This window comes from Styela clava, chromosome 9 (assembly GCF_964204865.1).
Source record: "Styela clava chromosome 9, kaStyClav1.hap1.2, whole genome shotgun sequence".
NCBI lineage: Eukaryota > Metazoa > Chordata > Ascidiacea > Stolidobranchia > Styelidae > Styela > Styela clava.
The window spans coordinates 20,500,052-20,572,140 of record NC_135258.1 but is presented as its reverse complement, the minus strand read 5'-3'; the positions used below and the strand labels follow the sequence as shown (position 1 = coordinate 20,572,140).

At 35.3% G+C, this 72,089-nt stretch overlaps 5 protein-coding genes and 1 long non-coding RNA gene across 7 annotated transcripts in view; 4 read left to right on the top strand and 2 right to left on the bottom strand.

Moving 5' to 3' along the window:
- The first annotated feature begins 8,251 nt into the window (after positions 1-8,251).
- On the top strand, positions 8,252-15,437 carry LOC120339281 (uncharacterized). 2 transcript variants are annotated; one of them, XM_039407371.2, is made up of 10 exons: positions 8,252-8,453; positions 8,652-8,756; positions 9,797-9,940; positions 10,399-10,584; positions 11,008-11,169; positions 11,345-11,397; positions 11,469-11,750; positions 11,982-12,286; positions 12,913-13,070; positions 14,637-15,437. In XM_039407371.2, the coding sequence occupies exons 1-9, from the start codon at positions 8,352-8,354 to the stop codon at positions 13,050-13,052; spliced, it is 1,479 nt and encodes a 492-aa protein (XP_039263305.1). In that variant the 5' UTR covers positions 8,252-8,351; the 3' UTR covers positions 13,053-13,070; positions 14,637-15,437. The 2 variants fall into 2 exon arrangements, with proteins under 2 accessions (XP_039263305.1, XP_039263306.1); XM_039407372.2 differs by having other exon boundaries at positions 8,253-8,453; positions 10,402-10,584.
- A 3,280-nt stretch (positions 15,438-18,717) lies between these two features.
- On the bottom strand, positions 18,718-20,607 carry LOC144427123 (uncharacterized). Its single transcript, XM_078115814.1, has 4 exons — positions 20,452-20,607; positions 20,020-20,136; positions 19,507-19,596; positions 18,718-19,227 (listed from the first exon to the last, which is right to left on the bottom strand). The coding sequence occupies exons 1-4, from the start codon at positions 20,498-20,500 to the stop codon at positions 19,139-19,141; spliced, it is 345 nt and encodes a 114-aa protein (XP_077971940.1). The 5' UTR covers positions 20,501-20,607; the 3' UTR covers positions 18,718-19,138.
- Positions 20,608-33,061: 12,454 nt separating this feature from the next.
- LOC144427412 (uncharacterized) lies at positions 33,062-33,775 on the top strand. The gene has a single exon (XM_078116599.1). The coding sequence runs from the start codon at positions 33,062-33,064 to the stop codon at positions 33,773-33,775; it is 714 nt and encodes a 237-aa protein (XP_077972725.1).
- Positions 33,776-34,975: 1,200 nt separating this feature from the next.
- Positions 34,976-54,823, top strand: LOC120339149 (synaptotagmin-C-like). The gene is made up of 10 exons (XM_039407229.2): positions 34,976-35,513; positions 35,689-35,823; positions 36,001-36,066; positions 36,675-36,838; positions 37,360-37,483; positions 41,980-42,110; positions 44,927-45,052; positions 45,141-45,264; positions 45,756-45,887; positions 53,759-54,823. Exons 1-10 carry the CDS (start codon positions 35,376-35,378, stop codon positions 53,831-53,833), a joined length of 1,215 nt encoding a protein of 404 aa, XP_039263163.2. The 5' UTR covers positions 34,976-35,375; the 3' UTR covers positions 53,834-54,823.
- Positions 54,824-56,042: 1,219 nt separating this feature from the next.
- LOC120339151 (uncharacterized) lies at positions 56,043-57,231 on the bottom strand. The gene is made up of 2 exons (XR_005569183.2): positions 57,083-57,231; positions 56,043-56,286 (listed from the first exon to the last, which is right to left on the bottom strand). It is a non-coding gene; the product is annotated as an uncharacterized LOC120339151 (long non-coding RNA).
- Positions 57,232-68,913: 11,682 nt separating this feature from the next.
- Positions 68,914-72,089, top strand: part of LOC120339148 (uncharacterized) — a 15,658-nt gene continuing 12,482 nt past the window's right edge. Inside the window, exon 1 of the mRNA XM_039407228.2 lies at positions 68,914-69,478. Coding sequence (XP_039263162.2) covers positions 69,136-69,478 — 343 coding nt within the window. The 5' untranslated portion in view covers positions 68,914-69,135. The remainder of the gene's footprint in view (positions 69,479-72,089) is intronic.

The following is a 72,089-nucleotide window of genomic DNA, read 5'->3' as shown; positions in this document are numbered from 1 at the left end:
TAGATTTAAATATATATAGTAGATATTTAAAGATAGAATAATGTAAAAGTAGATCTCATGTTGGTAAAGGATAGGCACCGCTGTTATAAGCTGTGTAAATATAGTACCCCAAAATGAACCATCAAAAATATGAGTTTCTAAGGGAGAATCAATGTTAAAGCGGGTAAAATATCTGATAGTTTTTTAGCGTCATTGCTTAGTTGTGAAAAGTGCAAAACGCTATACAGTGGGTGTTAGGTTGATTGATGGAAAATGGGTTAATCAAATTGGTTATAGAGCTGCAATAATAGCATAGTATAGAATATGGTTCTGGTGCTTCTCGAAACATCGAAAGATATTTTGACGCCAACCATCAGGAAGTACAAATCAACCACCAGCATTGGAAAATGCGTGGCAGAGAAAAAACAGTTGTTGAACTACTTGCATCACATCCAACAGTATCCATTTGTTTGCATGGTAGCCCACATTCTATGCGATGCTGTTAACTTTGCCGCAAGATCTACTCATGCTACAAACAAGATATATAATTACACTAAATCACGACAAACAGTGACTCGTTTTATTTTAAAGTAAGGAAAAGTGGCATAACTTCAGTTTCAGAAATTGTTCTAAAATATGGCATAAGATCTAGTCTAGAGTGTGCGATTTCATGAATAGTTGACTTTTGGTCTACAAGACAAACATATATTTATTGCATGTGGACACATCATAAGTGGGAATGGATTACTTTTCCTTCATCTATTATGTTTTAAAATGATATTAATGATTTTTTTATAGCAAAATTTATACACAATTTTTTGTACGTGAATTTTTTTGTTGTTGTCGAATCCACCACATTCCCCAGTCCATTGTTTATGTGTACTGATAATGCAGCAACTACGAAGGTCGAAGGCAGCGTTCGATTCTTTACTGGAGTTGACATTTCAGCCAAAATAGAACACATGGTCAAGACAGTTACTCAGAAAAAAAGTAATTTGTAATCTTTGTATGAGCCAATGACTGGGTTGATTTTTCTGAGTCTGTTGTTCCTGCTGTTATTTCGTTCACAAAAGATATAATTGCCAACATCCACTTTAGTCACTGTTTGACCCACTATAATCATCATCAGTTTCTCCCTTACGCTTTTCGTAATATCTAGCAGTATTCATATATAAGTAACTGTCACTACAAAACTAGTAAGTTTCGCAAATAACCCGCACAAAAAAAGATGTTTATATAAAAAGTTACCAAAAAGCACGTGAAAAACGTGCACCCTATATGTGATGCACAGAACATGTAACCAAATCTTTTTTCACAAAAATGTAGCATACATCACATGTGATGTACGCCTTTTTTAGGTGCAATACACATCTCATGGTCTCAATTATAAACTGTCAAATTTTCAGCATCCTACTTCAACTGTAAGTTTAAAAAGTACTCTGGACACATGAGTAATTAGTAGGAAAACCCCCTGGACAGGGAAAAGGTTAAATAAATTATTAATTTTTATTCCAATATGGTAGGATGGCACAGGCATAAATTGCTATAGTATAACCATGTACAAAGAAGGTGAACATCTTTGTAATATCAACTTCACGAACGACGGGCCGATTGAAAAGCAAATCACAATATATGATTAGGATTTGTTATATCTTTATAACAAGTAATGAACACAGACTCATTACAAAACTGCACGCGATTTACTTGGACTTTCGTCCGTCAACCTAGTTCAGAACAAAAGACCTCTATGGTGGCCCATCGTTGCCACGCGTAAAATTGAAAATAAAATAAAAAACCGAAAATAAGAAAATAGTTGTAAAAAAACATAAAAATAATTAAAAAAAAAATTAAAAAAAAATAAATAAATAAAAACGAAAAAAAAAACAAAAAATATTGAATAAAAAGAAAATAAAAAGGTTGACAACGATGGTCCGCCTCGTGGCCCATCGTTGTCACGCGTTTTTATTTTTGAAAAAGTTGCTTCTGCTTGGGACCAACGTTGTCAGGCATAATCCTACGCGCACAAATGTGTTCCCTGGGTTTCCAACTCACTACTGATTTTCTTGAGCAATATTCAATATGAAAATGTTCTATAAATTCTCCATGCTACAAGTTCAACAAGAAGTAATATATTTATAATAATGATAAGAGAATATAGAATTGAATACGAAAATTCGGAAAATTTGTTTTTACGTGTATAAGGTAATTTAATTGGAGAATGCTGCTTAACTACTCAGTTGCCTGGACACTCGCGATGCCGGTACCGTACCGTCTTACCAAATACCGGTAGTCGGTTATAGTCGCTTTGCGTCTGACCGTACCGGTAGCCATACAATCACTCATGAAAGAATGAGAGATACGGATAGTCTCGTAGAATATAGACTACTGAAACACTCTCTGCGCCTGCCCCATACCGTACAGCCGTAACGTACCGATCCAGACAAATCGCCCGTGCTCAACCATTTATTTCAATCCATACCTCGATCCTAGTAGAATATAGTGAGTCAAGGTATGGATTGAAATAAATGGTTGAGCACGGGCGATTTATCATTTGTCTGGATCAGTACGTTACGGCTGTACGGTATGGGGCAGGCGCAGAGAGTGTTTCAGTAGACTATATTCTACGAGACTATCCGTATCTCCCATTCTTTCATGAGTGATTGCATGGGTACCGGTACGGTCAGACGGTACCGTACCGGCATCGCACGAGTGTCCAGACAACTAAGCAGTTAAGCAGCATTTTCCAATTAAATTACCTTCTACACGTAAAAACAAATTTTCGTATCCAATTCTATATTCTTTTATCATTATTATAAATATATTGCTTGTGGTTGAACTTGTAGCATGGAGAATTTATAGAACATTTTTATGTTGAATTTATTGGATATTGCTCATGAAAATCAGTAGTGAGTTAGAAACCCAGGAAACACATTTGTGCGTGTAGGATTAAGCCTGACAACGTTAGTCCCAAGCAGCATCAAATTTTTCAAAAATAAAAACGCGTGACAACGATGGGCCACGAGGCGGACCATCGTTGTCAACCTTTTTATTTTCTTTTCATCCAATTTTTTTTTTCAATTTTAATTTTTTTTTCAATTTTTTTTGTTTTATTTTTCAATTTTTTTTTTTTAAATTCAATTTTTTTTTTATTTCTTTTTTTTCAATTATTTTTATGTTTTTTCACAACTATTTTTTTATTTTCGCTTTTTCATTTTATTTTTAAATTTTACACGTGACAACGATGGGCCACCATAGACCTCTCAACTGAGGAAAAACAACTTACCATTTCAGACAGTATTGTGACGTAACAATACATCCCACAAGCAGACAGAGTAAACAAGTTCAAGAAGTAAGCTCACACATAATATATAACACTTCTTCCCCCCTTTTTGGAAACATTGTACAAATTCAAGCACAAAATAATAAAAAAAAATGTACAACACAATAATCCCAATACCAACATTCCCAAACAAAAGGTTCAAAATATTGAAACAAATACAAGCAAGAGACAGAATTTCACAGAGCAACTAAGAAATTCAAAAAAACTTTTACAGTACAATTCTGTACGGTACAAAATTTTCAAACCTCTTGAAGAGATAGTTTTTCTGACGGTTTTGATATTCTTCCAGATCTTGTTCTAATCTATAGGGTGCATTTGAAGTACTGGGCGATTCTGGAAAATTTGGAACTGGGTCTATATTGTCTCCGTCTTTTTGAGATTCATCAGACTCTTCAGTAGCAGTAGAGGTAGAAGTTCAATTACTATCTCCTACGTCAACATTTGGTATTTCTGTTGGAATTGCATCTGGTATCCTCTCACTCATTCTAAAATCTTGATTTCCTTCATTTACCATTACATCATCAGCAGAAAATCCATGTCGAATATGGTCAAGATCGCCGTCTAAAGATTCTTCCATAGTTCAAACGAACACGACACATTTGACCTATAACTTCAGTTACTGTGTCAGGTAACCATTTGAAACAATATCCAATGACTTCTGTAATAAAAACAGGGTCATCAACGTGGAACATTCTTACTCTTCCACTTGGAAAGTTCGCTGCTGACCTCTTTAAACGTGACGAAGGTGCGATTAGAAATAGATGCGTTCTAATCTTACAACAAAAAAGTAATTCCGACGGAGTCTGACCAGTCGTTGTATGTGGTGTAGTCCAGTATTCAAATAACGACCGGACAAGTCTGACTGACAAAGATGCTGGTGCTTGTTTCTTCAATCCAAGTTTGACCTGTTTTACCATTGATTCTGCTTGGCCATTAGAAGCCGGATGTCTCGGTGGTGAAAACAAGTGCTTCACTCCATTTTCCTTTAGAAATGTTGCAAATTCATCTCCTGCAAAACAACCAGCGTTGTCAGTGACTTCATGTAGTGGTAATCCATGTGTAGCAAATGAAAGGCTGACTTTTTCAATAGTTTCATGAGCGGAAACTGAAGATGTAATCCACACATCAGGGCATTTGCTAAACGCATCAACAACAAGAGAGCAATGCTCAAATATATGGACACGCAGAACAATTCCCCAAAAATCATATGCGGTGACCAACGACTAACATACCGGCGGTGACTTACCAGTACCTGTATCGGGGTACCGTGACGGTACAGGGACTGTCATAGATATTTTAGGTCCTGTGACAATTGAAACATCAGTTGAAATATCTCGTGATATGAGTCAATTATGTACCGTATTATCGGATCAGGTACCGAACCACAGTCAAACATTTCAGATAAAAACGTTACTAAATAACATGCGTCAACTTAACACCAGCCGAATCGGGGTACAATTTTTGGTACAGTGACTGTCATAGCCGTTTAGGGCTGATGGACAATTCGACTACACGGACAACTCACCAGGCCTAGGGTGGTGTAGCCAGTCTGCGGACAATTTCATTCAAACCGCTATAAAACAAAAACCAATATATCTAACCCATTAATTTTTTCACCGTGGGTGCATTGGCGGCATTTATTCTACACGCTAAACCTCGTATTAACTTTCTACGACAAAGGGTTGAAGCTATACAAATCCCCAAAGTACGGCACTCGAAAGACGTATTTGCGACCGAACGACCAGTGTGCGACCACGGATTTCAAGCCTTGATCATCGTTTATGCTGCGTCGAGACTATCGCATACGCAGCCATACAGCAATCAAACAGACAAAACACGGTGGTCGCAAATTGGTTGACAATTGTTGGTCTTGTGACAGCGTGAAAACATTGGGCTTCTAATTGCATTTCTGACCGTCATATATTTCAAGAACACGGTTATTTCGAACAAAACTCGTTAAATTATAAACAAAGCACCACATCACAGCAATCAAACAGACAAAAACACGGTGGCCGCAAATTGGTTGACAAAGATATTATCGACGTATCGGAAATCCACACCCCCTATTCCCCCTCCTTCAAATGTAGAAACGCGAAACTTTCAAAATATGGTTAAAAGAAACACAACTCTACCCACCTGCCAAGTTTTATCTTTTTATTTCTCATATTTGTATGGATTTTCAAGCTTTTGACAGCTACGAGTTAGTTCAGTGTCACCGCGCTGTGTTACGGTACCAGAACTCCTGTCTTGTGACAGCGTGAATTGAAATTGCAAGATGGTCCGTTGGACACAAAATGGCGTCCGATATCCTCAGAACGTTTAGTGACGTCATAGCAAACAAAAACAAATCTTACAGAGCTAACAGAAATATTTGAAATAAATAAAAGTAATAGCCTTCTGGAGAAAAATTTCATCTTCAACCACTGAAAATTTCAAAGCAATTAGTCCAGTAATCAAAGAGAAAGCGACTTTTTAAAAACGTGTCAAAGAACAAGAACAACAACAACATAATATTGAAACGATCGTTATGTCCACTACGTGTCCAATAATAACTAAACAGGGCTATGGAAAGGCTGCCCAACTCAACGCAAGGCCGAGCAGTAATAATTAATATTCATCCGCTCGCTAACAGCTGATTCGATTCAATTGTTACGTCATGCAGAAGTCATTGTTCATTGCCGAAAATGTAGAGAATATAGGACATATCTTAGCACATATTTCTTGTAGTAAAAGCGTCTTTTCCGTAAATCGTGCAACTTTTGGAAGTGGGAACAAGGCAATATTTGTTACTAAATTTTTAAGGAACATTTTAAAATCATTTTCAGGTAGTTACCTGATGTGCGCTACGAAACTCACTTTCTAGGCGTTTTTCAAGGCCTTGGCTCGCGGTCTAATTGGATCTTGTGGATAAATCCAGGGGCGGCACGTTGTCGGAGGGCGGCAGAACGTTTTAAACGAAGCGGTAAAACGTTTTAAATGACCAAAGACAGTGACATTAATTTATTTTCCGATAGACCCAGGCTTAAACAACCTTAGTTAACACGAATCTAAGTGAAGTCAAAAATTACACAAGTTTTCCCTCTAAACCAGTGGTTCTCAAACCTTTTAAAAATTGTCGGGACCCACGCCCTACCTCAAAAAAATGCGTAGCTACTAATAAACTACAAATAACAGGAAGTAAAGGGAAAGTATGTTTTATTCAAAAAAAAACAAAAAAACATTGAAAATACGTGAATGGGACGTAAATATCCAATGATACTCATGTTGTTGAAGTAATAATAGAATAGTATGTTAGTCGTTGGTTGTAACCTATGAGCTATTGCATTGTTCAGTCAATTTAGCTTTTAGTTAGTGATAGTATCGAAATAGATATGGGCAACTTTGAGAAATATATGCCGATGACGTAGATGTTACGTCAAGACTAAAATCTTTAGATTTAATCGACTAGTACAGTACAATCCATTGGGTTTACATTTAAAAATGACGCTACGGCGCTGGGCGCGCTGCAGTGGTTAAGCAAACATCGTTTATGTGAATTAACACCTTATTTATTGATATTAAGCTTGACTCATTGCTGCCGTTCTGTCGCAAGCTGCGAAAGAAGTTTTTCAAAACTACAAGTCCATGCTTCCGAAAACAAACAAATGGCTAACTAATCCCACACCTATGGACTGGTAACTGGACGGCAGCATTACTATTCACTGAAAGTGATTTAGTCAAGACATTATCTCCCGACGATATAATTTCTGAATTTGCTTCAATGAAAGCTAGACGTATTGAACTTGGAAATTTCAATAAAGTTAAACAAACACTGCTCCAATTCTTCTGTTGTGTGAAATTTGGTTCCATTACATTTGAACCCACGTACATTTGAACCCATGACAATAGAGACCTTATTCATTAAAAACCCATCCTACGCGCAAAAAATAAAAGTGATGTAAAATTTTTTTTTAACATTAGCTCTTATGGGAACTGTGATCACCAGAGTAGAAATTTGCATTTTTTGTAATTTTCTAAATATCTTTCATTGTATACGTGAGCAGTTTTGAGGATAGAATATTTTTTACATCTTTTTTGATATTTTTATCATGATAAACATGGTCAAGATTTTTGATAATCGTTCATTAAAATTTTAATGAGCGCGGTGTTTCCGATGACGTCATTCTCATTAGACCATGAGATTCTCCCAACGCGCCGTGCTCTGTGGGATATGTGCTCCGACTGCTTGTGATAACAGAATACTGGAATACCGGTACCGGAACCACAACTGGCGTTCAACGAAAGACCTATTTTGGTTTTAATTGGATGTTATATATTTCATGAATTCCATGTACATCGCTGTTGCGTCCGTCATGACATTCCGTGGTGTATTTTCAATTTGTTGATGTTTTTTATCTGTCTTGTGTTTTATTTAAAAGTAATCTTTTTTTATTCCAAAGTCATTGTGGCATTCCGTGGTTTATTTCGCATGTTTTGCCGTTCTTTTTCTTGTATGATTATAGCCTATTTCATGTTTGTTAATCATTCCACAGGGATTGTGGCATCCCGTAGTTACTCAGGTTTTTTTCTTGTTGTTTTTCATTTTTCGAATGATTGTGTCCAATTAAGCCAATGTGTAATATTGAGTTCTATTTATTTTTTTGTCTTTTTGTATGATCGTGTTAATTTATTAAGTTAATGTGTAATATTGAGTGTCCCGTTTCTAGATGACTCTATGAGTCTTTTCGCGACTCCGCGTCAACTGCAACAAGCCGATATCCATTTGACATTTTGTTACATTATATTATTTATTCATTTTTCATATCGCGCATTGTTTTTTTGCATGACGAAAATAAATATCTGAATCTGAATCTGAATCTGAAATGTACAATAACCCGAAGACTACAAATAAAGGCTAGTTGGACATTCCCGCGTGGGATGGGTTTTAATTGTTCAAGGCCCATTGTTGTCTGTAGTCTTACTACTCCTCCCGCACGTCGATTTTGGCGTACCCGTACTTTTTGTTTCGTCTTACATCAACGAAATCTTCAAAATGACGTCTGAGCTATCTCAAATGCTGGATGAATTAATGGGGAAGAATCGGAATGCGGCACCTGACGATAAATCGAACGATATGCATTGGAGCGACAAGGATGTGAGTTGTTTTGTTTGATCTCTTATTTCGGTAAAATGTTACCGGTATGAAATAAAATTTTGGGAAAATCTTTTTTGGGATAATAAGCTTACACATCTTGCATTCCTGCTGTCAGAGAATCTGCTGAACACAAATATCGGAATTTTGCTATCCAAAATGTTTCAATAAACCATTGAACTGATGCATATTCAATTTCAGGTTTGCAAGCATTTCCTGTGTGGTTTTTGTCCTGCTGAACTTTTTACAAACACAAGATCTGATCTTGGCCCATGTGAAAAAGTTCATGATGAAGCACTTAGAAAGGTTTGTAATTTGTTATTCTGCCTTTTGAATCAAATATCCTGAATATCAGTACGACAGACAACACGGTTCTCCGATTCCAAAAACTGAAGATTAGCCCCCACATTGAAAGACATTAGTTAAAGCAGTGTGCGCAAACCTCTCCATTACGAGATAGTCTGGGCCTTCATGTCGGCGCAAACCTGCACTGCACAAATAATTTGAAACTAAACACAATCTAAAAACGCCACCATTTCATTTTACGAAAATAATATTTCGATTTACAAACAGAAAAAATTTTACCGCAGCATTTGAGAGTGCCTAGTGAAGAATGCAATTTTGGTCATATAATATCCGACGTATTGATTTAAATTAGTATCGAGGCAAGCATGACGCGAGCTGCAGATTTAGTACATCTACAGACCATGCCATCTTGCCAGGCTTACTGTTGGGAATTGTTGTTAGGATAGGATAGGATAGGATTTACATATTTATCCTGGGGGAGAGGAAAGCCGATAAGACGGCTTATCCATATGGCGAACCACGGCCTCTCGTCCGGTTACCATTCCAAGCCGGGTATGGGATTAGTTATATTGTTTGTTTTCGGAGGCATGGACTTGGTGGTGGAGGAAGCCGTAACCGACCAGCGGTTACATGAACCACCCAACGGCGATGAGGAGTCCAGCAATCCTCTCGCACTTAACCATCCCTGCATGGGTTCGAACCTGCGAACCCACGCAGAGTAATTAGAGGTGCGGTGGCGAGCGTATTCCTAACGCTTAGCCCGTTGAGCCACACTGCCGCGTTGGAATCTCATCACTTGTTTTGTGGAATTGCCCTAATTTGTTAGATAGCATATGTCAAAAAGCAATATTCATTGTGCAATGTGATATATTTTTTTTATGTCAAGGTATTTCTATTTTTAATATTACCGTAATATCTATCTTATCAAGTAGGCTACTACTAATTCATCAAATTAGTTCTATACTGGCGGATGAAGGCTACAGCTTTCTGGAAAAAAAAATGTTTATATTAATTAAGTAGATTATCCTTGGCTTGTTTAGGCATATCAACAAAGTACCAGATACATGAAAATGTCATACGAAGCAGATTTCCTGCATTATCTTCAACAATGTATGACTGATGTCGAGAGACGTATTCGACGTAATCATCAGCGTTTACAACTTTCAGAGGAGAAAAATCAAAAGGTTGTGTTATATTATATTTGGAAATATGGAAGTATTGGATTGAATTTCAAATCATTGCACAGTCTAAATATATCATTGGAATTAGACCATCATTGTATTTATAACTTTATACACAAACAAAATGCAGCATGGGAATATTGTGTGTTGAACTTTTCAAAAAAAATGATTAGACCAAAAAGGGGACTATAACAGAAATGATTAACAATTTTGTTATGTAAAAATGACATCGAAAAGCAGATGAAATGATTTAGTCATATAATGACTTTTGCCTTCATGTGATTACCAGTTTGTTCAAAATTGTCCTAATGTTTTGTTATCAGAAATTTTGTATTTTGCGAGTTGCGACTCTTTGTTTCATTTATAGAATGATACTTGCTGTGTGTGGTTATTTTATTTTCAATCTTACAAGTTCTTGTGTATTTATTTGGTTTTGAATCCTTATCAATTTTGTTAAAAAGCAGGGGCCACCAAGTAAAGATGTTGAGGACCAGATCAATATTTTAACTCAGCGAATTGAAGAAATGTTGCAAAAGATTGAACAGCTTGGCAATGAAGGGAATGTGGAAGAAGCCCAAGGAGTCATGAAGTTATGTGATCAGTTAAAGGAAGATAGAGAACAATTATACGGACAACAGAAAGGAACCGTTAGTATTTTATCTTGACTTCATATCATTACTAATGATGTTCTGGTTATAGATCAATATTATGAATAACTAGATTTTTTTAGAAATTTGTTACTAAAATAAAACAATAACTCCTTTGGAATTCTTTGGATTATTTTTTTGTCGGAATGCACCTTTTCAAAATCTAAAGTTTAATATATATTTCATTAGAATGATTTGGTAATGTACTAATGAGAAAATTCCAGTAGTGGAAATGACATTGTAAATTCAGCATATTACTTAGTCTTTTGGCAAGGTTAATTGATAGTTTTTAGCTGATTTCTGGAACAAGAGAGTAACATCGATTTTGGGACATTTTTTCTGGAAGATTTATTTCTAAAAGTATTGTGTTGGTATAGATTTTTTATTGGTTAAACACTTAGTCAGTCTATTACAAAAATTTAGGTGCTAGATGCCTTTTCTGTGCAAGAAAAGCAGATGGAGGTCTGTGAAGTATGCGGTGCGTTCTTGATTGTCGGTGATGCGCAATCTCGCGTGGATGATCATCTTATGGGGAAACAACACATGGGATATGCAAAAATAAAATCTCATATTGAGGAATTGAAGGTATTTTTATTTCTTGACACTCAGCATAGTATGTAAACTATTCCCAGAGTACATCAACCACATGTATTCATTGACTTGTGTTACACTCTTAAATTTTGAGATTTTTTTTATAAAACGCTCATGTTGAATGCCCTTTTCTTTGCATTATAAATGAATAGTCTCATGTTTTACGCAGGAAAAACTGAGAGCAAAAGCTGAAGCACCATCAGAAGATGCTTTGAAAACAAGGTGGTTTTACTTTTATATGTTTATATTTGTAATTATTGTTTTTTTGTCATTAATTACAATTTTCTATACAGTAAAGAAGATGGCAAAGTATCTGAAAAGCGAAGTGGATCGCACAAGGATGACCGAAGGCGAAGTCGTTCCAGGGAAAGTAAGAGAGAGAAAGATAAAGATCGTCGTAAATCTCCGGATCGAGATTCAGGAAGACGTCGGGACGACTACAAACGTCGGTCAAGGGAGAAAGATCATCGTCGCCATGACGACAGAAGGGATTCAAGATATCGAGATAGAGATCGGGGCAGAGACAGTGGAAGGTCAAGAGATTATCACTCTAGGTCACGAGATGAAAGGGACAGGTTAATTATATACTTTATTAAACTTTTGACAATTTCCCTATGCCAAGGTTTTATTTATCCTAATGCCTTAAGACTAAATTTTATCTTCAGTTCTATTGTATTATCTCATGGTTCGGGCTGGTTGAAAATGTAATTCGAACATTAACGGCGGTTGAATTGTTTCTCTCAGTTTGAATAAACTTATTTTTATTGTTATTTAAATTTGAATAAACTCATTTTTGGTTACCCCAGAAAATCATCTCACAGAAGTCGGTCAAGAGACAGGGACAGAAGTGATAGAGATGGCGACAGGGATCGAAGACACTCAAGAAAACACTCACGGCCTCGCTCTCGCAGTAAAGATAGAAAAGATCGCAAACGCTCTAGAAGAAGTGACTCCAAAGACAGAAAACATGGCAAGGATCATGAGGAAGATAAAAATAAAAGTGAGGGTAAGGTTGAAAAAAGTGATAACAAAGAAGTATCAAATGAAAGGGTTGATGCAGAAGAAAATGGTACAAAAGATAAAGATGGTCAGGTTTCTGAAATCAGTGATGGTGAGTACATATCAATTAAAAAGATCCTCATCTTCCTAAAGCCCTTCTTATAATGAATTTTAGATAGTCCAACATAGTTTTTTTTCAAATTTAAATAACTCGTGAAAAAATAGTCTCAATATTGGAACTTAATTAATCAATTTGAATTGATTTTAGGAGGGGTTCAACCAGTGGTGGGATTCAAATTTTTTGTCAGCCGGTTCCTTCACAAAAGTCATATTTTTCAGCCGGTTCTGTTACAAACAGAACATTGACAGTAACCAGAAATGCTAACCGGTTCACTGATCTCGAAATTTCTTGAGACGATTCTATAGAACCGGTGCGAACCGGCTGAATCCCACCACTGGGTTCAACCCAAAAGGGAGAAATTTGAAAAAAACGGTGCTTGAAAAAATGAGTACACTTTTTTGTTAAAATACTCTGGTGCTTATCGCTTCTGTAGTGCCTAATTTTGTTCAGAAAATCTGGTTTAAAAGCATCTATTTCTTGGTGATTTTTATTTTAATTTCTGCAAAATTGAATACTATCTCTATGTATGGAAATTAAAATACATACAGATTTTAAGTATTTAGGTTATATGTAATGATGTTGTGTTTCACTTGTTATTCATACCATTTGTATCACAGCATCTGCACCAAGTGAATCAACTCAACAGCAGGTATCCAATCTTGAGAAAACAAACGAGTCTGTGAATGATAGTGAGGCACACCAAGCTGACCATAATGACTCCAATAATCAACCACACAATACTGAAGGTGATCCGTAGTCAGTTGGCTAATGCAAGGTAAGTGAAAAAGCATAATTTCGCTATATCTGGGCCACTGGGAATTTTCTCTACATTGTTCTTTCTTTTCTTTCTTTTTCTGCAACAGAAGGAGACATAATTACGCAATGTTAAATAAGTGTTTAAAAAGAGGCAATTTCAATCAACCCACAATTTCATATTAATCTCATTGAGAAAATCGTAAAACTCAGTGTTTTTTCCTGAACTCAAAACTTTAAGCTGCATAATGAGGGAAAACTACATGGTGATACTGAGTTCCTAGTAGTTTTGTACATTAACTTAACTTCTATTTGTCACTTCAGCCTTCAAAAAATTGTCATCTGCAAATTTCATAGCTAAGACTGTTATTAGCATTTTAGTGACAGAAATAAATTAAAATTGCATTCGCTGTTTGTAACATTTGTATTTGAAAAATAAAATACTGATTTTGCTATTACGTCTCTCTTCATAAACCATTTAAAAATAGGTTATTGGAAGCCTTGATATAAATCTGGGTGCTAAGGAGGAATGAATCTGCTTGTCACATTTTGAACAAACAAGTTTGTTAGCAAAATTGATATTCTAAAATCTTAACTTGGGTCTCAACAAGATCATCTAAGTCAAATTAAGGTTTTCTCTTCTCAGTGGCCTAGTTTAATTTATACCCTAGTTTTGCAATTAATACCTTAGTAGCATCATATTAGTTAACTAAAGTTACAAATGCACGACACACATTGAAATATCAACTGCCTGTGAAGTTTGAAGATCAGTCAGCAATGGCAGGACAGGTATCCCATTTATTTGGATAAATATTATACAGAAATGGTGGTTGTTTGTTAGTCAACCACAGTTCTACTAAACAACACACCTTGTAACGTGGTCAAGCATTTCATCTATTATTTTATTTTTATGATAGTAGAAATGACGCATGATGAAAATATTATATAAATTTCGGAAAGCTTATTAGATGTAAGGCCATCGTGTTTTTAGCTTTACGTGTATTTGTCTACTCAATGTATTGGAATTTTTGGAAAGTCATAGTTGCTCTTACCTCCCCAAAATCGAATACAATTAATTTAAATTATAATTATTAGCTAAATTCATGAGTTTGGGACTATTGAGCAGTAAAAAAACTATTAATCAATAATATAAATCAAATTTTGTTCAACGAATTTTTGAGTGAAGCATAAAGTGGAATTGTGAACAACCTTCTGAGCTGAGATATATTACGCCCTAGACCTAGAGGTTCTGTACATCGATTACAGGTATTATATAAAAAGGTACGCGACATCATTTATATATGGGATATCAGTTTGATGATGGTGTATCAAGCGAACGACACTTATTGAAATTATTTTCAGACTTATGCTGAATTTTCGCAAAACAACACTTTGCTGTTGCAGCGATCTTCTAAATACTGGTATTTTAGATATTGAGAAGACTGAAATATGAATTTGTTCTTATGCATGCAATTGAATACGTAAATAAATTATACAATTCAGGCATGTTTAAGGGCGATTTCAGGTTTCAATTTATTTGGTGGTATATTATAGGTATAATCGTTTCTAAGACCTCTTATATTTTCAGGTTGCAGTTTGGTATTGTGGAGCAACCTTTCCCTTCATACAATGTGAGGTTATAAAGTTTGAGGTGGGCCAACAAAACATTGTGTATAAAAATACGTCTTTGTAAATAATTTATGCTATTTGAAGTTTATCGGATACATGATGGCTTTTATGACGTCAATCTGAACCGCAGCAACTCCATATAATTTTGATTGACAACTACATTAACATTAGACGAGAATGTGACTTCACGCAATTGAGGAAGGTAACGGTGAATTGGTGACTATTTTCCGATGAAAGTTTGGTATCTTGGATAAACATTGAAAGAAAGTGTTTCAGTCATGGAATATTGGAAAATGTTTCATACAGGTATATTCCAGTACATAACAAAAGTCTGCAATCCCTCTTGATTCTGTTGTTATCTTTGGCCCTTGTTTTGATATTCATTGAATTGAACAGCAATGTTTAACTGAGATTGAAAATATTTACGAGTCTGTAAGAAATAATTATGTAATAATGATGTTTGTCACAAGAAATTGACAGTCTGGCGAAAATGTTATCAATGTATTGCCCTGAATAATTCATCTATTCAAAGCCATGTTTTGCTCTCAAATAACAGCCTTATCTGAAAGTCTTCTTCAGTTGGGCTGAAATCAATCCAAGAATGTGTATTCTAATTATGCCTGCAGTATTGGTAATGTCTGATTTTATTATACAGAGATCTTCAATTTGTGCCCGAGTAGAGTTTTCCCTTTGGTAAATGATTTAGACATTATTGTTTCCTGTTTAGGTTTTGTAATAAATTTATCTCATAATTTGAAAATCATATAGCTGTGAGAAGGTGTGCTGGGTAGAGATTAGAGATTTTATGCGCGTTGTTGGAACAAGGTAAACCAAACTTGTAATATTAGGGCACTCAAAATTAAAACTTAACCCGTTCTTGCAAATCTTAGGTAGGAAAAATCGGTATGTTAAATTGCATGCGCTTAAAAATGTTAAAGATACACTGATAGTGGTGCGCCCCACAAGGGGGCATAGACCATTTTTATGGGGATGTGAAGCTAATAGAAATATTTATTAGACTTTATTTTGCCCGCCTTAATTTGGGTATTTACATTTATTTATTTTTGATATTTACATTCCGGGAAAATGTTATCGTGATAAAACAGGGCGTATACATGCTTTTTTTATATCTAAACTTTATGCTTTTTGAGTTTTTGTGAAAAATAACCAAGCTATTTATTGTCTCAAATTATCCAGATTTCCTAATTTATGTGGGTTTATTCTGCCTTTCTGATCCTGTAACTAGCCTTTATATTGTCGGTATATTATATAGACCAGTGGTTCCCAAACTTTTTTGACCATCGCCCCCCTACAGTCATTTATACGATCGATATATAAAAAAATGTAAAGTCAGAAACGAATATATTACAGACCAAATGAGAAGACAAATCATAGTTTATAGTGTTTTTAATGAGATAGATGAGCTTGGTGTTCTTCAGTGAGTTTTTTATTATATCTAAAATTACTCCGTTTACTGATGGAAAGGCGATTTCGTTGTTTTGATAGCAATAGTAGCAAGGCTGAAACCCCATTTTCACCATATAATAAGTCAGAAATGAAAGAATCCAGGGTTCTACCTCGTCAAAAACCGCCGTGAACTCTTGCCCTATAGCGTTTCACTCCCTAAATTCACCCCATTTCACTTTAAAATAATGAGAACAAAGTTAATTTTCCCAAACTTATAATAATGATTTTCGTATATCTCATTCATCCGTACAGCCTGATGACCTGCACTAAAATGCATCATATATAATGGTATTCGGTAAAATTCATCTCCGATTCCTCATCTTACCACGGCCTCCAGTCCATAGAATTAATCAGCCATTTGTTTTGGATTCGTGGACTCGGATGTGGGAAAAGGCGTGACTGACTGTTGGCTGCGGCCCAGAAGTCGGCAAATTTTATGTCGCTCGCGGGACAAAATTCAGGGTTGCTAATCTTTTGCGGGTCGCATATATTTTTTTAAAAAGTTAAAAACGGAACAGCGCGCGAAAACTGCGACAATTCGTGAACTCAACTCAGTCGTCTTATAAAAAAATTATTACAATGACATTTAATGTGACACTGTCTTGTTGCTGCATTACGCTTGATAGCTTCACGACGCCAAGATTGAAACATTTTTCAAATGGGCATCACTAATCCTAGTTATACACTTGTTCTTTGTAATGTTCATTTTCGAAAATGATTGTTTGCACAAATATGTACTTTCAAACATCAAAGTGAATATTTTCGCATGGTTTGTGATATATATTATGTTAAAGATTATTTTCAAGAAGATACATTCTTACAAAAAGTAAGCAGTGATGAATCTCTCAAAAAGAAATGAATTTTATTTCCTTATTGCATTGCAATATATTCGAATATTTACTGAGCTATTGAACCCCTGCACTCAGCATCAACTTTTCTGCGTGTTCCCATTTGTCTAATTATAATTATTAAATTGTAGGCTCGTTAAACGAGTAGATGTTCAATAGAATTTTTAGAATATAATAAAATTTAGTCTAAACGTGTCTCACGATAAATTCTGTTACGTTGAAAAATGTAATTTACTCCTCGAGCGTAGATTATAAATAAAATTAATTCACCGTCAAAACCGCCGTTTGTATGTTTCTCTGGGCATAGACTTCCTTGTTTACTTCGTGACATTGGCCAATCAGCAAGATGCAAAAATAAACGTAACAATGCACCCCTTCGCATCAGCTCAGACAGATTTTCGCGCGTGGTCGTGAACATTACCTTATTTTGGCATTTTTAAATTATATTCGTTAGTTTTTAGTTGTTTTTCGGAAATTAAAATATAAATAAATAAGTCAATGATCACTTTGTCTTCTTAGGAGTTTCAGTTTTATTAAAGTAATCGAAAATTAGTGCAGAAATGGCTGTGATAGACTAGGCTAAAATTCTATACCGGTATTTTAAAAGAACAGATTGTTGAATGGTATGAATTAGAATGATAGTTTGAAACAAATACCCCATTTTACAGGCAACAACTCGCTAAACCACTCTTAAAATAAGCACCGGAAATTTTAAAAAGGGTAAAGTATAGAATAAATTTTCGGGGGCAAAGGACCATTCAGTGAAGCGTCCCGGCCAGGTTATTTTACTCCGGCCGTATTTCGCCGACCACTGGGATACGCAAACTACCGTACCTAACTGCGAATACCAGTAATCCATTCGCGTGTGATAATCACCCACGTGATTCACGTGGTAGACTATCACTCTTTTGGTAAAGTGAATGTACCAATTTGTATTTGGTTCATACAAAAGTATGATTAGGTAGCATCATACTTTGAATAAATATTTCATCAAATAGCCGATAAACGAAATAAAGCGGTAAATACTCTAGGATCAGTTCTTCAAAGCCTTCTGACAGACGATCGCCGTGGCTTGATCCATCCTCTTACAGTCAAAACTTCTTATGCATCAGCATTTATGTTTAACAATACATTATTGTTTCAATCTTTTTTAAATTACGTGATGAGAAACTAGGATTAAACGCCAAAAAAGTTTATGTTCGAGTTTTTTTTTTAGGTAAATTTTTTTTGGCATATATAATACGATTTCCCACGTTCATCAAGATGTATTGACAAAATCAAAATTTAACTTGCTTTTGACAAAAATTAGGCCGTGTCGATGCCGAGGTAAATGTTGTCAATAGATGATCATATCCGGTTTTGCATCACACCCATATTTATTCATTCCACTGTTGTTTATGAAATCTACTATGTCTCGAGCATTGGAGTCTGAAAATCTGGTGATTTGACTTGACTGGAGTTTTAAAATTCTCTGTGATTCAGAATTGCTTCATGATTCGGGCTCGACAAAGCAATTATTTGACTTGACTCCGAACTTGGAATTGTAATATTTGCTCGAACCCGGAATTGACTCCATACTGTTACTACGTTCCCTGGATTTGCTTATCACTCATTCCTACAAGGCAATCCTCCAAAAAGAGTGCAACGTAGAGATATCATATGAAAACAATTTATTTAAAAATGTAATAAAATACGTCAGTCATGAAATATGATGTCATAAATAGCACATTTTTATTCGATATATTGTCTACATAAAGTGAAAAAAAATAATTTATTTGAAATGCTGAATCCGGATATCCGAAAATATTCAGACGCAAAGTTAAATTTCTTGTTTAAAATTTGTTTCACAAAAACAAAATTGAAAAAATATCGAATATGCGAAAATATCCGGCTCCTATGAACCATTTTTCCTTGTGAAATAAAAAGGCGAAACATTAAATTAAACGTTGCTCGTTTGGAAATTTTAAGTGCCAGATGACGTTTGTCACATAGTGCTTCTCATGGTTCAGTTTGACATCAATCTCGGCATTTTAAACATTTTATTCATAACATGTTACATTCAATAAATCAAATTCAAAAATGTTCAATCATTTGCAAATAAAAGAGCGGATATATGCAAAAAATACGATTCAGTTATTTTAAGTCTCTAAACAATAATGAATTTAGCAATGAGGAGGATGATAATGGATCCAACTATGATGTTTGATTTGACGGTTTCAGCTCCGTTGCATGCATCTAAAGTACAATAAAAACATATGCGATGTAATTGTTTTACACCGTATCTTATATTCATTAGTTTATGAGGTCACGTTCCATTATGCTTTTGATATAACTTTCACAATTTATTTTGATCATATGATTCAAAGCTATGGAATCGTTATATTTATATCTAATTCAAACTATGTAACATTTGGGGGTGAATTTCACAAACTTTTAATTTTTCCGGGACCGCGGCCCGGCTGTTGCTGACAGGTGCACAAGATTATCACATTATGAATATGAATACGAACTCACCTTCCTTGCATACGCAGAGTCCTTGATTCATAATGGCGGTATATTCGCATCCAGTTAGATTGTATTGGGAGCAAAACCGCACTACACGTCCTAAAACAAGGTTGACGTAAACTGAATTCTGACTGAACACGAAATATACATATAGAGCGCTTTTCTAACTTTATGTTATTGTTCGGAAAACATCTGCATGTATGCGCAAATGCATTTCAAATTTTCTTAGTAATTACCAAGTACTAGAGATGGTCAAAATCGCTAGAACACTGTTACTATTCTATCAATAATTTTGCCGTTTTATTTTATTTAGAGAAGAACACTTTTTATTCTGTCATTCTGAACTTTTAGGCAAACTTGCTTCTCAGCTACGGTCTTACTGTAGCGGTATCGATGAGCATATACTTAGCATTGCTTACTACTTCTTACTTTCATTGCCCAAGACAGTTGAGATATTTGTAAAATTATATGAAATATTCAGAACCAACGAGATATCCTGCGTGATAAAGATAAAATACCCACTCTCCGTAGTTGTTTTGCCACATGTAGTCAAGGAAGGATGGCAACCCATCAGTTGAGAATCTTTCAATTTTTTCTCATCGTTGCAACCTTCACATTGATAGCACTTGATTGAGTAACCTGGGTAAAAAGAATTAAATTTTCATGTTGTGATTGCATCAGTTTTCTCGCCCAAAGTGTGTGCATTGATAGAACAAAATAAATAAACTTTTCTTTGGTATAGTTGTGTGTGGATTTGAAAAACACTCAATCTAAATTCATAGGCAGAAAGAATACGGTCATTCTAATCTCACTATTTTCCCCCGGAGTTTAATTATTATTTAATAAATTTGCCAGACCATATCGAGTTAGAAAGTTTTGATATTCTTAAACTAAATAAACAAACTATGTTCGATGCCACAAGAAACAATAAAGTAACAGTTTTTATGCACATACCTGTTTTCGCAACTATCAGGCATAAACAAGCAACCAATAACGAATTCATTCCGAGTGATTTTGTGAATTGAAACCACGAAAGTCAATGTTGCAAATACGGTATTAATACCAAAAACAACTGCGTTGTCTTCTCGCGAGCTAGGTACCACCTAAAATGATTCTAAAAAATATATAACGACCTTTTTTTTTCGCTTTATTCTACTACAAAAATCCAAAAGTTTTTGGACTTTTTGTACAGACACAGTCATATCATTTTACCATTGAATCACGTCATTAACAAGGGAAAGGATTAAATTAAATGAATTTATTCAACTCTGAACCAGGCACTGCCTAAAATGATTCTAAAAAAATATATAACGGTCTTTTATGTTTTTCTCGCCCCATTCTATTACAAAAATCAAATAATTTTGGACTTTTTTACAGACACAGTCATATCATTTTACCATTGAATCACGTCATTAACGAGGGAAAAGGTTGAAATAAAATGAAGTTTGAATCAGCTCCGGTGAGTTCCCCATAGATCCAGTAAAATAAAGAACGGAAAATATTCCGTGTTTCTTAATATTATATATACAATAGGGTTTAAAAACTCATTTATTTCAACATAATGGTTCCACGGGGAAATGAGAATTGACTTAACTAGCGTTCAATGGAGACATAGAAATCATTATTATTATGGTAAAAATAAAATTTCAACGAGAAAATTCATAATGCTCTAATACATCGCGTATTAGTTCAGATTAGGCACCAGGAAATGCGTTACTGGAGAAATTTGAAACATTATTAAATAAGGACAACAAAAGGTAAAAGGAAATTTTCATGATAAACACTGATGTAAAATGGAGACCATTCTCAATGGCCGAATAAAGCAATAAATATAGAGCTACTTAGAGTTGCGAGGCCCTTCTCAGTAGTGTTCTTCGGATTTAGTTGATTGGATAATTGGGAAATTTTTTACGTGAAAACATGATGTCTAGGATGACAATCGAATTGTTTAGGAAATATATTTATTATGCGATGCATTTTGTTGATCAATTTGTTTGGGGTTTGAAATTCCAAAATATCTTTACTGGACTTCCTTCTGGTCGGAGTGGATCGTTCTTCACATTGTAGCCTATTACCGTATTATCCGGACCATAAGACGCACATTGAATTATTTGTTCTTCAAACTAGATCGAGCGCCATATAAGCCTAACGTATGGGCCTAACGTATAGATCTGGTAGTGGTCTACGCTTTGTTGCTTACAATTGGAACCCGTACCGGCACTATTGTTTCATAAAAAACGCTGTTTTACGTTTTCTTTGAATAAAATACAATAGCCATGGAAGAAAACATTAACTTTCTTTGTTTAATGTGCATTATGTGAAAAAGTTGCCCTCTTATCTGCGTATTCTTTCTCCAGTAGACATTCTATTTAACTTACTTTAGCGAAGTGAACCCCAACTGACTTCTTGAGAAGTCACATAATTAGATAATGCAGTGGTTCTTAACCTGGGTTCGATCGAACCCCTGGGGTTCGGTGGAGCTGTTCCAGGGGTTCGACGGAAGTCTTCTGAAACAGTTTTATATTGTCGGACTTTTATAGTACTTCGTTTATTAATTATAAAAAAATAACTATAGTTCATTGGAGATATTCCAACTTGAACGTTCAACAACCGATAAATTAGCTTAGCTGTGTGTATAACTTCGCGCATGGACTGTCGATATTCTCAGATTCTGGTACGTTTCATTGAAAACTCATATCTCACAGATGTCGCACTCTTGGTGTTTACACTTAAATACGATAGTGCTTTTAGCGGCTTTCTGCTTATCGCTTTGAAGTATTTTGGGTTGTTATGACAAACCAAGGATTTTTAAGCTAAATATTTGCGTGACCCTCAATCTATCGTACTAATAAAATTTATAAACTCAATTTTACGGATAAATCGAAGATGTAAATGAATGCAATACCAGAACGTATTTTAATTCCACTAGATGATAAACTTGCAACAAAGAATACTTAATTGCATTAGGAATACCTAATACTTAGTTTTGCCTAGTTAAAAGTATCATCATCCGTTCCGGACAACCGCGATATGGCACCGAGTCATATCGTGTATCTATTTTTGTAAAATAAGCATTTGGCAGAAGCTTTTTTTCCGCATTCCAATGCAAGTTTGAGAAACGAATTACTTGAACTACCAACGTTTTTGAGGCATAGCATCATCTTTTGGATTTTCAAAGTTGCTATTTTTTATCCGTTTTTGCCGTTTCACCGACAAAACTTATACAACAAAACAAATCTGCTGTCCCTGCCGCGGACACTATTGTGATAAGACAATAGCTCTTCCCACATGGGGTATTGGTATCTAAAGTTACACCATAATGTTCATTTTTTTATAACCTTGCACAAAATTAGCTTCCCCTTTGTTTGGAATTGGAATCCTAATTTCAACCGTTCAGTACGATGGGGTTCGGCGGGAGCATGCCGAATAGCGTCCAGAGGTTGGACAGGCTCGGAAAGGTTTAGAAACACTGACATAATGGAATGAAATGACAAATGTTCGTATATTGCAGAGTCGTATGATCGAATTGAAATGATCCAAATGCAGATATAATGTAATATATAGACTTGAATCTTATTACAATTAGATATGATGAAACAAAATTTCTAATCAAGCAAGAATGATGAAAAAAAGCCAAACAACTTTTGAGCGAGTGTGGGAAAGTGCGTCATCAACTTTTTTGCATGAAAGGTATATGGTATACTAATCATGTGGGAAATGAAATCTGGCAATGACTTTGTTTCATAGAAATAACATGCATTATTGTCCCAGATATGTTTCAACCAAATCCTGACGTGCCAAAGATATAATTTTGCTGCTGTGGTTATAAATAAGCCAGAAGATTCAAGCGTTCAGCATTGGTTGATTATTGTACGGCAACTCCCACAATTCAAAACTTAACACAGCAAAAGCAGAGGTCACAACAAGACGCAACCGACATCCAGCTCAACGGCCGGAGAAAGAGGGCAAGAGATATATTTTTCTCTCGCACGTGTGATGGGATGTCGTAGTCCAGAAATAGCCTGGTAAATAGCCTGTAAGTAAATACAAAAATATATTAACACAATACTAAGACACAACTCCACAAGTTTTATTCTCGAAAAAAAACCTCCCTGACATAAATGTGAAGCGAACATGGGAGCTTCACTGTTTGGAATTAAAAAATATATATATATATTTAAAATTTTTTTTATAGAATTGTGTATACCCCCTCCCCTTCAAACTAAAGGTATATATACCCGAGAAATTATAATATTGTAGCATAAGTAAAAAATAAAGTCGTCATGGATGAAATAGCAAATGTAAGATGATATTTATGACGTCATTATTAATGCTATACTTGTCACCTTTGCCCTTGCTTCTGTACCCGCTCTCTTACTTGTACTGCATGCTGCTAAGTGCTGTGATCTATGATGTCTATGGTATATTTATAATTTACTCAAGCATCCTGAACAGTTTTGTGTTTACCCACAAACAAACTGCAAACATATTATGATACCAACAATTAAATCAAAGTCGCCTTCAAAATTCAAATACAGCCAGAAAAAAAGATACAACCGTAGTCCGTAAATATATACTACAACTCAAGATGGTTTTTCTGGATCCACGCGTTCGTCATATCAGCGATTGGGTGAAAACGTTTCCTCCTGGATTCACTCCTCCCCGCAGGGCTCCCGCTCCGGAGTCTTCTGACACCCGGAACCCGGGTGCACAATTGTCTTTAACAAAACAGTCCATGCCCAAAACTATTTATGTCAGGCATTACCATCGGTTGCTCATCTCCACAGTCAATATAGCAATCAGCGCAGAATATAAAAACAAAGTAACCAACCCGGAAGACTTCTAACTTTGACGAAATTTTCGACATCATAATCGTCCATAGAAATTTACCGCTATATTTGGGGAGGGGGGAATTGACCATATCTGCGCGTTCTTATCCCCGAGATATTAAACACACACGCTAGCGGAGTAAAACCCCAACTGACTCCTTCATAGGTCAATAAGCACACAATGTATTGTAATGGCAAATGTTCGTATATTGTAAAGTTGCCTAATCGAATTGAATCCATCGAATTTTGGACCAGTGTAGCCGCATGGTTAGCGAATAAAGAAAGCAAAATTGCTTTATTTGGCGATTGGCCCTTGATCAGGTGTTTGACAAGTATGATATTGATTGCCAGGCGGTGTCTTGGCCGAGTAATTACGCCTTAGGTTTCGATCAGTTGCGAAAGCGCCTTATACGTGTTTTGTCCACATCGCCTCAACATAGTAGTAAACATTTTCGTATTGCAATATTACGTATTTAGACGTTTCATACATAATTTCGAAGCGTCCCGAGCAGTCAAACACAAATCCACAACAAGTTCTAGGCACTTAAAAGATGTGATTCCGTACACGTTTTTTCGTATTTTACTCCATGTTTTACTTTCGAATTAATAACGAAGCAATCTGAAATATGTTGATATTGAACTTAAAATAATAAAGACACTGTTGGAATATATATACTAAATAGGATTTAGAATGTGTCTATATTAAGAAGCAATTGTACTGTTTTCGTCTATTTTTCGCCAAATAACCGTTATCAATTCTGATCTAAGAGATTTTTACACCGCGGGTTTCATACTATGTGGTGTGTTATCAAATCTTCTGGGTTTCCTCGTTTCTTCGGCGCATTGCCGTACGCGTTCATATATTTTTGGGCCAATGTTCACCGTCAACGTCCACATGCAGTCGATATACAGGTACATTGTGATTAAACTTCTATACTAATTTTTGAAGTTGCTGAACGTTTCTACCGTGTTTCCCCGAAAATGAGACCTACCCTGAAAATAAGAACTAGGCTGAATTTTGAAAATAATTTTAATATAAGCCCTCCCCTTAAAATAAGACCTAGTCAATAACGTAATTTCATTTTTGACCTATAGACGTATAGTCAAGAAATCTCTCCTACACGTTTTACATTTTTGATAATCTATGTTTTGCAGTTATTTTGAATAAAAGCGTGTTATTTATAAGTAATGTATATCGGTTTTCATATTTTGTATATTTGAAAATACCGTAATTCTCTACTTTGTAATTTTGTTTTTGACAAATAAAAATATAAGACATCCCGCGAAAATAAGCCCTAGTGTTATTTTTCGGAAGAAAATTGAAATAACCCAGTCTTATTTTCGGGGAAACACGGTAGGTGGGGGGCCGTGAGTATCTGTAGGCTTTGATTTTATGAAAACTGGGGTCGCAAAAAAAAAGTTTGGGAACCACTGCGTTACACGACCCTTGCACGCTGAAACTCGCCTCACTTACCTAGTCCCGAAAGTTGCCGCCATCGATTTCAACAAAATCCTGGCGTGCTCGCTATTGTCACATAGGATTCTACTGTAGTTGTTAGTTCAGAAGATGTAAGATTCCGGATTGGTTATTTATTGATACGGTAACTTTAAACTTAGAACATAAAAATCAGCAGACATAACCAAAAAGCAGCCGACTTCAATGAGTGGTCGGAGTCCAGGCCAGGACAAAACTGCCTAGATCAAAGTTCACAATACCATCACGTCATTATGACCATTGGCATTATTAACAACGAGTGGTGAAAAGTATTGAAGTACAGTGTACACAGTAACTATCCTTAGTAACTCGCTACAATACGGTAACCCGATAATCATTGAAACCGTTGCGTCCTATAGCCCCTTCATATAGACAAAAATTTATTGTCAGTAGGCCTCATAACACGATGCGCTCTATGTTCCGTAAAATAGGTAAATGAGTTTACCTAACCAATGAGAATAGATCAGTGGTCGGCAAACTTTATGTACTTGCGGGCCAAATATCAACTTGCGCGGGCCGCAATATTTCCGCCTTTGAACAATCGCCACATTAAACTTCAAACTATGGCGCATTCGCACCTACTATTGTGCGTTAAAAGCCTGCCACAATGAGTTGTGTATGTGGCGTTTTTAATATATTATTCAACAATACATTGTTTTTCATTTACTTATTATCAATGTGAAGAATGGTGTTTTATGGCAACTTGCCCTCAGTACGTCGTCCTAATGATGATTCAGTCCAAATAAAACTAGTACGAAATTTATTCCAAGTGTAATGCATTTTAGATAAAGTTGCTCACATCGATATAAGCTTCCGAACGTGTATATTACACGTTTTGAACTGTCGCACAGATGAGCTGTGGCGCAGTCCCGGGTCTCTGGGTCGAATTTGCGATGACACGTTTCGTAACGAGTTCAACATTAAATCCCTCAATATATGCGGTGCTGACTTCGCAAGAAAAAAATATTTTCTCGTTAAAGCACTTTGGAATGTTCGACCCTCGTCGCGATTTTCCCTCCGTTTTCCAGACATTTATAAATTTTTAAAAATCAAAATTGCCTCAAACGGCGTACAACCGACGCTTCCTATTACAAAACAAGCGTCGTACAGCAACACTTGTTACCGGTGACCGTACATTTGAACCCATGTACATTTGAACCACGGGTTCAATCTATATGCGGGTGCTAAAACCCATGGGTTAGGGTTAGTATGGGTTTAACTATCCGTGAAACAAAAAAAAAGCCATAGGTGCAATAGCATACAGGTGCAATTGCCATGGGTTCAAATGTACGTGGGTTCAAATGTAATGGAACCCTTGTTACCATATAACTCCGTGTAGAGACAATAATTAACTTTGGGGTCCATTTTTGTTCTATGTATCAAATGTCGGATCGTTCGAGGGCCACAACAAATTGGCACGCGGACCGCATTTAGCCCGCGGGCCGCAATTTGCCGACTCCTGGAATAGACCTACCAATTGAGAACGAAAATAGATCAAAACATACCTACACAGATGGATATAAATAAAATGATGATGATGATGATAATTTCTTTCTAAAATAGTAGGGTTTGTATTTTTCTAATATGTAGCCTAATTATTGAATATATATTCTACTCGCAGATTTATTTTTTGTTCTCCATGTTGTTTCGTGATGATCAAATCAATTTAACAGCTAGTTCGATAAAATTTGCAATGACTGATTATTCATCTATGATAAATTTGAACTCACCCTAATAATCGCCCACTTTTCCATGCATCCAACTAGGCAATTCTGATTGGGCATCAGGAGACACCAACTGTAATCAGCTTGAAGATATCTTTTTAGAAGTGTTTTTCTGTACATTTCACTCCTGTTAACAAATTCGGTATTTAATTTGGCAATCTTTACAAAACTATTGTTATGGTGAGGCGAAATATTTTTAGTTTTCCATTTTGTTTGTATATTTTTCTTTTAAATAATATATATAGCTTTTTTTTTCTCTTTTGATTTTATTATGTCCCCGTGATTTTATGTATGTGTGTGCGTGTTTTATCCAGTGGTTCTGCCGGTCCGCCAAATATTTTTCCAATATTAATTTATATATTATAAGCAAATGGCAAAATACAAAGTATTGACGTCATGTCCGTTAGTTTCATGATTATTTTTTTTTTAACTCTCATTGATTCGTAGACCGGTATTCGTCTAACAATCAAACTTGGTGAGAGGTCCTCTGCCCATTCCAAACCCTGATCGGTTGGATGTTCGTTAAGTCTAGTCTATGGCCTCATAACGGCGGCTATCGTCCTAACGGAGAAGTTTGATAGCACACAGCTAGGGTCTTGTTTTTTAGCAATTCTAAAATAACACCCTGCTTTAAAACAAGGGTTTGTTTTTATTGAAATACCTCTTGCATCGCCGTGAAACTACGCCAGAACGTTGCGTTCTGGTAGCCGCATAAGCTGCCGAAATTATATTTTCAAAAATGTAAGTGAAAATTTTTGCTTTGACTTTCACTTCTATTGCGTACATCTACCGCCAAGTTTGTATCTATGCCAAAGTCATATGATTTTAACAGGAATATTTATCCGAGATACCAGAGAGGCGTTTTGGGTAAGATAAATCATGAAACCTATTTAATCAATGGCAGCCTTCGGTAAAACAAGTGCGGTGCGATAAGGAAGAATATATATACTTACATCGGCGGCAACCTCATTTAAACGATAAGACAGGCTATGCTTATTGTAAGACACCTCTGGTGCAATGATGTCAAAACTAATCTGTTATGACCCCTTAATAGTGATTCTGAGTTTCTGTATTGACATTTTTCTCATGAAATAAAGGCATTATTACGGTTAAAACTGTTCGGTTGATTCATGCTTAGCATACTTTGTTCATAAGGTTGAAGTGATAGAGTTTTTCAAAGTTATGAAAACTCATTTATTCGGTCGTATTTCAATTTTCGCAAGGTGGTTCTCGTCGCAGGGTCGTACACGTAATATCCTATAAACGCTTGCATCTTGCACGTTTGCGGACGCATTGAACTAAAGCTTGAGAAGGCGTGTATGGGCCTTCATATATATTGGTTTGGTGGCGTTTCGAAGGATTTATTGCGAATAAGAAGCGCTTGGCATGTTTTTACATTCATTGTTCTTTAACACATTTAATACAAAAAAATCGGATCTCCTGGAGTATGTGAACAAAGATAGCGGACACCAGAACGTAGTATGTGTACCAGGTCAGGTATAAATACTACGGGAGTCACTTGGCTAGAAAAACTGGAATACAATTATTCCTTAACTCTAACCCGGTAGCCGGTACACATACTACGTTCCGGTGTCCGTCACCTTGGTCCACCTACTACGGGAGCGCCTGCAAATAGTGCAGCCATTTTGAACAAAACAGACAAAAAAATGGATTTAACACAATTGTTTAAAAAAATTCTTTTTGAACAAATCCCTACATACAGTACGGTATTTGATTTGATTGGAAACTGTCGAGAACGCAGTTCGCACGTTCTGTAATTTGACAGTAGGCCTATATTTAGGTTTGATGGTAAAATGGAGACAAACAAAGTATTATCCAGTTCTTCCAAAAGAAACCCAGCGGTGAAAACCAAGTTAGTGGTGTTGACAGGACAGATGAAGAGACTGCTTCTTCAACTTTACAACAAGCCCCAAAACGACCTTTTAGCAAAGTTGATATGGATCTGGTATGATAAGGAGTATTTGGAGCAAGGTTTCACCACTGTACCGCTTCCCATGTGCAAAGTCTGCGCCAAAATTCTTTCAAACGATGCAATGAAACCCGCAAAGCCAACGAAAAAAATAATATCAAAGAGACAGCAGCAAATTTCTCATTAGATTAGATTGTATTCTTTTGCACCGCCTACTTTTGTCGTAATTGCATAATTTGATTATGTTTTGTGTTCATGACATTTTTGGTTAATTTTGAAGGTCCGCCGGTCCGCGAAATTTGTTTTGAAATTTTTGAACCTTAGTCAAGATTTTGTTCGCCCTCCTGATTTTGTAATCAGTTTTAATTATTTTGTTATTATTAATTATTTTATCGTCTATTCTGCCGATTATGGACTCGAAATAAAATTATACTGGAAGGTGGGGGATTATCCAGGCGCATTACTTGAATCCAAAGTACGCGTAATTTAACCACAAACAATGCAGTGAACTGAATAGTCGCTTTATACATACCGTGTTTTCCCGAAAAAAAAAAGATTAGGTCTTATTTCATTTTTTCTCCGAAAAATACCACTAGGGCTTATTTTCGGGGGATGTCTTATATTTTCATTTATCAAATATCCACAATATCCATTTACTCATAATTAACACGTTTGTGTTCAGAACAAGAGAGCTATGCTCAAATATATGGACACGTAGCGCCACCCAATGGCAATAATTTTGATGACGTCATAGCGAAAAAAAAAAGTAATAGCCTTCTGGAGAAAAATTTTATCTTCAACCACTGAAAATTTCAAAGCAATTGGTCCAGTATTCGAAGAGAAAAGCGACTTTTTAAAAACGTGTCAAAGAACAAGAACAACAACAACAACAACAACAACAACATAATATTGAAACGATCGTTATGTCCACTACGTGTCCAATAACTGCCAGACATAGATTATCAATTATCGTTTGGAGGAGGGATTTCTTGCTATGGACTAGGATTAGGCAAAAAATTATATTATTGGTATTGACTAGGTCTTATTTTAGGGGGAGGGCTTATATTAAAATTATTTTCAAAATTCAGGCTAGGTCTTATTTTCAGGGTAGGTCTTATTTTCGGGAAAACACGGCAGATGTTACATTGTTATCCATTGTCTCTGCTTTATAGGCCAAAAATATCCTATGCTCTGATTCTGCTCGAAATTCCTAATTCTCGTGGTCTGCACAATGCGCCCACCTCCGAGGAAACGAATTTTCATATGTTCAAGAAGCCGAAGAAATTTAATAAATCTGGCCAATTGTTGTAAATATATTTGCGATTAGTATATGCAATGAGCATATATACATGTATCATTGGTATATGCTATTATGGAATTTTATGTTATATGGCAGGGATGGCGAACCACTGACCCGCGGGTCACAAAGTGACCCACCGCGTTTTATTTGTGACCCGCCAAGCGAAGGCACGAATAAAATAAAATAAATGCTAACATATCAGTGATAAAAATTGATAAAACCGGCCTTAAATTAATCTAACAATAACTAAACTATTATAATGTACCGTCAGTTGGACAGTCAGGAAGGGCTGCAATGGCTCATGTTCAAAATGTTGATTTTTGGGCCGGTATGGTAATTTTCAAAATCCCTAATCTTGTACGCATGTATGCACCGCTGTGTACCGTTATTCAGTTATTGGGCCTGACATCGTTTATGACATAACAATGCAATTGATCTGTTCATTTCTCGCAACGCCTGTCTTTTTTGGAAGTGCATTTGCAGACTGTTTTAGGGGTTATACGAGAACCAGATGCTACTTTGCATTTTATTAGTTTCTCGTCTACAATGCCGTTGTGAAAACAAAAACTTTCAGACTTGAAATAAAAATCTAGAAATCTGATACAACAATGGGGCAGTGCAAAAGTGGCTTAATGTGGTTGGAAGCTGATCGAAAGTTATAACACTATCAAAGCGGAATTACCTCCAAACACTAGAACCGTAAAATAATTTAACGCATCTTCCTTCAACGCATCAACGTTTTTGGTAATTCATGTGCGTGTTTTCGTACTCTAATATCATAAAACCGAGTGCCATGAAAAGTCCCTGATAGAAGTGCTGCATAAGTAGAGCCCAAAACTACACCAACACCAGCTTATACGATTTGTTTCGGAAGTTTCTTATAGATACAAACGTGAATTAAATATCTGTGACTCACTCTCTTCTGTTCCGCGATAAAATTATAATTTTTGACCCATTCATTGAAAAAGGTTCGCCATCCCTGTTATATGGTTTGTGTACGGTCGGGTCAAAGGTCGACGTTAAGTTGTATTCTGTGATGTCTGTTGTCAAGAACCATAAGCCTATAAACTCGAGGTTGAGCAAGGTATGCTAGTACGACGCAATCGATTTAGTTTATAAATACTTGATAAATTAATCTAGAAATGAGTTAGCGTAATTAGATTCTCTAATGCTAACAGTCTAACACAAAACAATTTTTTAGGTTTCTCACATAGTAAACATTATCCTACAGTTGTACAGTCCTAAGCAAACCAACACAAAATGAATATGGAAAACAGGGAAGCCGGGAACAATTTCGATTAAGGTTGAAAGTTTGGAGCAAGTATAAAATTACACCCAGACAAATGCACCATGCTATCATAGATAAAAATGCATAGGCTAATTACACCAGCATTGTAATCGTAAATACAGAAATAAGGTGTCACAAAAAGGCTGAAAAAGCGACTACTGGATGATCAATTATTCACCATTCGGGTCTAGTGTACTTTCGTACCTAAAGTACTTCTAGTGGTCGTAGCATAACAATTTTGGCATATGTTAATTCTAACACCCACCTGACTGCGTCATCCAAAAATTACGTCACACGACGTATTACAGTAATACTCGTATATCTTCAAATATAATAGCCGAGGCAGGCATTCCCAAACTTTGCATGTGAGATAACGGAGGTTGCGTGATTATTTCCAGTGCATAACACTATATTAAATCATTTTTAAAAAATTCTTGTTCACCTATGTTCATGGCATGAGAAAATCAAATCTGTTAAAATTAACAATGAGAAGTAAGAACGGGCTATATCGAACATCCAGATGTGTTTTGGTCGTTGATGTCCACAAAAACAATATCACTTGTGCATGTAGTTCTACTATAAACTATTTAATAGAGCTCTTCAAACTATACGAACTGTCATCCAAGACGCGCAAAAGATCGAGCTAGCTATTTCTCTCATTTTCTCGCTGCAACGATTTCGATATGAGAAAGATCGCTGTCGTTAGTGAGTTCTATATCATAGTTACACTTTGACACGCTTTATGACATGATTGTGAGGTCGCAGTGACGTAATTTTTGGATGGCGTAGTCAGGTGGGGGTTAGGATTGACAGGTGAAAAAATTGTTATGCTACGCCCACTAAAAGTCCGTTAGGTACCAAACTACACAAGATTAGTGATAAAGTCTTCACTTTCCGACTTTATCTGATTTAACTCTTGAAAATCAATTCAATACCGAAGTAATATTTTTTCTATCATTAAGTTATAGAAGTTACAGTTACTGGTACATTGCATCACAATGGGAACAGGTGCAAGCACTGCTGGTGCTGGATCTGAGGTGTTTAGTCCGAGACTTGAAATGACTAAAAAAGGTCCAAAAAACAATATATTAGACTCTGTACCACTGTCTGATGTAGGAGCTGGGACCATACATTATCGATACAATAGACCTGGACCCTCTGTTCACGACCCTCCAGATCTCAATGAAAAAGATATTCGTACAGGATATTTTTTCCACCCAAAGTTGAGTGATTATAGTGAACTGGGTGACCCAACCCACGAAGAAGCTTATAAATTCATTCGTGTTGCAAGTGGACCCAAACGCAGTCAAAATCAAAATGTTTATTATGTTACTGGAATAGGATTTCAAGGTACAAATGATGATCTCCCTCCTACACTCATTAAAGAAACTAACAAAAGGGTTTATGGGCACAAGTATTTTAAAATGGCGAAGGAACCGATTGATGGAGATATTGTGACCTTCAATGATGAAGTTTTTGAGGCAAGTGACAAAGTAGTGCTCCTACACATGTTGTCTTTGTGTACAGTGAAAGATGTAAAAAGAAAACTTGGACATCATTTTCTCTGTCCTCTCGGAATTGTTCATGTCACAATCGCCGATCAGGATGTACAAGATACTGAGATTTTGAGAGACATTTTTTCAGACGAGTCTGATGCTGAAATATCTGATGACAAGGAACTGACTTTACGTCTTATCATGCAACCAAATTAAATAAATATAAGAAAGTAGTTTGTAATGTATCAAATATCATATACTTGCAACACTTATTACCACTGTATCGAATACTCATACATCTTCAAATATAATAGCCGAGGCAGGCATTCCCAAACTTTGCATGTGAGATAACAGAGGTTGCATGATAATTCCCAGTGCATAACACTATATTAAATCATTTTTTAAAAAGTCTTGTTTACCCATGTTTGGCATGAAATAATCAAATCTGTTAAAAATTAACAATGAGAAGTAAGAACGGGCTATATCAAACATCTAGATGTGTTTTGGTCGTTGATGTCCACAAAAACAATATCACTTGTGCATGTAGTTCTACTATAAAACTTTTACTGGCTGTAATTTAAAGTTAAATTTTCTTTCAAAAGTTTGGTAACATCTGGGCTAAACTTCTATGTTGTACAATGATCGCAATTTGGTTTTCATCATTTTAGAATATCTTCCATATCTTCAACAACTTATTAAAAGAATAATGTTATGCTTGTTGTTCTGACAAGGAACACGTTCAAATAGTTTTGTATCCATAATCTATAATTTGCTATTAAAATTGTCGGATACAACTGTAAACAATGACAGGGTGTTGCTGTATTTAATATTAACTTGATATGTTTTTTTATGAACATCAATTCTCAAGCAAAAAGCTCATCTGTTTTTTATTAATGTGATACCATGTTTTAGTATGAATCAAACACAGCTGGGGAGTCTGAGCCATGGTGCTCATTGCATTTTGGTGGGGGTAGAGCCAAGCTTACCATGTTAGTTGGAGCTGCCAGAAATTTTAGTGGCTCTAGTTCCTGATCATCTTATCATTTTTCAACATTCATAATTTCTTAATACTTATATATAGGCTGAGCTACTTAATACTTTTTGAAAAATATATAATAACTTCTATCCTTTTCAGTTCATATATTTAAAAAAAAATTTGAAAGTCTCAAGTTGAAATTATATATTAAAAATTTTAATTTTGAATATCTACGGTAGTTTTGAGTCATATGGTATCATGCAGTAGTTTTGAGTCCCGTTTCCTCGAGCGTGCATCTGGGCTGATTTTTCATGGCAGTGGGCACCCTTAAAAACCTCAATAAGTATGGGGCTGGGCCCAGCTCCGACATAAAAAAAATGAAAAGTCAAGGCTGGAGCCACAGTTTGAATTTACTGTGACTATGCAGCTGGAGCCGAGACCCCTGTTATTTCGAACCAGCTTCCCAGGCCTGATTCAAACCCCATTTTGTATTTGTGTAGTAAACCTAATTGACTGGATATTGATGTTCATTAGTACACTGTTCAGAAATCAAAACTTATTAAAATTAATTTTTGCCTGGACTTCAGTGATCACCTGTAATTTTGCTCAAGAGAACAAATTTATATCTCTCAGTGATTACATGTGTCCCTTCATTGAGCATATTTCCTTATAAAAAAAAATTGAAAATAATTTCGAATATATATTTTGTGGCTGCATGATATGCTCTAAATTTGTGCTGATAGTATTCCACTGTAATAAATTAAGTTTCAATTTTCATGCACTTATTTTGTATACCGCCTTTTTGTGTATATTTTAGTCAAATAGACTAGAATATAGAAAATGGGGAGTTCATCTAGTCAGCCTGTAGCAAATCTTTATGAAAAACCTGAATCAACTGTATTGAATATTTATACCACGCCAGAAAACAAAGCTGTTGACACCTTGCCAATAAAGGATAATGTGCATCAAAATAAAAAGGTGAGTAGAATTTTTTTTAAAGATTTTATATTGTACCGTGGTACATGGTATTTTGTAAAAAGAAATATTTTATGTGCAATTTAGATTTAATATTCATTTATTTGTTTGAATAGTTTGCTATTGTCTATATCTTTTTTTGGTTACCTTTCTGACGCTTCATTGTCTGTTTTTGCAGGATGAAATCTATTTATTGAAGAGAATGTTTTACAAACTTGATCCTGCTGTAATTAAGGACAGTTTTGACACAGCTTATGGCCAAATCAAACTTGCAATAAAATATGTTTCTTCTCAAGAAATGTTGCTTGTGAAGGTACTCATGGAATAACACTTTAATATATGTATCTAGGTATAATGGCATGAATTGCCCATATATCTGAACTAAATTTTTCTTCAGCTGTTTTTGAAGCATTCTTATATTGTGGTAATAATACTAATTAGGGCTAATGTATACAAAAGTTACCTGAATACTCCTATTTGCTTTTGACAGGTGTTTGAAGTCAGATATCTCTCTGCTAAGAATGTGAGAGGACATGTATTCAGTCCATATGTTAAGGTATGGAGCATATTCAATTATTCCCAGGATTTTATGACATCACAATGACCTGCAGTGAAAGCATTGACCTTAATAACTGATTACACATTACATCGATTACACATCTCTTGTACAAATCCCATGACCCCCACCCCACCCAGGGTGTAATAAATTAGGTAGGCAATGCCAAGCTGTAAAGTTCCTGCCCTTTCAAATAAATAGAACCTCCTCATCCTCACATATCATTAGATACTTGTTCAAGGTCTTGTTCAGAATGAAAGGCGGGAGCATGCGTTTTATAAAAAAATAAAATAATTTCATCATTCAGCAATAATTTGGGTACTCCCGTAGTATGTGAACCAAGATGGCGGGACGAAGTATGTGTACCAGGTTAGGGTTAGGCTATAATTTTATTCCAATTTTCCTTATTTTAGTTCTATTACGAGTTCGGAGACTAGCCGAGTGACTCCCGTAGTATTTGTACACGAAATTATGGCCTAACCTCAACCTGGTACACATACTATGTTCCAGTGTCCGCGATCTTGGTTCACATACTACGGGAGTACCAATTTTACTGATGCTAAGTTGTATGCTAGAGATACATTAACACAATATATTTTTGTATTCAGATTGAACTTGTAAGTACCAATCAGACTCAAACTGATGGCATTTTAATGTTGGCTGAGAATGGAGAGAAATATACGAGTGAGATATCCAATTCCACCAAACTTTCATACAATGAAATATTTTCTTTCAAAGGTTCTTTGAACAATTTTGAAGATTTAGTGTTGAGGTGAACATTGAAATAATTAATTTTATATTTCACTGTAAAGTTGTTTAAGTCCTACTCAATAGACATGGAGAGAAGCAATGGCCAAATCATTGAATAGTAACCATATGATTCATTTTGATCTTCAATATTACCAATATTTAGAAATACCTATGCATTGGAACTATGATTTCAGAATTTGATGAGTTTATGGAATTTTTTTTAAAAAAGTTCTTATTTATTTCTTAATTGGATGTTTGATTTGTGTAGTAATTTATATTAATTATATTAGGACTAGAGATAGTGATCTTTGGTTAGTATTTCTATGAAAGTTTTTGTAAGTATCAACAATAGCATTTTTACTGATCGCTCACAAAAGCATTCAGGTCGAATCAGATCTACAGATATTTGGACCCGATATTATTAAAAATATTTCATCATAATTTATGTTTGTATTCAAGTGATAAGTTATTGAATATATAACTTTCATATGATATGACGATATATGTCTATAAATCTGAACTTTTCTACTTAAAATTTATCAGATGCTCTGTGTGGTCAACCGATGGATTGGGTCATGATGATTTTTTTGGTGAAACTTATCTGGATATTTTTGAACTTGACTGTGTTGACACCGTGCAAATAGCTTGGCATAACTTGAAAGCACTGGTAAATATGTAACCTAAAATAAGTAATGTATAGGAAAAATACTGAAAACATCTACTTTAGTCGAATGTTGAAACATTTCCATTTTTGTAAGAAATACTTGGCTTATGACTACCATAGTTGGCAACAGAACAACAATTCAGTGATAAAGTGAGTTTTATGTTCTTGGTAAATATGCTTAGCATTGAAGAAATGACGTAAAACGTTAAGCGTTTGTTGACTTTTGTCAACCTGAGGTTGAGGAAAATAAATTTTATTTGAAATATCATACTGTAAATCGAAGTGGCCGTATGACGTATGTGAACCATGGATCGATTGTACTTGTTCATATTTGGCCACAGACCTAACAGTATCTGTTCCAAGCATATCCCATATATCTGTCTGTATAGTACAAATCGGAGACTATCCCCACCCATGATTCCAGCATGCCAACAAAACAAGCATTCTTAATGCTTATCAGGATGAGCCACATGTTTATCGGATAAAATCACAATTAACGTAATTAAGGTTGAAAATAAAAGTTTAGCTTAGCTAAATAACAATATCGTACCGTTCAATTAATTGTCCAAGAAACAAATGATCGGGTTATAACATGTTTTGAAATTCGAATTATGGTACTGAATTGAAAAAAAAAACGTGATCCATTCATCTCAAACGAATTGGTGACCCGTACCGATATCTATTCCCAACAGTCCGTTCCCAACATGGACGGATAGTAGCACATAACAGGTCATTCGTCTTACGTCATAGGATCGGCTTCCATTTTTTAGCTTGCGACGCACTAAAAAAAGTGAAAAGAAATCGCGGTGCACTTGTTACAAAACGAAGTTATTTAAAAAATAATTATTAAGATTAAATGAGTCAAGCAGTTCCCAACTACACTCACTTCTTTTTTATCTGTTCTGCGAAGTCTTTTTCATAGGATAGGGGTTACATTTTTATCCAGGGGGAGAGGAAAGCCGATACGACGGCCGATAAGAAAGGGCTTGATGGCGGAGGACCCCGTAAACCACCCTATGACGGCGAGGAGTCCAAGCGCCCCCCCCCCCCCCCCCCAAACAATCGCGCATAGGATGCGAACCCACGCAGAGTAATCAGAGATGCGGTGGCGAGCGATGAGCGACACCGCCGCCCCATGATACTTGCAAATGGCAACATTGTTACTATGGTTTCAAGTGTGATAGGATTGCAGTCAGTAATTTATTTTTACTCATGCCGAAAAAACACAGTGTACATACAGAATGAGGGAATATAAAAAAAATGCATTTCAGTGTGAAAGGAGACGCGGCACAATTAAAAATTTGTCACGCCACACTAGTAATTTACAATCGACTTCGACTCGTGTATGACTCCCAGGAAATCGAATTGCAATTCTTATTCAATGGATTGTTGACTACCCTTGGTCAACTTAATTTTTTTTCGTTTCTGTAGAAAATTTTAACTTTTTAACGATTATCATCATTAAAAAAAAGATTTAATTCTCGGTATTCGAAATTTCAACTCCCACTCTCGATTTCAGGTAGTATGAAAATAGAGCTCCGACTAAAACTCGCCAAACTCCCAACTCCGTAGCGCAGGTGCTCGACATACGATGTGCGGAGACCGCCACATTTTATGTATGTCGTGTTCCCCAAGATAGCGCTGAAGAGTAGAAACGATATACAAAGACCGGTGTCATACCGGCGCTCCAGAAGTATGTGTACCAAATTGAAGTAACTGATTTTTTCGCCTACTTTACTGACTGATTACTATGGTAGGGGGTATATTCACTTGGCTAACACAAACAGTCCCCGAACTCGTAATAGAACCAAAATAAGGAAAATCGGTATAAAACTATGGCCTAACCTTGTACACATACTACCGGAGTACCGTCCTATCACCAATCATTTGTATCTCTCGTTTTATGAGCATTCTCGCCAGGTATAAGATTGTTGAACTTTTTTATCACGAGCCGGTACTATAATTTAAGGAAGATTAATGATTTTATATACAATGCATTAGCTCTCAATATTGACAATCTCTAATACTAACCAATGAAACGTTTATCCTATCGGCCCTGTATTATCTAGACCAGGGCTACTCAACTATTTTTATCGAAGGTCCGCAAACAAAACTTCAAAATTATTTGGGTCCGGTCTTTCCAGAAATGATATTTCGGCATCCTTGAACGAGCACTTCCTCGACCGACTGATGATTAGTAGCAAATTAAAATTGTTTATTATGGTGTTATAGTTCTTTTCGTATATATTCAAAACTATGAAAGTCATTTTATAATAGGAAATTCAAAAAGTGAGGCTAATGATCCAAAATAAATAATTAGGTTAATAAGTTAATATAAGTTAAATAAATAATTTTGATTTTTAACTTAGATTTCGATTTTTCTTTCTAAATATCGCCGGATGAGAACAGAAGCGGCCTGAGTCACATTTTTGCAAAATTCACTTTTTTCAATATTTTGGGGGTTTGAGCCATGCTCTACAAGGTGGTGGTCTTGAAATTCTGAATTTCATAATATTAAAAATTTTAGCTGGACTTGGGACTGTAGAAGTTAAGAACAGAATGGGCCTAAGTCCAGCTAAAATTTTTAATATTATGAAATTCAGAATTTCAAGACCACCACCTTGTAGAGCATGGCTCAAAACACCAAAATACTGAAAAAAGATAGTCCCAAGTTCCAATATGATGGGCATGAACATCAGAAATGAAATGTCCGAAACTTACATCTCTAAAAATTTCTTCAGTGTAACTTAGGCCTAAGTCACCTTGTTTTACCTTGCATCCCATACAAAAAAATTCAGGAGTTGTTGAGAACAGAATGGGCCAAAGTCCATTTTGGGGTTAAAAAAGCAGGATGGAATTGAAGCTGGAGTGCCAAAAAATATTGATTACAAAGATATTCACATCCACATTAAAATAACCAGAGCTCAGGTCTTTACTATGTGTGAATATCTAGAAATTCAAAAATAAAAAAATTCCAAATTGTTTTCTGCGTTTTTCTCAAAACTCAAAATTGTGACTTAGGCCTGTTCTGTTCTCATCCGGCGATATAGTTTTTGAGCAAAAATTTCAACTATCATAATCAACGTTGTGACTGCTGGCTTGATACGCCATTTTCTAATAGTTCGTAATTAAGATAGGATAGAATTTACATATTTATCCCGGGCGAGAGGAAAACCGACAAGATGACTTAACCACACGGCGCATCACGGCCTCTCGTCCGGTTACCATTCCATGTCGGGTATTGGATTAGTTAGTTATTTGTTTTCGGAAGCATGGACATGATGAATTAAGCCTGCTGTTAATCATGAATGGTTACAGACACTAGCAAAAAATAATCGCCCCATCCAAGATTTTTAGAATTCGCGATTTAAATACGTAGTTAGTAGGCAGTTTGTTAGTTCACAAAACTATGAGGCATTTAAATCGACAAGAATACAATCCTGGTTCACCTATAATCCATACCATGTTACGGTGATACAATATCGCTTGATTCGAATCGGACAGATGCCAATAATATTTTTGATAAACTAGCTTATCGGAGCCTATTTTGAAATTCGGTATAAACTATATGGTCGTCATAACTTCCTTCGTTTAACGAAGGATTGGGAAATTCAGTCCGATAATTGACGAATTTAGCTTAACCGAGAAAACATTAGAACATAATTGTCTTGGTAAATAGAATCACCATAAATTCGTAGATAGTTAGTTCAGATCAAGTATAATTCATAGATAACTAGATTCATTCGACTTATTTTTACGTCCGGCCCATACCAGGCGAGCAAATTCATTTTTTTACTCATAAACTTTGTGGATGGATATCGTCTATCGAATTTTCGGCAAAACAATACTGAAATTTTCTCCTGTCTAACAAAACCCTGTATACAGCACACTGTCACCTGTATCGCTTTAAAACAATAAATAATATGTCATTATGACGTCAATGGCACTTTCACAGTCGGAAATTTATGAATTCCAGTCATATTTTTTAATCAGGAATGAAACTAGGAAAATAAAAATAATGGCCTGTTGAATTTTTAAAATTTGATGCGCCAAATCTCAGTTACGAGTAGAATGCGATTTGGCATTATTCAGTATTCATTAGATCAACAAATACTACTATCTGAAAGAAAAAAAAAAACAATATATCCGCCATTTTATAATCGACACACTATATTTTTTACGACCAATGGGACGCCTGTTTTAGGAATGTTGACTTTTTTGAAAATACATAACTTCCCATTTTAACAAGTTACAGATTTGCCATTTCAGTCGTGTCTTGAAATGAAACTTGATTATTGATCCTTTTATTGAATTACTATAACGATGAGATAATTTACGTAGAAATAATTTGCTTAAAAAATATCATATTTTTGCGCCGTCTAGTACAATTAAAGGTCGAGCTTTTATCTCTACACAAATGTTTTGTATAATATTCCTAGTATGTTCCGAGTATTCAGCGGATATGTTTTCGTTTTACCACATTACGATTTTCAATTCAGACGGACATTACAATTGGTGGTGAAATTGATCTTCATCTCGGATACAAACTTCCCAACACACTCATAGTTACGATCAACACAGCTCGTGGTATCAAGAGGAATAATCAATCTGGCGATGCAAGGACTGCTTTGTAAGTGAACATCAGCTCCTGTGATCGCCAATTTTTACACATTTCGGCTTCATAATATGATACCTAATAGGGATGCGACGAATCCAAAAAGGTTCGGCTCGGCCGAATCCCGAGTATTTGTGCTGGACTCGTGTCCGAGTCCCGAGTCCAATACTTTTACATAGCTACGAAACAAATACCTGAAGTGATGCTGTTGTTCTCGTATATTGGCCGTAAATTAAACATTCTGTATGAAAAGACTATGTAATTTAAAAACGTTGCACATAAACACTTGCTTTCGAGACAATCATTCTCTGAGCGACTAGTTTAAATTAGAATAAATAGGTCATAATTCCCGTCGAAGGAATACTTTGTTACGTAACTCTGATCGACCGCCGCGTCGACTGCTGAAGACGCCGCGCTCGTGTCCTGTCACGATAAATACGGGCCATAACCCACACGTTTGGAACAAATTTTTTATGGGAAATTTTTACTCATATGTTATCTTTTTTAGTCGGCGCTGATGCAGACGCCCATCTCCGTGATAATTGAGACATTAATAAGGAATTGCCAACGGTGGAAGCATCGAATAAATGTATCTTATAAATATATCGTAACAAAATAGCTAGCTATTATTCTTCGTTTGAAAACCATCAATAGCTATTGTCGAATCCGCGGAAAATAAGAATGTGTAATTGTTGATTTTGATTCAATAAGAGAGACGCAAAAGGCGAAATGTGTTATATGCTAAGTTACGGCTGTATGACACAATCATTTTCATTAATACAAATAACGGCGCTTTGAAAAGCAAAATCAAATTTATTAACATTAATTTAGAAGTGAGAGTTACGAGTAAGAATTCACATACGACTCTCGCTAACAGACAGAAACAATAAATGTGAGAATTATTATGGTTTTCTTTCTGCGCCTATCGTTATCTTAACAATTCCGCATAAAGCGCGCCAACACCTTTTTACATATAGAAACGTCAAACCAGATTAAGCGAGGCAGTTAAATTATGTATTATATGGAAATATTGTCTCGACTAGGTAGAAATGCCATAACTCGAAACAGCACGCAATGGTAAATTTCCGGAGTTTTTATTTATTATCTAATATTAAAATAACACAGCCACGATAGGTATTGTTCGCTTAAAATAGGGACCGTAATTTACAAACTGTGATATGAAAGATCAAATCCAGAAGATTAGACCAGAATAAAATTAATATATTTATGAATTCACTAATTAATAGCCGTCTTTAATATCTTCGCCGATTTGTACTCACACTTCTGCCTGAAATATAAAAACGAAACTTCGATGTCCGGCGTTGCATGAGAACTGATAGTGAAAAAGGGTGCTTTAAAAATATAGTTTACCAACCATAATTAGGATGTCGGTCGCCGAAACGATCGCGGTGACAAAAAAACAATTCACGATTGTGATAAAATTACGGATAAGAAGTAAAGACGGCGCGTTGTTATCGAGTCTCCAGTCTTCTAGTAATTTTCTACTATTGGTAAATTAAAAGAAATACGGTAGTCGAATTACTCGATCAGGAAAAATTCGATTTTTCCCGTCACTAATCGCGGTGTATTTAAATAATTATTGAATAAAAAGTCGGCCCGATTAACATCCAATTACCACGAGTAGTAGTTTCCAAATTTATGCACATTTAATCGATGCGACTTGCGAGATTGTTTTTGTACATATATACGATTGTAACGCCACTGACATCTGCGAGTTGTACTTTTCTCTTAAAAGAACCGTAATTTTCACTATTTTATCGTTTTATTTCTAACATTTGTTTTCCTCCGGAAATAGCTAGATCATTTATGGAACGATAAAAGGCGAACAGCGCGTCAAGGTTACCGCTGATCACGGATTAATAACTGTTAGAGGATTAGCAAGTATATGCTTGAAATAGGACGTGGTAAACATTCACTAAACGACGCCTGGCACTGGAAGGCAAGCTACACGCGCAACACTGGAATGTATTCAGCTGACTTTCGCTGACATTTTTTTGTTCTTACGGCGTCGTGAATTTGTAGTTTTGGCGCCTAGTTTTAATTTCACCGTAGAGAAAATAGACTGGACAGTCTCGTGGCAAAACAGAACGAAAAAGTTGAATTTCTCGTCGAATCCACCACCAGTCTGCGCTTGACTATCGCGTGACGTATGATATCCCGGACTCGGGGAAAATCATCAAAGACTCGGGCCGAATCCGAGTATCAAATTACGAGAGATTCGGCCACGAATCCGAGCACGAGTCCGAATCTTGTCGCATCCCTAAATTACCTATATATGAGATTTGTAAGTTGCGATTGGCAACTGAACCTTTTAAAATTTTATGCCACAATTCTAATAATAGATCGCCAAAAAATAATATCAACGATTAGCTCTTGCACAGTTAAATACATTTCGCTATGAGACTCCGTTTTCAATTTCGAAATATATTTTTGCGGTGAAATCGTGAATCGTTTGACGTAAGCGCTTGGTTTTTTATATAAAAAAAATCGGATTTTTTTGTACAATTACGGCATCATTTGATATGATTCGATTGATTTTGAAGATTAATGAAACTTTGATAATATTGCTCCTATTTTAAAATTTCCTTGTTAGTTTCGTCAAGCCATATACGAGCTGTTACTACAATAACTAGAAATATCTATTTCAGAATGAAATTCCAATTAGGTTGCTGGGCTACTATTCTGACAAAAATTAATCTTGATCAGCAAAAACCACAGTAGATAATCTCCGAACGGAATATTTTTTTGTCACAACTTCACGAGGTATTGTTTGTATGCCATGCTAACATACTGATTATCATATCTTACAGGTCAGTGCGCATGTTTATACCGGGAGTACCTTACGCATTTCGTACAACTCCCGTTAGAGGTGATGATGAATACACGTGGATTGAAACTTTTTCCTTCCCTGTGCCCAAAGAAGAGCTAGTAAGTCGGTGAGTACTGCTGTCCTATTGCTATCAGTAAAACGATACACAGATTTAATAAACGATAAGTAATCGTGATCAACATTTATATTTTCAGATATCTTGTGTTGATTCTCACCGATACAAATGAAGATGACTCTTATTTGGGAGAATGTCATATCGACCTGGAAAATTTGGATGTCACGAGAGGATTCGAAGGAACATTCCAGCTATCTGACATGGTAACCATGAAGTGTCTGATTCAACGGTCATCGTATTTGTTTCATGACTATTGTTCTCTGTTCTCCTCTTGCTAATAGTAGTATTGTGACGTAACATTTTGATACTATGATGTCAATTTTTCAATTCCAACTGATGGCAACTCACTCAACGAGATTCTAAGCAGCGTAGTGGCTACCTCAGTCATGTTACTGTCTTAAATTGAGATTGTCTAGTGTGAAAATTTCTTACTAATACATATTTTTAAAATCCGTAAACTACTAAACTATGAATTGTTAAAGTATAATATCAATTTAAATAATGTATTTTTTTCATCTCCGGTTCAACAATGTAATATATTTTATTAAAAATGTTTATTTGGGATATTTTGACTAAGGGTTACTGGTATGATATTTTGAGAAAAAATTAAGTACTTTCAATGCGGCTCTTGCAAAAATAACTTTGCCCACCCCTGGTCTGATCGAATCTAATTATATATTCATTTATTTGACAGCGTGGAAACAATATTGTGCGAAGTAGATGGAGTAAAAATGCGGTTACTCAGGAGTTGCAAGAAGCACTGCACGCTCATTCTGTATACATGAGACCCCAGTTTCTTTTCGATCCGAAATCATCAAGAACTAAGGTAGGCTACGTGTTCCATCGCTTCGTATGTCGTCACCACGGGGTTAGGATTCGACCTCCGGTTGAGTCGATTTATCCTGGCTGTTGTTTGAGGCGTCTCGAAGAATTTCGCATAAAATAAATCCACGGGTGTATGGTATCTGGAGAAGTATTCTCACTTTCCCATTGTTTCTGTTAAATTGAAGAAAGCGCATGGTGTTATTATTAATCGATATGTTGAGCATGGCAGCAAGTCTAGATATACGCGAACACAATTAAACAGCGCATTTTTGCATTTTCATTGCATTTTTCGTCCTTGCTAATATATTGTGTAGGGATCACGTTATTTCTATAGACATTGCCATCTCAGTGTCAGATGCCACTATTGTTGAAAAGAAGAGATTTGTCTCTAACGACCCCCCCTAAAAACAGAACTCATTACTTTCCTTATTATTACTACAAAAGAAAAAAAGAATTGTTTAATACTCGATCCCTAAAACTTCTGTTTGTGTATGATTGTAGCCAAAAGTTTCAGTAATCTGGGATGCTTTGCACAAAACTTATGTTCTTTCCAGAATATGCCCCAAATAACTTGTTTTTTTTCTGCTCATTATTTGTACTGTTCGAGTGTGAGCGCTAAAATTTCTATTTCAACAAATATTTCATCTTGCTCGTCGTCCATCGGACACAGCTCTTCTGTCGACTATCTACATACCGAACCGACCGATTTATTCATTCCATTCTATTAGCAAGACTTGGGAATGATTTCGAATTAGGTAAAATATCTGACTGTTATTTATAGTTTTCGCAACATTTAGACCTATTTCCATCGTGGCCTAGTGGCTGAAGCGTTAGACTTGATCGTGTCGACATCGCAGATTGCACATCTCTGGTTCAAATCCCATGTCACCCAGGGTGTGATGTATTGGGTAGGCATGGCCGAACAAGAAAAATTCCGGTCTTTGCAAATTGTTGTAAAGTTACCAAGGAAATGTCATAGAATCATCTCAAAATTCCATACCGCTCAAAATCTATGATGAACCAATTTTAATTTTGTTTTCCTAGAACAAACATCTGTATAGAAAAGAGATTCTTATTTGCGATAGAAGGTTCAATCTCAATAACCCTAATACATACATAAAAATGTCGCCATATTGTTGGAAAATTTTTTCCTTTTTTACGTGTATACAACCATCAACAACAGATTTTGAATTTAATAGTTGGCAGCGCTAAGAGCATCTTGTAGGAATTTAATTTTCATGCATTTAATCGCGTTGAGATTTCTAATTGTTTGTATATTATTTTACAAGAGCGATATGCTTGTTACCAGTACACGCATATCCTAGTTGCGTTGTATATTTTCATAAGGATACCACCTCGGACGGACATCCGTTCGCTATAAACAGCCTATAACAATACTCTCATTATGAAAACGGCGTGACCTCCGTAACTCATTTGCCATGGTATTTTAAGACATGGAATATGTGTGTACTATCCCCATTCACGCTTGGTGGTGGTGTGTGGGGCATTCATCTTCAAATACCTTCTAGAAGCGCGACTTGAATTAAACGGAATAAAATTCTTTTGCGTTTTGTGATGACGTCGATTTGATAAATATTTGGAAATGCGGCAAACTAGAATCGTTTTGAAGTCGCGCTCTCGACGATGAAACGATAAGCGAACGGTCCAAATATTTGTAAACAAAACTCTTGTCATGAAAACGATCAAAATTCTATCGTCGTCATATTTTGACACCAAATTGTGTTTTTATTGCTATAATAACATGTACAAATAATTGCTTAGTCGCTCTGAATGAAATTTTTGTGTTAATTACTCCACGATGTCATGCCTGAATTTTAACACCTGGCAATTCCAAATCCTAACCCTATGTTCTGATACGAAAAAAATAAAAATAAAGTCATTTGGAACATAGGGAGATGATAAACTTTTGTGCAAAACGTCATAGATTTTTAAAGGTTCTGGGGTCAATCATACACAAATAGAAATACAAGTTTGAGAAGGAACTTTGATACTCCGGAATCATTTGAAATCAGGTAAACGAAACGAATCTCCAGTTTTTAAGTTTGTTTTTCACGGTTAAGTTGAGAAAACATATAAAATCATAATCGGCGATTTCGAAATATAAAGTCCATTCAGCAAATTTTCTGTGCAATTTTTTAAGATTCTGATGGAGTTGTCACTTTCCTAAACCACTATAAACTAGAAATCTGCCGGTTGCCTGTCTAGGCCTCCACATATGTTCAAAAGAACTTTTATCTGAAAAGCGATCTAATTTTTTTTTAAATGCATAAAACCGATACAAGACCTTTTAGGTCTATTCAAAATGTTGCGGCCGCTGGGACACGGCACACTCGACATTTTGAAATTTAATTAAATTCCTTTGCTGTTTATTTATTTACCTACCTTCTCATAGCTCTTACAGCTTTCATTTACTCGTTATTCACGGCATCGTCAGTTTTTTCCCCATTTTATCGCGAATGTAATGTAGGAATAATATATGTCAAGTCTCTATTTTATTCAAAAAAGGGGTGTTGCGTGATTATATCAATGGTCAGACTTTATACAAAATATAGTTGCCACAATTCACCTGAGTCGTCTTTCTGACTACGGATGCTTTTAATTATCCCTCTCTATTTCTGTACGCTAATTTTATCCGAACCTAAGTGGTTTTGATTTTTTGTGTTCGTCGTGTAAAATTGAAATTCACATTCGAGAAAAAAATAAAAATATTGTACTATATTCCATACTAATTTATGCAACAAAGCATGTATATTTTTAATTGGCTCTGACTGTACCGAGTTTCGCTACTTTTGTATTTCATTGATTTGTTGTCATCCGCATCTTACATTGAACTAAATCACGAACAAAGTATATTGTGTGTATGTTTATAATATTGCTAAGTGAATAATATTTATTAATCATCTTGGTTTTAAAAGTCACAAATAACCAGCCATTTAAACACGTTTTTACGTCATCCTTGGCGATATGACAAACGATTAAATCACATTAAGACGGTATCTTCCGAAATTCGCACGATCTTATCTTATCCATAGATATCAAAAATTAATATCATCTCTCTCGGTATCTTCTTAATTGAAGTTTTTACATGACCTTGGATTGAACCTCCGATTTGCCCTTATGGAAATCTGGACGTATGGACGAATATCGTCCGCATATGAATAAAATTTTATGCTCGGCACTGTTATATATTCTAACAACTGAAAAATTTCGTGGTATGCATGGTAGTGCTGTATTCGCCCCGCAGTGTTTGGACTGTAGTAGCGATTAATTTATCTGTGAGTAATTATCAGAGAAAATGACAAAATATATGAGCGAGAACGCAAGTTTCCACTTGTCAGCCATGTAACATCGTTGTTTTTTTTGCCAGACAATTAATTTTATTTGTTTTCAATAGTCAAAAAAGTTGTTTATGTAGTGTTGATTTTTTTATCCTCAAATTTATTTTTGACATTTTATGAGTGAACTCTAAATAAGATAAATGAAATTCTACAATTTAATCAGAAATAGTATGATTTTATGAAGTTGCACCAATATGAAATCTAACATTTTAGCGTAGCAATTCACTTGTCAGACATATCTGTCTGGTGGTATTAGTTCTCTGTTTGTTTTTTCAAAACAATATGCAAAACGCGGCATTCACCGCAACAGACGACTTGATATACAGAAATGTGTGTCTGGCAAGAGTGTGAGCCTGTTCACCTACATTTAGATATGTCTATAGATAATTTTAAATTATGTAATTTTTAAAATCCCTCTTCTGACAACCTACATCCTTCTCTAAGATATTTACGACACTACTTACTATACGAAGTTAAATGGAGATTGGGTGTCGACGATTTTTTCCTCACCCCTGATACATGTGACGAACGAAATGGCCTCCTTCAACGATGAATGAGCCCATTTATACTGCCTCATTCCTAGCTGACTTCCAGCGTTTTCTTCAATCTCTTCTTCTGATCCGAAATCTTTATTTTCCGCAATCAAAATATTTTCACTTTGCTTATTTTGAAAGCATTGCAAAAAGAATGTTCTTTTGCCTTTATTTTCACGAGAATACTTTTTTACTCCATATGCACCCATTGAGATATCCAGGGCGAGTTAAATTCCCCCCCATTCTAACCCTTTCACATTTAATCGCTCCAAAAGCAATGCTTTCTGAATGCACGCTTTCAAATATTATAGGGTGAAATTCATTTTAGGACGATTATGTATAAAAACAGACTCATAATAAAAAAAGATTGCCCGTTTATGAACTTTCTTCGCGCTAAAAATGAAAAGGATTACTTAAGTCTAATACGGATTAATAGGTACAACATATAAATACACAGATGCTTAAAACACGCCGTTGTTGTGACACTTTTGAGAGTTATTGCATGAGTCATCACTAAAAATTTTGTCTTATGTTTGTTACTGGAAGCGATTTAAAAGTAAAGACTTGTCCGATATTATTACATAAAGTTTTAACGTCTTACTTTTAAATGGCAGAGTGTTTCTGCAACATTATATTTCCGAATTGCGTACGTCAATCGCTACCTAGGTGAACGTTGAGTTTGCCGCTTTGAAGCTCTGTGAATTGTCTGAGCGCTAAGACAACCAAATAGTTTGCAAACCCCGAAAAATTAAGTTATTATTTATTTTTATTTTTTTTTATTTTTACTGTTGGAGTATTAAACAGGATATCAAAAATATCAAAACTATTTAAATACCGAGCTTGTGTGCTGATCCTTGTTCGAGGCGAAGTCATATAAATACGTCGTATAAAAAATAAACGAAAAATGCAAAATATACAGGGTCAGATAAGGGCGTCTCTCTCCCCTCAGCTCTTTCCATCAACGTGACTGGTCATATAAATGGAAGTTTGATAGATCAAAAAATGTTGCAAAGACAGTGCGTCAAATCAATCGGGGTTTTTCGACTCTCTAAATACAAAAAAATACAACCGGTTCAGGGTTTTCCTGGAATAATAACATTCATATTTTGCCAACATCATTCCGGACGCTATTCTATTTTATGGTCCAAGTTTACATTACAAAATATTTAGAAAATTGAAATTGAATACTGCTTGCACGAAATCGCACGGATGCCGCGGGCACTGAAAACAAATGATGCGGGGTCAAGACTGGGTCAAAGGCCGGTTGACATTTAAAAACGATTCGCCTTTGGATCTGCCAAATTATCGTCCGTTCTATTATCGAATCTAAACCAAGTAGTTTAGATTCGATTTATTTCCATAATAACACCTGAACGTTACTTGAATATCATCATGGTGAATTTGTATTCATAAAACAATAAATTAAGCATATTCGCATATTTTTATCTGATGGGACCTGAAAAGACGTAGACGAAATATTATACCCATCTTACTTCTTTACAGTTAAGACTGAGTTCTATTTTGTGAACTATTGGGAACAGGAATACAAATTTATGCAGTATTGAATTTCAACTATACCTATGAATTTTATGATTGTTCATATATCTAGTTTTTTCCTTAATTTGTTTCGAATGCGTTTGGATTTCGTTCGGCCATGAAATATATCAATACATCTTTGATATTGTCAGACACGGGACATCAACATAAGTCCAGCTTCGGCGAAAAAGCCGCTCTTTTCTAATGGGTTGAGAATTCTTTATTATTAGACGGAAGTTTGAAATTTTATTCAACCAAATTTATATTGTATATTCTGGTGGAAATATACAACCCATGTCGATATACATACACTTGCATTGCGAGGCTCAAAGTCTCTATCAAGCTTATGTTTCGCAATTACATAGTTGACACCCATAAATTACCATTAGTAATTCAAGATTCTACTGGGCGTATGGAAGGACGTTACTGGGTCGGATAAATACGGCCAGGTATATATAACAATTATCAAAACGGAAGGTCGCTTTAAACTCATGAATTCGTTTAATTTTATAATCGCAATTCAGCACTGCATAACGGCAATTAGTTATGGATCAGTCATGGTAAGCGTGAATAATTTGGGTAAATAAACATCACATAAAGTTATCGTGCGAAAAAAAAATAGGAGATAAATGTACTTGAATTGCTTGGACTGTTTTATAAGAAGACTGGCGTTAACTACGCGTTGAATGTTGCTTGAATTTACTGCCTTTCTTTTATTGGTTATATTCATAATTTGGGTGTTGTGTAGCCATGTTTAAATGAACAATAAACAAAACTGGGTTGTTGCATCTATAGTCCATCAAACATTTGCCGCGGATTAGCGTGCAGGCGCCATATCATTTTCTCAGTCATCGTTTGAAGCCTTCGTCTGACTTGACGTTGCGGTAAACATGGACATCAATCAAAACGAGATTTGTTCTGTTCACTGAATCCCAGCAGACGACATCGTTTTAACTTGAGATTTTTACAAGAAATCAAAACGCTTTAATATATTAGGGATATGTTAGGCATAAATGGAATCTATTACAAAAACTGACGAAACTTTTGCTCTGAGTTGAGTAGGTATTTACGAAGCAACCACTTTGCGAAGTAGTGGTTCCCTATAGGCTCGCCATCAAACCTTAACGTTATTGAGTGGAAATAAGTCAAACTGTGACTTCCTTGTATGGGTCCAAGTTTTTGTATGAGTAGCACGCATCAAACTCATTAATATTTTCAGTTATTCCTATTGTACTGCAATGTGCCACTATTGTGTTTACGTACCGCATTACCGAACATTATTTACTTCTATATTGATTATGCAGTATTGGGTAATTGTTGGCTTGGCAGGTTACACCTCTCTGGTTCAAACGCCATGATAACAATCGCCCAGGGTGTTAGAATTGTCCTTTTGATACCTTTCCTGACGCAATGAAATTCATAAGCGTTTCATTAAAAATTATCTAAAAACTAGGATTCAGTTGCCTGCAATTCAATATGATATTACTATACCAGTTTATTTTTGGTGGCTTTAATTGCAATTAGAAGTTTACTCGTCTCGGCCTGGGTAAAAGTTCCCTTTTCCTCGTTTTTAAACTTTCAAATATTCCCCCATTTGCGTTATCTTATTTCGTATGTTTTTTTTTCGATTTCAAGTTTGGGATTGCGATCTGCATTGAGATTTTTCATTTGTAAGGCATTCCATTTCTACGTATGTACGTTCTGAAGTTTTTAACATTAGCAAAGAGGTACGATTTTAGTTTATGACGAAACACTCACAATTCATGTTCTTTCACGGTTGTCGCTTTATTGTTTTCTACCGCTCCTAACCTGTTAAGTGTACAGCGTTTTTTGTTTATATACGCCGATTTAGTCGCTTTGTGGTGCGACAAACATCTTTTAAGTAGTCTACTCCTTACTCTGTACTACTAATTATCGGAGTAATTAAAGCGAGAGACCCATTGGGTAAAATCTCACGATTCTGGGTTACAAAGTTTTCTCAACCCAGCTAAAATATTTTCAAAAGTGAAAAATATCCGGCTAATTACGGATCAGCGGTACATCGTGTCTTTGAAACCTTATTTATCTCTGTCACAAACTTGTTCAGTGATAATGTCAAAAAAACTCTCCTCGGATGTTGTTTTTCCGCATCGCTACTTTCCGCAGTTGCATTAATTTGTTTAGGAGGCAATTTAATTAAGCCATCCATCAACTGAGCTTGTAAAGGAGTAATTTTAATGTTAAGTGCCTAGTCTACCCCGACGGAGTGGGGCTTATCCCAGCCCCCAAGTTGGGTTTGGATGTCGAACTCAAAATGGCATCCTTTGATGGGAGTGGAGCCATTAACGCTGTTCGCGTTTTAACATCAACACCTCATTCGGGCTTCTGCACCCAGACATCGAAAATTTGTCTTGTTTATTTTTTGTCATATATTCTAATTTTTCAACAATCTTTTTTCATTTCAGGACCTCACTGTCAGCGTCCCGAAGGCGTTCGTTCACTCTCAGATGCGTGTGGTCAACGGGGTTGTCGTCCAATAGACGAGTCTCATCCCTAAAGCTCAAAGTACCTGTCCGCGAGAACTAATTATTCCTCGTACGTTTATTTACCGGATCTTAGGGAACAATGATAAATCGACCTATCATCCCTCACTTTCACTCCATCGGTAATTAAAGAAGTAAAATTGCCAAATACAATTGACAGAGGGTAACCTCAAACTTCAATTTTATTTTTGGAGAAAATGTACATAGGTGTAAAAATAACTGCTAGAATTTTTTTGTTCCAGAATGGGTTTTTAAATTTCTTCACTAAGTTGTCTATCATGTTATCGTTATACTATGATTACCCGTGGATGCACGTTGCCATTTGCATTGTTAATAACTTGATCACTTCTCAGTGTCAATACCAGCAGTGGTGTGATTCGAAGTTTTAGGAACGAACTCACTAGCAACGTGTTCCCTCATTTCAGAAAATGTATGTATATCATTACGTAGAATGCATTGAAATGATACGCTTGACATAAATTCAATACATAATTTGTTTAAACAAGATATAGCCATAGTCCACAGCTAGGATACACGTAACTCATTGTTTAACGTCTAAAAGAAAATACAAGACTAGGTTTACTGATTATTACAACATTGCAAGAATAGATTTGCGCAAACCCCAATCCAACCACTGCTGACATTTTCGTATCAGCATTATTAACAACAAGACTTACTGTTTTGCTTAGTAAGAGTTATTTCCAAAATATGGTAACGTATTCGGTTATTTTAATAGAAAGTGACTTTCTCCAATTAAGAGAAGAAATTTTTTCGTGGTATAATATCGTTTAATATCAATTTTTTTCTCTTTCCTTGTCTGCACTTGAATGAACTTTCCACTGTATTTTGCATTTTTCCTATCATAATCAAACCCACTGTCGTATATTACGATAGCAGTAATATTACATTTTTTAATTTAGATATTGTACAAAACTGCAGTGTAGACTATTTTCATATACAATTACAAATATACTTCCATTCATATGAGATTGTTTATTTTCCAAATTAGTCTTCAACTTTCAGGCGAAGCTTAAAAATCGAGCCAGGTTAAGTAGGAGGAGTCGTGGGTGGATTTCAGTTTTAATACGCTCTTTCCCGTTGCACTTGACCCCATTTTTGTTGGATCAGATGGCATATGTCCTTTTCAAAATAAGTATGTTGTACCAGTTAGTCATCAGTAAAGACAGTGACCACCGAAAGTAATACAATGACTGATGGCATCTATGAAATACGCGGTTGCTTGAAAGTAGGTAAACAATAATCCGAATATTTTGGTAAAAATCACGTAGGTATGTCCGGATTGACTTCTTGAAATAGATAGTAACAAATTAACCGACAATAGTTAAGCTCACACTTGGGTCAACGCAGACAGGCCGAGACGTTTTGCAGGTTCAAGTCCCCATTTGTCATCGCGCTATAGATTTACGAGGTTTTTAGCGGTAAACAAACGTATTTCCCGTCTTTTCCTCATCTAAAAGCATCTAGTAGACACTGTCATGCCGGTTAAACCCTTTGTTGCGTGGTAAAATTCACCAAGTAATCGATTTACGGTGTTTATTTAGCATCTTTGGTCTTTTGCAGAGGTCAATCACGGAACCTCACACAAGCAAACTTACTAAATTTGTTAGTGGGTTGCACCGTGGCAAATGTTACTTAGGTGCCTACGTTAGACGCGTATAACGCTTGTTTCAACTTTAGGGAATGTGTGAGGCGTTTTATATATAGCGCATCAATAGAAATATCTTCGCCACGGAACCTTGACAATATCTGGGTGAGTAATTGAGGTTTTTTATCTTTATCTAAAAACAAGTGGATTATGTATCGTTTATTGCTTTTAGGCAGCAGATTAATACACGTGCATGCTCTATCTATATGATCTTAACAGTTGCTGATAACCCAACATAATGTCAGATATACTCGAAGATCAAATAGGTGACAAAATTCAAAGTCACAAGCGCGACGACGCAATTCTTGAGTAGCGACTCGGTTCAATTAATGCTCAAAGGCGTCATAAATATCATGTGTGGTAGTCATTGCCCATTTTCCGCTCCCATTTCCGAAAACGAGTCGCTTTTTATACGTAGGACGACGTAGGAGGTGACTGAACAACTATCGAACAACTGTATTCCGCCATTTTACTTGCGCGAATGATAACACCCGTAGCGCCTATCTGTATAGCGACGCTGTTCGCACATTATCGAAGTAGTAAATTGGACAGTTTAAACAAAATTTTAATATTTTTATAAAACGATATCCCGTCCATTTAACACTGGTTCAAAATATAACTAAACAATAAAAATGCTCAATAAAATATTAATTTTGGTTCGTTTCCGCTTTTGCATCTCTTTCAGCGACTTTTTCTTCCAACATTTTTGCAACAAAAGGCACAATATTCGCAGGCTGATCATGCAGTACTTTATAAAATATTTCGTGCAGAAGCTTTTCAATTTCTGCAAACAAATTTTTTTTTAATTTGAAATGTTCCACAAGGTTTTGGCTTGTCTTGTTTTTTAGTGCTTTTAATCTGACAGAGATTATTTTAGTCAGTTCCTAAATGCAGTATCTGATACGTGTGAAGTACAGCTCATCTAGCTCAAGACAAAGAAGAGATTCCCTAAAAGTCTGGTATTCTGAGGAATTTCTTTCATGGACACGAAGTATGTTTGCTACGTATTTTGAGCCAATTATACCACTGTACCAAACTTATTTATGAATGAGCAATGTTTGTCTCTGATGTATATACTGTATTAACATTAGAGATCTCATGGTCCAACTCCGGTCAGAGAAGTGGATCAATTCAGGTTGTGTATATTAAACAGACTGCACCATTAAAAGCTAAATAGGCTACTTTCTTTAAGTCGAAATTAATAGTCATTTCATATTTAAAGGCAAGGTGACTAACTAAAAATTAATTTCCAAAATATACCTTCTTTTAAGGCATCTAAGTTGCAATTCGCTTTATTTATCGTCCTAATTTCTCATTGTAGCCTACGGTACTTTTTGTGACTGTCTGTTAAAAATCTTTCTGTCTTTGACACGAGTATGGTTACGTTCCACACGAGACTGATGAATGACTCAAAACAACGGAAGTGATCTATCTATGTGAAGCTATCGATTATTTTGGGGGAAATTTTGCAATGGTGTAGGTACCGTTGTACATGCAAAGTTAAATATCAGTAAATCATGTCATACTAGTAATTTTGCAGGGCTCAAATTGCTAACAGTACCGACATCAGAATAACTCACCTGGAGGAATGTGCTTTTTCTCGTCTAATCTCACATTGATATCTCGTTGAGGTAATTTTAGATCACTCTCCATAGTTTGCAAGCAGATAAAGCTGAACGGAAACGAGAAACGTTACTAATAAAACTGATTTTGACTTGACTTAGAAAACGATTGTGTTTGTAATTATTTCGTAACAAAGCACAAAGATTTCTAGCAGACCTATTCATGCACGAGCCATTGGCCGATCTGTGTGAAAAAGTATAAAAGAAATACGTTTTTCCTGAATAAGACTGGTTTTCTTATAAATAACTTATCTTATAAATGACTTTAGATTACGGAATTGACTGACAGTTGAGTTCATTCAAATGACTGTTCACTCTTCATTCGTTCACCGCCAGTGTACCGGCAGACAAAAAAATTATGCCAGAAGAGATTTCCAAGAACTTCAGTTATGTGAAATTCATTGCCTCGTAACAGTATTTCTACGATACTGTCCTGAGCTCCCTCGGGTCTCATGTCAATAAGGTATTTTTAACGCGTAATTCATCGCTATATTTCTTTATACAGTAGTGTCAGTAAATCTTGGCACTTCAGTAGTCACCCGTACCTTTGCTCAAAGATCACCAACTCTGCTTTTGAGTGCTCATGACCTTGCTTTGGGCAAATATTCGTATAAAAGAGTAAGTAGTAAATCAATTGAAAACGTTTTCGTTGTTAATAATATAGCTGAGCGAATAGGCTGGCCAAGTCGAGTGTCGTACTAATTCTGTGATCTTTTGTCCGAAGCCCCCGCCTAAAGCACTCCCACCAAAGCTCAAAAAAAGAAAATATTAATTATCCTGTTAGGGTTAGGAATCATTCCCTAACCAGGGGCGTAGCCATAAGTTTTCAAACGGTGGTTTTCTGAAATTTCTATTTGCCAAGTCAGATCGAAACAGCAAGCGGAACGCCGGAAACTGTGTTTTCATGAGTCTCGAGGGTCTAAAAAGCGTTTAAAGCTACGAAAAATTGCTATGTTTAATACAGAGAGAGGCTTTCATTTTTTACTTTTCAAAGGGGAGTTTCTACCCCCAAAACCACCTCCCTGGCTCCGCCCTTGACCCTAACCCCAAATTGGTGAATTGTAGTCTGCTATTTTTAAAACGTGGCGCGTTTTTTTTAAATTTCTGCATCAGTGGCGGTTGACGATTGTACGAAAGAGCCTAATTCTGTATTCCGAGGAAAATAGTTGGAAGGAAAACAAAAAATTTGAATGAAAAATAAAATAATTTTATTGGCATATAACCACAATTTCGTTCCTTTCGGGTCATGTCCTTTCAGCCTCAGAAAACGTTATCGAGCACGATTTATATTTTCATTGTTCGTTGAGACAAATTGTGAGGGGTTCGAGTCTTATTGATAACGATATTTTTATAAGCACGCGTTTACAATCGGTCTAAACAGCGGCGATGGTGTATTTACAAGAAAAGTATTTTATCTTTAAAAACACAACATATTTGCACACTACTTTTTTAACAAAACAGTTAAATACTCATCAAATATTATAACATTAACAAAAATTACATCACCTTTCACATTAACGAGATTTTATCGATGCAGTGAGAAAGAGTCAGACGTTTGTCGAGGATCAAATTTTAAGCCAACTTTCCATTGATGTTATTTGTCAAGGTAGATCTGTGCTTAGATTTCTGGGCGCCATTTGAGGTTTACATAAGTAAAACACTGGTAGTAAGTCCATATTTTTAGACAATGCCAACCAAACCTTCGTTTACTTTTCCAATTTCAAACTCACTAGCAATAATGACTTTTTTCGAATTTGTTTTGAGTCGCAATGCCGTTTGTACAAAAGTTATTTTCAATGATTACTATAGTGACCCTGCTTTCAACTGACTTTAAAAAACAATATATATATATATATACAATGTGCTTCTGGAGTAGTGAAATATGAATTCCGTTTGGCAAAAATGACACAACTTGTAACAAATTCATTGAGTTTTTATTTTCTACGTGGAATTGATTTACCATTCCCTGAGCTTGAAGCTGTTAGTACCGGAAGAATCTGAATATGAAAATTTCCTAAACAAGAGCATCCTCACCCAAAGATCAAAACTTTTGCGTCATACACCCTTGTACTACGAGACAAGTAAATAAATGGGAACGCTTTAGGCATATTGTCTTGCTAGACATACGAGCGCTGTTCATGTTTGCACTGGTATTCTCAACACCATTGTGATTTTTAGAATTTTTTGTATAAAATGTGACTACCGAATCCATCTGGCGGCCTTTAGCTGAATGGCGCCTGTCATGACAATATTTAAATATTTGCTATTTCGTAACCTGTCAAAAATTAATCATAACAAAAACAACCAATTATTATCCATTACAAGTGTAGGAAACGAATAATTTCAACAATGGAGAGCAACCCTTACCAATTGGCTCCACTCCGATAACACAACGAAATTTCCGCATTTTTTTTCTCTGAATCACAAGAGTAAAAGTTCACATAAACTAGCTATTAATAGTATTAAATGACGCCAAACTTTGATTTATCAATATTACCGTGAGGAGACTATCTTGTCTGTGTGTTATTTTTTCGAATTATATTGTTATTTTTTCCTAATTTTAGCCTGAAAATTCAATTTCCCTTTCCGGAATTATTATTTTAAAATAAGAAATGATGCTAGTTTTTTCAACAAAACATATCTACATCTTGTCACGAAGAGTTTTATTAAAGAAAAATATACAGAATGTATGTAATTTTAAAATTTGTTCGAAATTTATATATATCATGAAAGTCTCGTCAAAGCAAAGATAAAACCGATGGAGATCATCTTCAATAAAGTATATAATAAATTGTTCAATTTATGCTGATATAAATAAATCTATTACTAATTTCTATTTAACCCATTTATTCAAACATAAGGGATCCAGGTTCGGGTAATAGGATTTATTCGTTATGGTACAAACTAATCGCGCAAGGCTAGCAATGGATCAAAATTTAAAATCTTCGGCCTGGGAGACATTAATAATTACGACAGGGGCATGCAGCTCAATGATTTTTCTTTTTATATGGTACATTTGACTTTTCAATATTTTGGCATCACGTTTTATGATGCCATCTCATAGACTATAAAATAAAGTCTAACATTTTCAATTCAAGCTCTCGCAAGAAATAAAATAATAGATATAATCTGTAGCACATTGATATTTTTGCGGAAAAAAATTTCAGAGATGGTTATTGTGTCCGGCCATACTGTTGGGCGCTACTCTACTTTAACTTTTAAATAGAATGAAATGATCAATATATGCCTATACGGGAAACAATGTCAAAAATTTGTCCCACGGATTAAAATAAGACAGCATCCATATTTGATAATAGTTTTAATAACAGTAATAGTTTTCTAGCAACTTCCCTAGCAAATTCCATCTAAACATTTCAAATCGATCGATTCGTTTTGGAATTGTCCCAACAGAAACAGCGACAACAATTTATAAAAAATTATCTAAAGGTGAAGTGTACCAATAAACGCAGAACCTTATGCGGATTTCACAATAGTGAGTATCAATAAAGAACCAGGGTATCCCGTGAAATGGTATTATTTATTATAAATTTTACACTATATATAGATTATTATGCAAGTATACTCAGAAGTCTTTAACGTTGAAATAACTCAATATCGGTATGATCCATGTTAATAATATGTGATTTAATCTATCAATGCGTCAAAGAGATTACGTCTGTTGACTTACACTGTATGTTGGAAAGTTATTGGTCAGTGTTTATCTCAACGTCGATCAAAAATTTGTCCAGTGCCCGATTGATACTGAGAACAGAAAATGGTGTATTGTCACGTACCAAATATCAAGTTACAGTGATGTCTAGCATAGATCAGTTCCTGCGAATCGGTCAAGTTTTTATGTACACACGTGTTAAAATACAAAACGTAACATTGTCGTCCATCCAAGATTGATTTAGTCGTGGGAAAGACTGTCAGATTATCAAAACTGAGATTCTGTACAAAACCCGTGAAATACGCGGGGTATTTTTGCTTTCACTCAATCAATCGATATGTAAGCGTTGCGGAAAACAAACAAACACAGTTACTCAACTTCGTGCCAGTGATGAAAGATTAGCAGAACATAGCGAAAATTTTGTTTTACAGCTTTAGTCGATGAAAAAAGCGTTTTGGTCATGTACGTACGGGCTTAATTCTACTTCTAAGCACAGGAATTATTTTTGTAATACTGAGGGTATATTAAAGAATTGTTGCGGAATTCTATCAGTCTTATTTTCCCCTATTAAAATCAGAGAATAGAATTGAAAATACCCGCTGATGTAAAAATATATGCACAATCGTCTTCCTGTTTTTGTTATGTTTTGCTATTTTACACAAAATGATTTAGGCACGTGTTGAAAGCTTCAAAAATCTGGATGAGCGGTTCCCAAACTGCGTTAATCGGTGTTTAAAACAACAATTAGTCGTATTTCACTCCCATTTCTCCTCGGAAGGTGCTGCTTACCCAAACATTTAATAACGAAAACAATCATCGAGGGGCGTCAAGTTGGAGCAAGTGAATGGCATAAGTTTTATGCTCCGTCAAGTACGGTCCATAGATGGACCGTTTTCTCTCAGAGTGTTTTTTCTACGAGAATTGCAATCACTGCTTGACAACCGATCTTTGATGTACCATCAAGCAGCTACACCAGCAATTGTTTTCTTAAGACGAGAACATGAGATTTTCTACTTAACCGCTTAGCTGCTACTGTGATATTTGGTCTCCTATCCAGGACGATTTTTTGTTTACGATCAATAGCGATGGAATGTGAATGCAATAGATCTGCTGAACACTTGAGCAATGAAAAACAACACAGATTTTGAGCAATTAACTAGGAATTTGGTAGACAAATTTTACACCGAAGCAGCTCGGAGCTCGTGACTTCTAGTTGGAGTAAACGTGTTAATACACAGTCGAATGCATTGAGTTTTTAACTAATTTTTAAATGCGAAAACCGGCTGAGTAAGTATCAAGTTCAGTTCCGGATAGCGATTAGAAAATGAGTTATCCCATTCGAATTTATTAAAAACAAGATAAAAACAACTGCTCAATATTCGTCGTTTGGAAATATGTCCAGTCACTTTACACCTCACGTTCGCTGTAACCTTGGCTGCCTCTTGAGATAAAAGGTTTCTAAATGGTCCGTGAAGACTGACCTGTCTTTCCGCGTTCCCTCGCCGCTTACAACTTGAAGAGATTTACCTTTCAACAACGATTCATGTCACCGCCAGCTTATCCCAACATCAGATGGTCACTTGGTCAGTTTTACCCAGTACACGCGTATCGGTTACCTTCTGAAATTTCTCAACGGTCGCAGTTTGGACGTTTTTGATAGTTTCGCCAATTATTTTTTTGGTTTTTTAAATAGTCATCCCACATTAACCAACATTAGCAGAGCGTGTACATGAAAAAATTTGAAATATTGTGCTTTCCCGATATATCTTTTCATCGGTTATCTTTATCATATCTCAATACAAGTTGATAGTGATTTAAACAACGGATAGTAGGACAATGAAATACTGCAATAAGTGGGATTAGAAACTAGCTTTTATTTTTTTTTACTTAGAAAGTATAGAAAACGCGTAAAAGCAGGGACTTTATGTCCCATACCTGTACCGGTATGTTTAAAATAAAAACAAACGAATAAATTCTACATCTTTTAAAGGTAGAACAACTAACCCATCCATATACAGACAGCATTTATTTGTATATAAAAGTAGTGATATATTTTAATGTAAATTTTATATAACGTTGAACGCATTGCCCATATTTCTTACCACATTTTATTTTTACGAGGCACCCACCAGAATGCAAGGCGGTGGTTGGGAATCGAAGCGATTGGTATAACTTGTGTCAATTTGATTTTGGCCTGTAGTTAGTCAAACCAAAGGCAGCAATATTAATATTGTAATATTACAAATTCTAAATTTGCTGAACAATTAAAAATCAAGAGTAAAAATTATTTTCACTCATTCCAATACTTTGTGACATCATTAAAATCTTCCTAACTTTCTGGGATTTCGGATTATTTTGACCGATGCACCGATATCATCCTACCGGTTATGCGCAAGTTTTATTTAATTTTTGATTGAAAACAAAATTAATTTCCGTTTTTAAATTTTTTTTTACAAAAATAAAATAACTGAGTTCAATCTTGGTGTGCAATGCCTAAGACGAAGTTACATAACAGAAACTTGTGAGCGAAAATATTTAACCAAAATTAAAAGCCTCTAAAGTTTTGAATAAATGATGTTTTAACTTATTTACGAAATAAAATTAATTTTCTGTCATAAAATGGCTGAGCCGACCGCAGTATCACTGCACTTTACAGTGCTACGCGCGCATCCTTTCAGATAAGTTGAGAAAAAATCAATCTTTTCATCTTTCGTACCATTAGCCATGTCTTTGGCCCAGCTTAGTCAAAACATATGATTTTATCTTGGGGGATGAATTTTTTATGACTAACCATATAGATGGGTGCGAAGTCGATGCTTATAAGAGTGTATAAATAATTCAATTAAAAGCTTTGAGTTGTTGAAATATGTTGCCCATGGCATGTTCTACCAAGTGACCTTGTCGGGTGTTATATTAGGTAAGTTCGAACAAAATTCAGGTTGGGTGACTCGGCTTGTTTTTACTTATTATTATTGAATCATTTTCCGTTATTTATCATCCAAGTTTTTGACCAATGTTAACTCTACACGCACTTCGACACTAAAGAAAGATCTTTGCACAAATCAAGCAACACGAAATGCTATTCAGAAATTATTCGAAGTACCAATTTTGAACAGTTTTTAACGTAAACGCGACCATGGTGACACGATTTTCATATATTTTGTTATTTGTTTATATAAACTAATCAGTTTAATTTCTTTACTCATCCTTTTATAAAATTTATCACTGTGTAACATTCAACTCAACTAACTGCCTTCAAACCTCTTTCGGTAATAAAAAAAAACTTCATATATAGCCCAACGGGGTGGGGTGTATAGTTTTATTTTTTGTAATGAATTAATATGTAATATTTTAAATGATGAAGTGTCGACCTGATTTTACTAATTTTTTATCAACATATATATCGGAATTGTGAAGACTTGTAATGTGCAATTGTCAGATTACTTTAAAGATATTTTTTTAATTTGAACATTTCGATTAGTTAATATTTTTTTGAAATTTATTAGATTAATTTCTCTTTCTGGAATGAAAGGTCAATTTTATGAAACATTCGTTGGAAATTTTGAGATATTCATTTCTGGTATTGTTTGAAATCATCAATATAATTGCAGAAAAATTGTTAGATCACGAAATAGTATCGAAAATAGGAAGAAGGGTCATAAAAATATATAATGTAGGGTTTTTATTTTAAAGCGAGGGCTTGCGCATATCACTTTGACTTTTATTTATTGTTTTAAATGTCATAAACACGATTTTCTACTTAGAGCTTGGTTGCAACTAACCTCCATACAAAGATCTGGGATTTGACTTTCTTCATATTTCTTTTTCGGCTCAAATTCAAGTCTTTCGTGTTTTTGCGAGGAAGAACGTAGATAAAATCTGTGGGCTTTGACGGGAACGGCATGACACCGGCAGAAAAATTTTTATTAGAATTTTTATTATTAAGTATAAACTAGTGAAGAACGTATGTTAAGTTACGTGCAGACGAGCTTAAATCATATATAGTAACACTGAGGCGTGGTTCTTCTATGATCAATATTAAGCAGTAGCACTCATTCACGGCGAAGGCTTAAATATAAAAATTGTTTGATTATGACCGCCATTTTATTTGTAAGACATATCTTCTTAGATGAGCAAAATCAGGTAATTTATCACGTTATTCGTTATTCGACGATAAGATTACCAATTTTTGCAAGTACAATTATTTACAATTTTAGGGATATGAATATTCACAAGAGTTGATTTGAGTTAGCAACGAGTTCAAAATTATCAGTTCCCATGTTTTGCCTAAAATATAACGCTGTATGTTTGACAATTCCAATTGTGACTGACTTTCCACGCTTAATAAGAGCGACACCTGCGCGTAGCCGCCGATGGGACTGAAACTAATTGACGGCATAGCACGATGCCCAACAAGGTGGGCTGAATTGGTAAAAATAATTGATTTTTACTGGGGTTGAAGTATTATTTATTTTCATTTTTCCATGGCGTTAGCGTTTAATGAGGTGCGCTATAAGCCAATTATCGAAGATTTTATGAAATAGGTTCTAATATGAGCTTCCAAACATGCCAATTAAAGAATAGACAGATTGAGTTAGACAAGACAGCAAACGCCTGAGAATCCGTATCCCTCGCCGGAATCATTAAATTGATCCTTTTGCTCGACACCGTGACTACGCCACTTGTGTTTGAAGTATCGAGTGTCGAAATTAAAAGTTGCGAATGGAAACAAACAACAGATTGTTGACATTTTGCAAAAAGGGGAAAATTTACTACCAATTAAACTCGATGCACTGATAAAATGCCGCACCGATTCGATTAGTTTATCAATGACCCGTGTAGAATGAAATATGATAAATCTGCGTAACTAAAAGTTGAATATCGTCAATAGCTAAAACTTATATATTACATCAATGAGAATTACTCTTTCTCACATAACAATGGTTTATAACAGTGTTTGTGTGCAATATACGTTCAAGGCAGGCTAAGATTTAGAATCTTCCACAAAATATTTATATTTAGCCTATATTGCGGGAGTACAGAGTTGGGGAGAAAAAATTCAGGTCAATCATAAATATAACTGGTTAAAAACGTGCTCATTTTTTCGGTGATATTTGCACCTTTGTTGCCGATTTAGCTGCTCTATATGACGTTGATGAGATAATGTTAATTGAAGTACTTTTCTGAACGTTAATACTATTTTGGGTTGTGCTCAAAATATTACTTTAGTACTTGCCCTTTGCATTAAATGCTTCTGACGCCTCAACTTTCTTGTGCTTATTGAAAAAATTAACTTAATTAAAATAAGAAAAAACTTGCCCGAATTACTCAGAGTAGTTTCAAATCAGGCGAGATGTCGTCTATGGAAAAACTCTAGAAGCTGATGTCAGAAAAATTCACGCAATCTGTTTTGTTTTTTTTGCTGGTGAAACGGAATGGGTATTCGCAATAAACTGACTCGCATACTACAATACAAAACAACGCAACGACATCTTTATTTGATCACAACGTACAATTTGTTAGTATAGTTATCTCCTATCGCGCTTTCCGCTACATTTGTGTAATACATATGAAACCAGAATTTCGCTGCAGTGAACAATCCACATAAAATAGTTCGTTTTATTGATATCGACATAAAACGAGGGCGATGATCAGAAGATAGCCTAACTAAGCATGGAATCGAAGAGAAGATAAAATGGGCAGCTAGGCATAAGAGACAACATATATGTTTTTGTTTCAAATAACCATGCCCATTAGTTGCCTACATGTCTACTATATATAGCTCATATATATGTAATGTTATTCAATTAATTTTATTCAGTAAAACAAATTAATTTTGTCATGGCCTCACTTTAATTAGTTAGTCATTACGTTTAAATATTTCATTTAGTATGGCATGTTTATACAATGCATATTTAGCAAGACTATTAATTCTGTATAATCGCCAGTAATCTGTATATGAGGAAAACTGGTAAAAAGGTATTATCAACGTGTTCTTAAAATTTTGTGATAAATATTATATAATATTAGGGTATTAACGTAACAGTTACACACAAATCCCTAAATATAATAATATTTTTGAAAATACGGAATGTAAAATACAATGCAAAAATGTAATTTCTGATATTCCCAAATTTATACCTAATACCATCAAGTATTTCTTGAAAAATTATAAACCTCTTTAATCTATTTATTTTGAAGATTCGGTTTACGTGGTTTATATAAATACTCATAAATCTTCAACGTCACGTTAACGTTTGAAAAAGACATATTTACTTTATAGTTACATCAATTATAAACTAAACAAATTTTATTATTCTTTCTTTAATGTGTTATATTTATGATTATACACAAAGAGACATTTCATGACGTTGGGGCATTTTTGTTTCGAAATATTTACCACGGCTGAAAATTACTTGAAAAATTATATCTCAGCGTAAATTTTGCAGCCGCCCAAAGTTTTCCTGATCTTTAAAATCGAACGATTTTAATATGGATGTTTTTTCTCTAATATAAAACTACATACTTACAACAGTATCGACAAAAAATTGTTTTGTGCTCTTTTGAGACGAAAGACGGGTGTCAAAGGTCACGTTGCTTATCGCATCTTTTTGACACGACTTCACCCTAATCTCTATGTACACTAATAATGTGTCGTTACTGTATTTCATGCACAGACTATTCGGATTTAAAAAACTACGAACGCGGGGAAAAGTTTTCTGCTGTCTCTTTTTCAATTTTAACGTCAATAGGAATAAATAAAGAGCTCAGTACAAAAAACGTACTTGACCCACGGACGATTTCATCTGCGAAAATTATCTTCGAGTATTCGACGCGGAGAGCAGACCTTTTCAGCATGGCTGCGGGTGTTTGTTGTTTGTGAATCAGACGTAGATATGCGCTGAGGAGGGATAGAACAATGCTAGTCAATGTGGATGGTAGTATGACTGGAACATCTTCGTCGCTTTGCCGTGAATTTTTGGCACAGTCGTAGATGCGAGATGATAAATTTGGTGTTCTTGTATTTCATTTTTAGAAAGAAGATCATTTTGATATTTGGATCTTAGCTAATATAAAAAAATAATAATGAAATGAATTAACTGAATTTTTATAGGCTCCCAGTCCTCGAATGTTTAGAACGTTTTATTGAAAATGGTTCGAATAAGTTCAATGATAAAATATTATTGTGACTCTGATAAATAAAAATGGTTTCGTTTGGCGAACTGTTGCCCTGTAATCTAAACGCCTTGGGGACGTTGTCAAGGATAAGCTTTACATCGTGCTGTTTGTGATTGTTTTGACAGAATTTAATTCTTCCTATGAGCAGGAGTATTTTGACAAATAATGCTCTAAGATAATTAGAATTAGAAGCGTGGATGTTTAGACAATCAATTCAAAGTTCATAGCTATTTCGTATTATTACAATCGCGAAAAGTCTAGTTCTAGATTGAAGTACATTCCTGCTCTTAAAAGTATTTTTTATAACGTACAATAAGGGATTAATTTTCAACATTCAGAATGAAAAATTGTTAAAGCGGGTTAGGAATGGCTCACACCAAATATGATCAAATGGAAATCTCGTTTAAATAAAAACGTAAATTTATTTATTTTGATTTTTGTTCGATTTGATTTGTAACCTTACAAATAATATGTCCGACCCTAGTAAAAAGTTGAAGTGCGCAATGTTTGCTTTCTCTAATCATTCAAGCAAAATGTACTTTTTCAAAAACTCGAAAGAAAAACTGCTGGTACGAAAAACCGATTGTGCGTATTCATTTCAAATTTTTAAGATGTTTTAGAGACACGTTGTCTTTCAGCTCTCGAAAGTTGAAAAATGGACGCGGGGTTATGCCATTATATTTTGGGTAGACCGAGTTGTCGGCGAGAGACAATAATAGTTTGAGAGTTGTAAATATTGTAACATTAACAGTTATAAATATTAGCGGAAGTATCAAGAAAGATTTGTTTCTTTTCCTAGTTTGAAGGTAGTAGAAGATATATCTTTGCTCTTTTAGCCTCCTAGACTAAGTGTTTGCGGGTTTGACTTTTATTTCCTATCATTGCGAGAGACGCCATATTCGAAAAACTGTTGATCGGCGCCAAGTTCAATTCAAACTTATCGTTTGTTTCAGAGAGAAAATCTTCATATATACTGCCAGTTTCGCTAATTTTATCGATAGCCACCCGTATGGATGTCAAACCGCGGAATAATTAAATTAACCTATTGCAACCGAAGAGATACCAAGATAAACAAAGATATTGTGACAACGACGAGGAATCTGATTGACAGTGTTTTGTTACTTATCATCTGTAAATAAATTTCAAATAAATAGACTGAAAGATGATGCCAACTACTGCTGATCAAAATCGTTGGTTTCAACATTTACATCACTCCCATCATCATAGTGGCATGACATCAGCAGCAAACCATCATCAAGAAGGAGGCCCGTCATCTGGAAATCCACTTCAGTCTCCTGGACCCCATCACCCACATCCGTCACTAAATCCCTATATGAACCCCACGCACCAGTATGTTCCAGGTGAGGAAGTGGATATGTATATTCACCACATGGACAGCCAGACCGCCGCAACAGCAGGCATAACAACGGCAGGATACTACGGCCTTAACAATGCAGCGCGAGCCGCCGCTGCCGTACATCAGTACCGAGCTCATAATCTTAACGGTAAGTCGAATATTTTGAAATATTTTATCGAACTGGAGCAATTGTTTTTAGTGGATAATTTCAACAAAAATTCTTAACTCATTTGAAACATAAATTATTATTTTCGGGTTCTTTTTTGTCAGCTTTTATGTCCGGAATATTGAACCAAAAATTGACTAATTGTTTAGTGTAGACGTCAATAGATACTTCTCTCAAAATGCATTCTATATGCGATATATGCTAGGCAAAATACCATGATAAATTTAACGAGTAATAGTAAAGTACAAGAATTTATTGAAAACATATTTGCGAGAGACAACGGAATATAAATAAGTCACCAATTGAATATATATTTAATTCTATTCCCATCCAGATCACTCCCTATTTCGATATACGAGTCTAGTTGAAATAAAAAATCGATGTGCATATGATAATTATCGTGTTAAAATGTTCTATGTTCACATTTTGTTGACAAGCAGAAAATAGTACATGACTTATTGCTGATCGCAATCTTCCTTAGAATTGAATAAAATAATTGTAAAAATACCATTAAAAAAATGATAAACGGAAAACAGTGTAGATTACAAGTTGGGAATATATTACAGGCTACAGCATATATATATATGCACTTGTAACATTATTTATTTATATTGATAATTGTAATGCATTGTCATTATAACTCATTTCCATTCTGCGTCATTCACAAGCTCCATAGTACTGAATACCTGATAGAGTAAATCATAATATATTGCAAATATCAAAATATACGGTTCTGTCACACCGAGGCGTGGAATTTATATAACTTATCGTCAAACATAAATTCTAGTTCAAGATATATTAAGCTATAATTTTTACAGCTTTATGAAGATAAATCCCACTATTTTAGGGAATCAAATTTTCTGTTTTCTATTGGTTGTTTAGCATAATTAAAGTGTATGCATTCAAATTTTCTGTATTGTCTTCTTGTTTGTTTCAATCGCTTCTGTGGACATATTAATACTATACAGTGATATTAAAATAATTATCATTTTAAAATGCACCAAATAAAATATCTTAGCTCATTAAATAAATCTTAGGTTCCAGTCATAATACTGTGACCCCGACCAAATAATTGTAAAACGTTCCACTAATAAAAGTTTTTTGGCTACCGCATTTAAAAATGGAGCTAGATTGTTGTGTTCTAGTGATGTTTTATATATATGACGTTTTTTAATAATGAGGATCAAAATATTTTTTAGGTAAGATTGTGATGGAAGTATTGATAATTTATCAATCATTCGATGCACACGGTGCAACTTGCTTTATCCAGTAGGCTATATGATGTAGTTCCGAAACAAAGCAATCGTCTTCAAAAATCAAACTGTTAGCTGCGGTTGTATCATATAGTGTGAGAAAACGTGTTATGGTAGTCCAGGCTGTACAAACTTCCATTTTATAAAAGAAATCCACATTGATCATGATCCACTATACTGCTCAAATCTTCAGAAAAATGAAGTAATAATTAAATATAGAATTTCATTTATTTGTTAACCGGGTGCAATAAGTGAACTTCATAAGATGAGTTTTGTTTGATAACTCTGAATAAATATAATAATAATAACGCAGAATTATTATTAACTGCCATTGTTAAATCCTAAACGTCTGTCGATCTTCATCATTGTCAAGAACTTCTTACCAAAAATTATTCATATTGTGAAAAGAAAATGGCGTGGCACGCTCGGTGTCGACTTACATGGTATTTTAATACGGAATTCGCATACCGCTTACGTAGAATATCCTTGTCGTTTTCTAGCAAGTGATACTGACTCAGGCAGATTGACCCCATCTCGAATTGCCCAAGAAGCGTTTATTTCCAATTTTATAATATAAAGTATCAGTTCCTCGCTCGTCGTCAAGTTATCTTACCAAATATCTTGTCATACCCGGAGGATGAAATTACAATACAGTACGGGAAAATGATACTCTCACGCACAAGCACAGATCGAAACAAGACAATTGCCGTAGCCAAAATGGAAAATTGCTCAAATAATAATGTTTGTGGAATATCTAGGAATATTTTTTACACCGCATAAATTCAACGTGCAATTTGTCAACGGATTTAAGATTTTTTGGGGTATATTTCATCACAGCGGACGACGGTTGACCATAGTAATATCGTAATTCCATTTTTTTTTTCGTATTAGTTTATATAGAAAACGAGCAGACCGTTGTCGTGAAGGTGGAATTATTCGGAAATTATGAATTTATTCTTTTCGATATTAATAATAATTCTGGAAAATAACACTTTATTTTAAAAAATAATACGCCAGAAAAAAAAACCACATTATTATTCATAAACAGCCTTGCTAAATGTACACATCATACTCGAAGATTTGCTCTGCTTTACCCAAATCTCCCGATCATTTATTACTATCGTGCTAACTTTTGCGCCCGATTCGATGTTTTTTTATTTATTTGTATTTTTTTTATTGTATTTTTATGTGAATATACAGTTGTAGCTGAATCGCAATATGGTTACTGAACTACTAGTTAATACAGCTAAAAGGCCTATAAACAGTTTATCTCTCCAAATGTCCATTTCTGTTTTGAATACTGAAATAATTTAGACATGTACTGATGGAATCTAACAGTT

What these genes read in the sequence shown, in the direction of transcription:
- LOC144427123 (XM_078115814.1), bottom strand. Translation starts at nt 20,500, where the DNA reads ATGAATTCGTTATTGGTTGCTTGTTTATGCCTGATAGTTGCGAAAACA. An exon ending in TGGCAAAACAACTACGGAGA is followed by an intron (nt 19,597 to 20,019) that starts GTGGGTATTTTA and finishes ACCTTGTTTTAG; the next exon opens with GACGTGTAGTGCGGTTTTGC. An exon ending in ACTCTGCGTATGCAAGGAAG is followed by an intron (nt 19,228 to 19,506) that starts GTGAGTTCGTAT and finishes ATTGTACTTTAG; the next exon opens with ATGCATGCAACGGAGCTGAA.
- LOC144427412 (XM_078116599.1), top strand. Translation starts at nt 33,062, where the DNA reads ATGGGAACAGGTGCAAGCACTGCTGGTGCTGGATCTGAGGTGTTTAGT.
- LOC120339281 (XM_039407371.2), top strand. Translation starts at nt 8,352, where the DNA reads ATGACGTCTGAGCTATCTCAAATGCTGGATGAATTAATGGGGAAGAAT. An exon ending in ACGGACAACAGAAAGGAACC is followed by an intron (nt 10,585 to 11,007) that starts GTTAGTATTTTA and finishes ACAAAAATTTAG; the next exon opens with GTGCTAGATGCCTTTTCTGT. An exon ending in GGTTTCTGAAATCAGTGATG is followed by an intron (nt 12,287 to 12,912) that starts GTGAGTACATAT and finishes TTTGTATCACAG; the next exon opens with CATCTGCACCAAGTGAATCA.
- LOC120339149 (XM_039407229.2), top strand. Translation starts at nt 35,376, where the DNA reads ATGGGGAGTTCATCTAGTCAGCCTGTAGCAAATCTTTATGAAAAACCT. An exon ending in AAAGAAGAGCTAGTAAGTCG is followed by an intron (nt 45,053 to 45,140) that starts GTGAGTACTGCT and finishes TTATATTTTCAG; the next exon opens with ATATCTTGTGTTGATTCTCA. An exon ending in CATTCCAGCTATCTGACATG is followed by an intron (nt 45,265 to 45,755) that starts GTAACCATGAAG and finishes TTTATTTGACAG; the next exon opens with CGTGGAAACAATATTGTGCG.